This window comes from Ipomoea nil, unplaced genomic scaffold (assembly GCF_001879475.1).
Source record: "Ipomoea nil cultivar Tokyo-kokei standard unplaced genomic scaffold, Asagao_1.1 scaffold3065, whole genome shotgun sequence".
NCBI classification, from domain to species: domain Eukaryota; kingdom Viridiplantae; phylum Streptophyta; class Magnoliopsida; order Solanales; family Convolvulaceae; genus Ipomoea; species Ipomoea nil.
In genome coordinates, this window is record NW_017619493.1 from 1,027,562 (window position 1) to 1,099,650 (window position 72,089).

The following is a 72,089-nucleotide window of genomic DNA, read 5'->3' on the forward strand; positions in this document are numbered from 1 at the left end:
CGGGAGGGATCCGAACCAATCATGCGCCTGCCCGTCCAGGGTGGCGAAGAACCCCCTACACAGGATGGCGTCTGTTGCCTCGGTGATCATCATGGCGGCCCTGTACCTGGTCAGGTGTACCCGCGGGTCCGTGGTCCCCGAGTACGCTTTAATGGTGGGAAAGCGAAAATCTCGAGGTAAGGGCTCCTCCATGATGGCGTTTGCGAACGGGGAGGACAACACATCCTGGGGCTCTGGAGATCCGTCCCTCTCCTCGATCTTCTTCTGGAGCTCGTCCATCCTCCTCCGCAGCTGCTCGACCTCTACCCGATGGGAGCTCGGAGCTCTACCATTCGTTTCACCCGATCGTTCGACCCGGGAGGCCTGCTCACGTCTCGGGTGGGGTCGGGGGACCCGCCCTGCGGACCCACGCGAGGCTGACTCGTGTCGCGACTGGGCACGTGGCCCGTGGCTCGGCGACCTCCGAGTGACCGATTCTTGTCGCAGTGGCCGGCGGGAGCATGATTCCTCCGCCGGTGGCCAGTTGGCTGGCCTCGGACCCAGCCTGTCCCGGGCCGACACGTGATCGCCCAACCTCTCCAGGGCGGGCCTGGTTTGGGTTGGTGCCCTTCCATCGCCATCGCGCTGGCGGCCTCGGCGGGAGTCCCCTCCTCCCCGCCTCTCTGATGGTCGAGGCGAGTTGACCTCCCCCTGAGTGATAGGTGCCTGGGGTGGCCGGGTACTTGGACCGTTGCGCCCCCGGGTGGGAGGAGGTGGAGGTGACGCCGGCGCCCTCGGGTGGCGCCTAGGTCGGCTTGTTCCTCTGCCCGAAGGCCCGCCGCGACGCGCGCCAGCGCCGTGGAGGCTTGTTCAAAGACCGCCACCCCCTCCTGGATGAGTGCGCGAGCCGGAGCGGGGGCGACAGGGGGTGGTGGCGGTGCACCACTGCTACGGTGGTTGGTGAGTTGGGCCCTCAGATCTTCCCCCGACCTGGTGGAGGCGGCCGGTTGGATGCTGGGGGCGGGGGCCCCATTGGGATCGTTCCCGTTCGCGACGAGCTGGGTGCCGCGGGAACCGTTGGCTGGCCTCGGACCCAGCCTGTCCCGGGCCGACACGTGATCGCCCAACCTCTCCAGGGCGGGCCTGGTTTGGGTTGGTGCCCTTCCATCGCCGTCGCGATGGCGGCCTCGGCGGGAGTCCCCTCCTCCCCGCCTCTCCAATGGTCGAGGCGAGTTGACCTCCCCTGGGTGATAGGTGCCTGGGGTGGCCGGGTGCTTGTACCGCTGCGCTCCCGGGTGGGGGGAGGTGGAGGTGACGCCGGCGCCCCTCGGGTGGCGCTTAGGTCGGCTTGTTCCTCTGCCCGAAGGCCCGCCGCGACTCGCGCCAGCGCCGTGGAGGCTTGTTCAAAGACTGCCACCCCCTCCTGGATGAGTGCGCGAGCCGGAGCGGGGGCGACAGGGGGTGGTGACAGTGCACCACTGCCACGGTGGTTGGTGAGCTGGGCCCTCAGATCCTCCCCCGACCTGGGGGAGGCGGCCGGTTGGATGCTGGGGGCAGGGGCCCCGTTGGGACCGTTCCCGTTCGCGACGAGCTGGGTGCCGCGGGAACCATTGGTATGACGAGAGCTGGATCTCGATCTTGCCATCGCTGTGGATGAACGATAGTGGGGAGAGCGCTTAAGCTTGTACAGCAGCTCTCAATAAGAGCACCAATGATGGATTTAATTAACCCGGGGGGACCCGAATCACTAAATCCGGATAAGAATATGAATAACAAATAAATAATACGAATGATATAGCGAAGGCCATGAGACCATAGATTGTATTAAATGCCGTAGAATTGGCTATTACCGTAGTATTCTAGGACAAAGTATGTAGGAAATGTAGATCGTAGATAGCATATCCCTTGTTAGGACAATGAGGGGGACTTTTATACAAGCTAAGCCCCCAACCGCCTCCCCCTAAAACGGGGGGTAGTTGGATCTGGAGTTGACCGCGCCCGGTCTCGCGACCGAGCTGCGCTGCGGGGGCCAGGCCGAGCTCATCATGGACCCAGGCCGGGCCCATGTGGAGGTCGGCCCGGCCTCCTGGAGAGGCAGGCCCGGCCTCCAACGTGGCCCGTGCGGGGGCCACGTGGCGAGGCCTCGGCCGGGGCGGGTACGTGGCGCCGCCCCGATACCCGTTCTTGCTTCGCGCCCTCGGGTCGGTTCGGGTCGATTCCCAATATATCCGTCAGTGTGTGTGTGTGTGTGTGTATATATATATATATATATATATATATATATATATATATATATATATATATATATATATATATATATATATATATATATATATATATATATATATATATATATATATATATATATATATATATATATATATATATATATATATATATATATATATGGAGGAGTGGTTTGGTGGAAGGATTGCAAGTGTTTTGTAGTATAGTAGAGACTAGAGAAGTGAGGAATGACGGGGTGGGGTTGGGTGGGGGTGTGTAAGTATTTTCCCTAATATAATATATTATAATATATTGTATTAATTAAGTGGTTGTGGTGCAAGTGGAATATTAAGTCAGTTAGTGACTTAGTCTGGTAGGCAACTCAGGATATTCAGTTAAGCTTTAACTGAATATCTGCCTACGTTGATGGCATGTAGGCTTCTAAGCATAATGAGTCCTCCCACAGCATCCTTAATCAGTTAAAATTATATATTGAGTTGTTGGGTCACATAAAATTTGATAAATGTCATGTGATCTTATAATTTTAATTAGTTGGGGAGTAGCCACAGCATCCTTAATCAGTTAAAGTTATATATTGAGTTGTTAGGGTCACATAAAGTTTTAGACATATCAATTGTGATTAATTGTATATAGTATGATGGAATTTAGCCCACAGGCAATTTCGTTATATTTGTATGATTAGTTAGGATGAAATACTGAACTATGATCATAATTTAGCCCAGTTTAGTAGTTTTATCAGTGATGATAGGAATAAAGATTCACCTCTATCATGAAGCTTAATTTTATGATGTAAACTTTAGGTCATATATCTTAATTTGCCCACAGGGATTAAGATAAGGAACATGATCTCTTAAGTTTTTTTTTTTTTTTGTCATAATGGTTGTAATGAATCTAATTTAATTAAAACTTCAGCCCACAGGCAAGTTTTATGTCACTTGGTTTCAGTTGGATCTTATTGAGTAAAACTTTAGTCCACAGGCAAGTTTTATGTCACTAGATTCTTCTGACTATTTAGTAATTGGGATAAAATACTATCATAAGTGTTTAATTGAATTTAATAGATTTAAAACTTTAGCCCACAGGCAAGTTTTATGTCAATAAATTCATCAACTCATTAGATAATAACTTTATCTCAATTTCTTAGAATTTATAAATTTAGTTCAATTATAATTCTAAGTTTCGTGGTTTGCATTGGCAAAATATGTATTTAGTCACTTTCCAAAATTTAGATACACCTTTTATTAATTATCTTTCACGAAGCTTACTTGGTTATTTGGACTAACTATAGTAAGTTGCGTGGTATGATATACCTCTTTTGGATTCCAATAGTAAAATATATCTTCTGAGCCAAATTCCAACTTGGTTTTGGAAGGCGTTATTTTATTATTTTAGTATGTCCAACTATGGTGGAGAATCATGTCCTCATTAATTATTCATTTAGTTGGACTATAATTGGAACCAAATATTGATTATTTAGTATGCTCAACTAATGGTGGGGAATTATATCTTCATTATTTAGTTGGTCAAATCAATTATGAGTGTTATATCATTAATTTGGCTAAAGAATATCTAAATCAGTGGGAGTGATCATTTAGAAAAAGATCATTAAAATACTCCATTAAAGCTGATGGATTTAATTGTTTTCATACATTCCAAATCGGATTGTGCGTTTAACAATAAGTCCAAAAGTTTCCACAAGTATTAATTTAGTTTTTTGTTCTTATAATTCATAAGTTCATTTCATTGAACGTTTGGTTGTACAACATATTTATGAAAATGTTGTAACAATATTAATGAATTTATTAGAACGAAAGCATTTAACTTGTGGTGCACTGTCAATTAATAAATTCTTTAGCAGTTAATAGAGTCTTTAGTTTCTTCAAAATTGATCCTGGACCATTTTGGTTTGTAAGGCTCAAAACAATTTTGCAAGACATATAAAGACTCGTAATATTCAATTAATTTCGAGGTGGACCTTGAGATTATTTGGGAAGTCATGGTGTATGTTTACGATTCCAAATTATGGACATAGACCTTTTGGTTTGTTGTCTAAGTTATTGGAATGTTTCTATGACTTGACTATCTTTTGGCTATCTAAATGAGTGGGAGTGACAGACGTGTCAACTCCAAGCTCTTAGCCGTTAGAGGTAGTGTTTATGTTAACTTATAAAGAAGTCATAGAATATAGTTAGCATTATGCTAACATTAAGAGATCTCTACTTAAGGCATGCTTCAAAGACTCTGGAGATTATGCAGTGAATTTGGATGGTTTCTTCCTTCAGTTGTGCACATAATATATTTTGAGAAACATCCCTTAAGGGACTAAGAATAAACATAGGGTTTGTTCATAAAGAACCTAAGTTATGGAATTTAAATACATGTGATCATATAAGGTACTACTCACTTGATCAGTAGAGGACGTATTACTATGGTTCATGTGCTTTGTTCTTTAATGAAGGTTGTGCCAGTGCTTGCACCAAGTGGGAGAATGTAAGTATTTTCCCTAATATAATATATTATAATATATTGTATTAATTAAGTGGTTGTGGTGCAAGTGGAATATTAAGTCAGTTAGTGACTTAGTCTGTTAGGCAACTCAAGATATTCAGTTAAGCTTTAATTGAATATCTGCCTACGTTGATGGCATGTAGGCTTCTAAGCATAATGAGTCCTCCCACAGCTCCCGTGTTCAGAATACACACACCATCAGGTATTCGGGAGAGAAGTGGTAGACAAAACACTAACCTTTATTCTGCAGGTTTACCATCTCGTGGCAATACCAACGACTATGGCTAGGGATATTCGGGCGGTCCTAGAGCTTCCGCTGTAACGAGACAAGTTACTCGTTTACTACAGTTATGTTAGTCAGTTTATTATCTAACAGGGTGGAGTTAGGGGTTGTTGTTTCCATTGGGTTCTCATTTGATTTATATCCCTAAAAACAAACAGAGGGAAGATTTTTTTTGTCAATTACTCTTTTCAAAACCCTTGGGTTTTGGCTTCGTATAAGGTATGTCCAACCCCTAAACGACAAGAATCGAATCTCATCTTACGACTGGAAAAAAATAATAAGTGAGACTTCTCATTGACTAGACTAATATCCTTGCAGAAGAGGGAATGAGAAGAAGTTTATTGCAAAGCATACATTTTTTCTAATATTCTGCGCAAAAGTTAAAGAAAAATTGGTTCTCTGAATTTTACAGAAAAAGAAAAAAATGTCAATGGTACGTGTAAGCTAAGTGTGCACACTAACACTGCATAGCATGCATGTGCACTTGCATGCACCTACTGAGACCATTAAGTGGTTGCCATGTTTTCTTTTTAATGCGTTTTTATCAATATTCAATTGGACCTACCAAAAAAGTGTTATAAAAAACCAACCCGAAAAGGGTGACCAAGTGAATAGAGCATAATTCTCATACATGAAAGTCAAAAGTACAATCCGTGCTAACAACCACTTGTTGGAGTCTTAGTGCAGTGTTGTGCGCTCTAATAACATTAAATTCTTAACTTTTTTTTTTTTGAAAACATAAATTCATAACTTTTTTGGCACACATGATAATGAAAATTGAGCCAAGGGGGAAGGGTGGTTAAGATTTGAGAAGAGTTAGAGTGTGAAAGGATGTTATTCCCAATAAATATTCTCATCATTGAGTTTAATTTGCTTCATTAATTCATTATTCACGTAATTCTCTTCCAATTAAATAAAAATATATAAAAATTTAAAAGGCATTGGTGTGCATTAGTGGACACTAACACTGGATGCGCATGCTAAGGGCATCCGGTTTTGTCATATACTTTTTTAATACTTTTTCTCTCTCGTCGACTTGATATTAGAAAAACACAAAATAATAAAAAAATACAAAATAAATGAAACAAAACTACCCAAGAGGGGAGGGGAGAGGAGGGGAGGAGATTTATTACAAAATATAAATTTTTCTAAATTTTGAGGGCCACTGTGTAAGAAAAAAGCATTTTCTGGATTTTTACTGAAAAAAATAAAATAAAAAAGGAAAGAAACTATATGTGCACCAGAACTGCACTGCACAAGTTTGCTAAGAACATTAATTGGATTGCATGTTTTTTAAAATACCTTTATCTCACTCCTCAACAGGAACTACCAAAAAAAGTAATTTAAAAAAAAAAAAAAAAAAAAAAAAAAAAAAAAAAAAAAAAAACCTAACCTAAAAGTGGTGGCAAAGTGAGGGCATAATTCTTGTACCTAAAAGTCAAAGGTACAATATAATTCTGATAAAAAACGTATTGGTTGAGTGTTAGTGCGGGCACAGTGCACTCTAAAAACATTAAATTCATCACTTAAGAGCATTGGGTGGTGACCATGCTAAGTGGTTGAGTGTTAGTGCCGGCACAGGAAAGCACGCATTTTGGTAGATTCTTGTCATTGGCGCGCGTTTATGCACCACCACTACATAGCAGGCGCATTTAGTGTACGCGCTTACTGAGAACATTAAGTGAGTTCCATGTATTTTAATAACTTTTTCTCACTCTTCCACTGGATTTACCAAAAAAAAAAAAAAAAACCTACTCCAAAAGAGATGGCCAAGTGAGTAGAGCATAATTCTCTTACCTAAAAGTCACAGATACAATTCTTGCCAACAAACAGTTGCTCAAGTCTTAGTGCCGGTATAGTGCGATCCAAAAGCATTCCATTCCCTTAGGACACACATGGATATTCTCATGACTCATGAGTTCCTAAGAGGCATTTCATAAAATATATTGTACGTGTTCTTGACATCTCATACTTCCATTTTCTCAAAGGTGGAGTATAGTTAATTAACCCCTCTGGTCTAGATAAGATAATCATGGTCCACACCACACGGTATAACATAACAAAGTCTAAGAAGAAGAATATAATGGAATCTCTGTATAAGCAAGAATATAAGTGCAACTGAGATACGACAATGATAGCAGGAAAAACATCACTGAAAATTCAAACAAGCTAGAGAAGAGACTCGAAAGCTTTAATGGTGAAAATCTGGCAAACAAACTAGAGAAGAGATTCACTTATATTTATCCGGAGTGATCTCTGTAGGCACAGAAAATTTGAACACAACAAATGGACTGATAAATGGTTATTGGACCGACATCGGGATTGATTATTGGGCCAATTTAATTAATTGGATCATAGAAATTAAATTGATTTAATTAGTCCAATTAAATAAGATTTGGGCTATTGAATTAATTAATTAATTGGCCCAAGCCCATTTCATATTTGAATTTGAATTATAAATTATGATTATAATTTAAATATAATATTTTATTATATTTGAATTAGATAATTATAATTTAATTTGAATTTGAATTAGATTATACAATAATGAACCTGGACTTGATTCAGGGCAAGGTTCATTTTCTAGTATAATTAATTAATTAATTAAAGGGGGAGTTTGTTGAGAAATGTTGGTTAGGCTCTTACTATAAATAGAGCCTTCATTTTCATTCCAAAACGCACTTGAAGATTTGAGGAGTTGAGAGCATTTGCAGAGCTTGAAGGCATTGAAGAACGCTTGAAGGCATCTTTTGAATATTTTGCAGGCAACTTGAATCCATTGCAGGTACTTTGGAGCTTTGCAGAATTGATTGTCTCGAAGATCTTGAAGTCTTTTGAAGGCATTTGAGGATCTTAAGGCAACTTGAATCCATTGCATGTGTTTTGAAACGTTGCAGGGTTGATTATTTCTAAATTCTTGACATTCGTTGTTGAAAGTCACGCCACTTGAATCCCGGAAGCTACGCCACTTGAATCCAGGAAGCACGCGCCAATTGAATCCCAAAGGCTATGCTATTTGAATCCCGGAGGCACTTCAATAGATAACGTCAGTGAAGAATCAGAGGACTAGACAGAGATTTTTGTCCCTGCATATTGAATTATACATACACTGTACAAGGAATTTTGTGAATATATACAAAGTTTACTTTTTGTGTTTACAATCTCCATCAAACACTAGCCTCGGAAAAGATCTGGCAAGAATCCAGAGAGAACCGGATTAGTTATTATTAGAATTGAGGTGAGAAATGGTGAAAATTAGAATCTTTTAATTAAGGCTTTTAAATACATCAATCTCCTTCTGAATAGGCAAATTATATCATGCACCGCGGTGCATAATTGATTATGCACCGAGCTTCAAAATGACGTCGTTTTTTTTAATGAAAAGAAACGGCACCCGTTTTGCGTCGTTCCGCGTCGTTCCGCAAAAAGTAACTATGTTATTCAGTTTCATTTTGTATACACTGCAGTTTCAATTCAACAAGACTATAGTTTCATTTCGATATAACTACAGTTCTATTCGATATTTATACACACAAATATGTGAAAATGTTATTTAATTTTATTTTATATACAGTATAGTTTCATTAAAACACAACTACATGATCATTTTAATATAACTACAGCTTCATTGCACAATATACACTCAAATATGTGAAATGTTATTCAGATTCATTTTATATACACTGCAATTTCTTTCACCACAACTACAGTATCATTTTGATATAATTGCAGTTTCATTTGATAATATATAAAATAATACATGAGGCAGTGTCGGTTTAGATACATTGTAGTGTCAGTTTAGATATACTGTAATTTCAGTTGGTAATTGACACACCAAAAAATGCGCGCTCTGTTAACAGTAACGGCGCACCGTCTCTTTACTTAAAGAAACGGCGTTGTTTTGACCGTGGTGCACGTGCACCACGGTCCACAATATAATGACCCTTCTGAATAACTATGGGCCTTTTCTTGGGTTTTCTGGGTGGTTTGACACTAGTAATGGCAGTGAAATAAGCTTCAATCTCTTCTCTGGAGAGAGCGATTGAAAACTTACTCTTCTATCGCAGTGCTAAGTTCACTTACTCTTCTGTGGCAGTGATAAGTTCACTCCGCGATTATGCAAAATCCACGGGCAGGCGGTAGCGGGGGTGGAGTCCTCCTCCTAAGAGGTTTTCTTATCACCATTGTGCGGCCTTTCCCTTTCTCCGGTGTGCACGACAGCTGCACGGAGATCAATCATTAGCTTCTCTATATCGTCGTCGTACAACGGGACATTAATCGGAGAAATTTGCTGCACCTGATTGCTACCGTCGTCCTCCTCGGGGTGATCACTGGAAGAATTGCCGAGCTTCATACAATGGAGGTGTTTCTGGTGACCCCATTTGAGGCACGAGGGCAATGTGAAGTTGTGAAGCGGCCGTGTTGTCGGATTAGGCTCCTCTCTTTCTCTCTCAATTCTCACAATTTCTAGATAGTATAAACGCAGGGATCGAAGTTCTTGTTTCTTTGGGACGAGTAATGGCTGTTTCGGAAAACCAGAGGCTATGCATGGTGCGCATTAGTGGGCACTAACACTCTCTAGCATGTGGCGCATGCTAAGGGAATTGGGTGCTGCGGCAATTTATATCGGGCGCCCGGCCTGGTGCAAAACAACGTCGTTTTGTACCCTTTTTTGTGTGGAAATTTCGCTTTCTGTGTCCGATGTTAACTTCTTAAAAAAAATTATCATGTTTCAAAAATGTACATAATTGTATAATAAAATGTACATAATTAAATAACAGAATGTACACAATTGTATAACAGAATACACATACTCTTTTTTGAAAAGATAATACACATAATCTAACATAATACATAATACACATAAACTCTTAACATAATAGTGATAATACACATAAACTTTTAACTCTTATAAAAAATTCTCTGTTTCGGATGTACATAATTGTATAACATAATGTACATAATTGTATAACACAATGTACACAGAATACACATACAATTTGTCGCATCAACTCCCCACACAACTTAACAAAACGACGTCGTCTTGAGAGGCGCGGGGCGCACATTGGTAATTTGGTATGTGAGTCGTGGTGCACGGTATAAGGATTGGGGTGCTGCCATGTATATTTTTAATACTTATTCTCTCTCGTCGACTCAACATTAAAAAAATAATAATAACAATAAAAAAAATTATATAAGAAAACTACCCAAAACAGGGGGAAAATTGAAGCATGTACTCCATCCCAATTAAAAGACTAAGCTGATAGTTGGATTGCACATTAATTGTAATATGCTACACGCCCCCTCACGTGTAATTGAAGCATGTGCTCCATCTCAACTAAAAGCGTAAGCTAATAGTTGAATTGCATATTAATGGAAATATGCTCAACAGAGAGAAGGGAGGAGATTTATTACAAAACATAATTTATTTATTTTTAAATTTTCTGTTCAAAAATAAAAGAAAAACCGTTTCTTGAATTTTACGGAAAAAAAAAAATCTTTTTATAAAAATTCACCGGTGTACGTGTGCACACCAACACTGCATAGCATTGGTGTGCAATTGCATATGACTGCTGAGATCATTAAGTGGTTGGCATATTTTTTTAAAAATACCTTTTTTTCACTATTCCATCGGACCTACCAAACAAAAAGTGTTTTAAAGAAAAAAAAAAAAGACAAAAAGAGGTGGCCAAATGAGTAGAGCATAATTCTCATAAATGAAAGTTACAAGCTAGTACAATTCTTGCCAATTACTTCTTGCACGAGTTTTCACTACTACAAAAATAACATATAATGTATCATTTATAATGTCAGCTTTTTGGAAAACTGACGTCAAAACAATAAATAAAATTATACTCAGTAATTTAAAAAAAAAATTTACAATACGCCGTCGGTTTTATAAGAAAATCAATGTTGTATGGTAAAATTATATATATATATATATATATATATATATATATATATATATATATATATATATATATACGACGTTGGTTTAACCAACGTCATAAATAATAAATATTTTTTTAATTTTATTATAAGACGTCGTATATAATTTAAAAAAAAAATCTTTTTTTAAATTTGATTATACGACGTCGTTTAGTTGATTAACAGACGTCGTATTTATAAAATAAAAAATATATTATTAAATACGACGTCGGTTATTCATATAACTGACGTCGTATCACAAAAAATTAAAAAAAATAATAATAATGATACGACGTCTATTATATGAATAACCGACGTCATAGGGTCTAATTTTTAAAAGAGAACCCTGCAGGATTTAGCCCATCTTCTCTCCATTTCTCTCCATCTCTTCAGCCACCACACCACACCATTTCTTCTTCAGCCGCCACCACTACGCTGCACCACGCCATTTCTCTTAATTTCTTCGTACAACACCCACCGCCGCCGCACCAACACCATTTTGTTCTTCTTCTCCACACAACACCTACAACTACCGCACCACCGCGTCTTCCACTCCACCGTCCGCTACTTCTACGTACTCCACCGTCCGCCACCACAACTGTCGTCCCACCACCACTGTCGTGCCACCGCCTCTGCCGCGTCACCGCCACTCCCACTCCACCGTGGGTAAGTAAAAATAATTATTTCAATATATTTGGAATAAGTTTTTAATATATTTTTGAATTTTAGAAATTATTATGTATATATAATTTGATTTTTATGAGTTATTTTGTATTGTATGAATTATTATATATATATATATATATATATATATATATATATATATGTTTCGAATTTTACGAATTACTTTATATATATTTCATATTTTTTGAATTATTGTGTATAAATTTTGAAGTTTAGGTGTTTTTATATATATATATATATATATATATTTTGAATTTTAGGAAATATTGTATATATATTTCGAGTTTTATGAATTATTGTGCATATACGTTGAATTTTATAAATTATTGTCTATATATTTTGAATTTTAGGAAATATTGTCTATATATTTTAAATTTTATGAATTATTATGTAGATATTTTGATTTTATAAATTATTGTCTATATATTTCGCATTTTATGAATTGTTGTGCATATATGTTGAATATTTGGAATTATTTTGAATATATATTGAATTTTATGAATTATTGTGTATATATGGTTAATTTTATAAATTATTGTGTATATATTTCAAATTTTATGAATTATTATGTGTGTATTTTGATTTATAAATTATTGTTTATATATTTCGCATGTTAGTATATATTTCAAATTTTAGAAATTTTATTATTCACTCAAATTACCTACTTTGTTAGACAATATCCATTTTGTATATTAATTTACAAATTTAACTTGTAGGTAGATGTTTAGATTGAACTAAGGATTGTATATCAACGTGGACAAATTTATCTTGAGGTAAAAATCTTTATCTTTTTTTTTTTACAAACTTTCATCTTTCCCTAGTGCATCCGGTGATTAGCCACATTGTGGTCTATGTTTATTTATGTTTTCGGCTTTTTCTTGTGCATTCGGTGATTAGCCACACTGTGGTCTATGTTTAAATTATTTTTGTTTATTATTATTATAGAAATTTTTTGAATTAGTGTTAACAAAATTTAATTAAGGTTAATATTATTTTAGACTGGCTTAGATAAAAGTTGGATGAATGCTTCTCGAATTAGTAAGGAATACGAAGACGAAGTTAGAAAATGTTTAGATTTTGCAAAGAATAACCTTCCGAATAGTAATGAGAGGTTCTTTTGTCCTTATAAGAAGTGTTGTAATTAGAAAAGATTATGTGAAGACGACATATTTGATGATCTAATCTGTAATGGGATTAATCCATATTATACAAAATGGATATGGCACGGTGAAAGCGATGTGGCTATAACATGTAACATGTATGTTGACAACGAAGCAAATGAAAATGATGAGTCCGAAGAGCGGTTGGATGAAATGTTGGAGAAGATTTTACCGATCGGTCAAATGAGTTGGATGAATTATTGAATAATTCAAAACAACCTTTGTGGCCGGGGTGTAGTAAATATACCTGATTATCTGTTGTATTAAAATTATTCAACTTGAAAGTTGGGAATGGGTGGAGCGACAAGAGCCTCATTGCGTTACTTGAAATATTAAAAGATATGCTTCCAGATGGTAATGAACTTCCGAAGATTTTGTGTCCCATGGGTATGGGATATAGAAAGATACATGCTTGCCCTAACGGTTGCATATTGTTTAGGAATGATTACAAAGACTTACATGCTTGATGTTTGAAAATATTAAGGATTTAATAAGGAGTATTTGGGTGAGCTAATTAGCTAAGATTTGGATGTTCTAGGTAAGTGGTTAACTCTTTCTCTCCTTATTTTGCAAAACTCATAACCTATTTTGGAATCTCTACTACTTTGAATACTTAGGGTTAGTATGAATTAAAATATTTTGGGCTTTTGATATAATATGACTCAAGCTAGTTATGATTGTTAAAGTGTGATTTCACTATTATTCGATTTATGGGTATGATTTGTACTAAGGTGTTTCGCTCTAAAAGAGGATCAAGTAATTTAGGTGACAATTATTAGTTTATGATTTCATATCACTTTTGGATATGTACTTTGTTATGTGGTTTTTAAGGAAATGATTTTTGCTACAGTGGGCTATTTGACTATAGGAATTATTTTGAATGTTTGGTAAAACTCATGAGGCAATTTACATTTTGTTGTTTGTTCTGTTCGGCTTGGAACGTTCCTAATTGCTCATTTCGAATCGCCGAGCTTGACTCATCCGAATCATCAAATCCTTTGAATTATTTGTTGGAACGTTCCATCCGGCTCATTCTTAAAAGTCGAGTCTGACTCATTCCAAATCGTCGAGTCTTTTTGGACCATTATACTGATAATGGCATGTGTCACACGATATAATGGGGGTTGTAGGTTGCCAATGAGTCATATGTTAAGGAATGATTTGAGCTTTTGAAAGTATTGTATTATGAAATAATGTTGATGCCCATGTAGCTAAAGTTTTCTGTTTTGAGAATTTGTGTATAGTATGATGGAAGTATATTATGACTTTGATAAAGTTTAAAGTAAAAATATTAAAATAAAATATACACATGGCAACTCAAACAAGTTTTTAACCTGTTAAAAATACTAATTGTACTTTTTTTTTCATATTCATGGATGAATTTGGAGCTTATTCGAGTTCAGTGCTTAATTGATATCCCCTCAATAGTTCAATGGCATATTTATATCTTTCCCCTTAAATTTATTCCCAATAACGTTATTTCATTCCTAACCAATTTCATAGACTAAATATGTTGTAAATAATAAATGTATATTTCTAGATTAGTGGTTTTGACTTGTTTAATAATGAATTTTAATTTGTTGGACAAGTGTTCTATGGAATGATTTTAATTGTAACAGGGAGGTTCAAAGTCGTTATAAATTGTATAGTTATTGATAAACATACTGGGAGGTTCATAGTAGTAGTAGCAGTAGTAGTAGTAGCAGCAGCAGCAGCAGCAGCAGCAGCAGTAGTAGTAATAATAATAATAATAATAATAATAAAAAATAAATAAATAAAAAATACACATGGTGTCCTAATCATCACAAACTTGTTGATAACCTACTAAAAATGCTAATTGCACTTTTTTTGCAGGTTCATAAATCAATTTGGAGCTTATTTGAGTTCGATGGCTTAATTGTTATCCTCAAATAGTTTTTTTTTTTTTTTGTGAAAAAGGAATTAATTCATCAAATCAGCTTCAAGAATGTTTACAAGAAAAGAAGGTGGTGTATCTAACCACTCCCCGCAATCTGACAAAGAAAAGGCCGCCCTAGCAAGAGTATGGGCTGCACTATTCACAGATCGCCTAATACAATTAAATTCAACATCACCTATGCAGGATGCTAAATTTTTAATATCTTCTACCAGTAAACCAAAAGCAGAATTAAAAGGAGCAGAACAAATGGCATGAAAAAGTACTTGTGAATCCACTTCAACCTCCACCCCTCCCATGCCGGTGCCTCTCAACCAACTCAAAGTTTCCCGCAGTCCCATGGCCTCGGCCTCCTTCACCCGGTAAAACCCATCAACAATCGTATTCTTGGCAGCCATAAACTTCCCCTGATCATCGCGCATCACCCAGCCCAGCCCCATACGGTTCTTACCATTATCCAAAGAAGCATCCGAGTTCAGTTTATACCACCCTTGCCGTGGCTTCAACCAGCGCACCACAGGATCAACAACACCATGCTGAATCCCCATCGCATTTGCACTCAACCACCCCTCCAAAAAACTAAAAGCCGTTTGGATGAGCACACTTGAGTTAAACACAACACCATTCCACACACTATCGTTTCTCCCTGTCCAAATAGCCCAGCAAGCCATTACAAAATAAGGCAACTTAGCATTATCCAAAGAACTCAAACACCAAAAAAAACCAGTCCGTTATATTATTACCAGAATATAAACATAAGTGCGGCAGCCCCATATTAGTCCAAATCCGTTTTGCTTCCACACAGTTAGCAAAAATATGTAGCGCAGACTCAACAGACGACCTGCACATGTAACAATCCAACCCACAGTGAACATTTTTAGAGCGCAAAGCGTCACGTGTAGGGAGATAAGCCGAAGCTAGCTGCCACCCAAAACACTTTACCTTGGGGGGAACATGTAAATTCCATAACCTTAACCATGGTTTTCCATCAGCCTGCGTGAATGTCAAATGCTTGTAACAGGACTTGACAGTATACATGCCCTTCTCGTCCCAGTGCCAAGCCCAACGATCCTGTGGCTTCCTCAAACTGATAGGAATATTCAAAATAAGATTAGCATCATGAGGATCAAAAATATCACGAACACAATGAACATCCCAAGTGGTACCTTGGGGGTCAAATAACGACGCAACAGGAGCATCAAAGACAGACTGGTGCAACTCCGTTGCGACATAGGGGTTTTGATCATCTGGCAACCACGGATCCCTGCCAATTATAATATCTGTTCCAGCACCCACTACCCTTCTACAGCCCTCCCTCATCATTCCTTGTACCGCAAGCATACCCCTCCATATATACGAGGGATTAGACCCCTCCTTCGCACTAAAATAATCACAGTCTGGGTAATAACGGGCCTTATAAACGCGGGCAACCAGCGATGTGGACATAGTTACCAAACGTCAGGCTTGCTTCCCAAGCAATGCTTTATTCATATCATGCAACCGGCGATACCCAAGCCCACCACACGACTTCGGCGAGCATAGGTCATCCCAAGCACGCCACCTTATACCACGGCCTCCTCCAACTCTGCCCGTCCACCAGTACTGATTCATCACAGTTTCAATCTCACGACAGAGCCCAAGGGGTAACAAAAAAATCATCATTGCGTACGTGGGAATTGCCTGAACTACATTCTTCAACAACACCTCCCTTCCCGCCCTAGACAGATTCCTCACATTCCACGATTTGATCCTCGACAAAATACGGTCCTTAACAAAGGATAGAATAGCCTTTTTCCGCCTGCCAACAAGGGACGGCAGCACCAAATACCTCCCACTCGTATCACCCTCCTCGACACCTAAGATGTCCACAACCTCATTTCGAACATTCTGCTGAACATTCGTACTAAAACATGCTGCAGACTTATCGTAATTAACATACTGCCCAGAAGCCTGTGAATAAATATCTAATACATACCTCATGTGCGCACTCTCGTCCACAGTTGCACGGTGGAACAAAAAACAATCGTCCGCAAATAGGAGGTGCGAAATAGAGGGTGCACCCCGTGCAACCGTGATACCATGCAACTGACCCTCGGCCATCCGTTTCTCTAGTAATGCACTCAAGCCTTTCGTGACAAACAGAAATAAATAAGGCGAGAGCGGATCACCTTGTCGAAGACCCCTTCCCGGGATAATAGGACCCAACTGCTTCTGATCATGTAACACATGATAACGGACTGAAGTCACAGTATGCATAATAATGTTAATCCACCGCCTGTCAAAACCCAGTTTAACCATTACTGCCTGTAAGAACCCCCATTCCACCCGATCGTACGCCTTCGACATGTCCAACTTCAGTGCCACAACCCCATCCCGACCCCTTGTCTTCCGTTTCAAAAAGTGGTGAGCTTCAAAAGCTAACATAATATTATCGGAAATGAGCCAGCCGGGTATGAAAGCACTTTGTGCAGGCGAGATCAGCTTCTGTAGCATATTCTTCATCCTATTAGCACATACTTTTGCAGCTATCTTATAAACAACATTACATAAAGCGATTGGACGGAGATCCCTCATAGATTCCGGGTGCAGCTTCTTAGGAATAAGAACAATAAAAGTTTCTGAAGCCCGATTAGGGAGATTAGCAGTATCAAGAAAAAGCTTACAGAAATACCATACCTCCCCTCCGACTATGTCCCAATAGTGCTAGAAAAACCCCGGACCGAAGCCATCCGGCCCAGGTGACTTGTCGGGATGCATCTGGAAAACTGCAGTTCGTACCTCCTCCATGTTAAGGGGTCGCAACAAAAGAGTGTTGTCACGGTCAGTTACCTTCTCCGCCACCGCATCAATAACCTCCTGCATTTCACCATTATCCGGGGCAAACAATCCTTCAAAATAAGACACCATTAGCTGACCCAGGCCCTGTTCATCATCCACCCAGTCACCACCATCATCCCGCAGCCTCCTGATCCTATTCCTCCTGCGACGGGCCTTAACAGAATTATGGAAAAATTTACTATTTGCATCCCCTCCCTTGTACCAGTGTTCTTTTGCCCGCTGCTTCCAATAAATGCTCTGTTGTTCTAGCAAATATAACAATTCCTTCTCAACTGCAACATACTCAATCATACTAGCAACATCTCGGCGCGGCCTCAGGACCTCAATACGACGTTTGCATTGCTCAATTCTCCGTTGAAAATTCTTATTATAATGTCTGCCCCACCTCCCAATATCCCGAGCACACTCGTGTACCCTCGTTACAGTATCCATCCCTGCCGTCCGAACCCAACTCTGCGTCACTATCTCCCTGCAAGCATCTTCCCGCAGCCAAGCATTGTCAAAACAGAACCTTGGCCGCCTATACACACGTGGCACTACTACTGGCGTTAACTGCAAAGGCAAATGGTCACTATACGGAACTGTTAAAGACTGTGCAGTAACACCCTCGAACATAATCAACCAATCCTCCGAAGCCATAATGCGGTCTATCTTCTCCTCCACCATCCGGTCAGTGCCCCGAAACCTGTTCCACGTATATTGGTACCCATCAAAAGGGACATCCACCAGGCCACAATCATCCACCACAGCTCTAAAACCTCTTAACATCCACTCCGGGTGTAGAAGCTGCCCACGTTTCTAAGTTTGATCAAGGATATCATTGAAGTCACCCATGATCAACCACGGAAGCGAACTCCGCGATGCTAAAGTCCGAAGGAGTTGCCAAGCCTCCCTACGCCGATGACTTCAAGAGGGTCCATAAAATCCCGTAAAACGCCAAGTTGGGTTCCCCACATCCAAGGTGATCTCAGCGTCTATATGGTTTGATAAAAACCCAGTAACACTCAGGTCGACCGAGTTCATCCACATTACTGCCAAACCACCACGATGCCCCACCGCCTCCACCGTGAAAACATTATCAAAACGCAATTCCACCCGCACCGTCTCCATCCTCTGCTTATCCACAAACGTCTCCATTAGAAAAACAATGCTAGGCCTCTTCGAGCGGATCAAATCCGCTAATACCCGAATTGCCGACTGGTTGCCAAGCCCCCGGCAATTCCAAAATATCAGGCTCATGATTCTTGGCGGGTCTGCGCCGCAAGACCCGCCCCCAAGTAGTTTTTTGAAGCTGAAGTATCGCAATCCATATTCGCTCCTGCACCACGCTCCTCACCCTCAACACGCCGGCGTTTTAACTCCCCACTAACCACTGTCTCCAAAACAATCTGTTCCCCCTGGTTACCAATACCCCCGCCGTGAGAGTCACCCATCACAGGAGACTTCCAATTTCTCCGCTCGGCAGTCGACTGCGATGGTATCCAGCATTGGTTCTGTGTTGGAGCACCCCTCCTTGCACTAGCCCTGAGCCAAGCTCCATACAGCTTCTCAGCAGATAGAACAGTCCGGTCTAGCGCTAGGCGACACCACTTGTCACCATGTCCGATCATTCCGCACAGAAAACAGAAGGTTGGCAAGCGCTCATATCGGAAATCAATGTGCGACCAACCACCATCATCCCGCTTCAGCTTCAACTGCCTTTTCAATAGCTTTGCAACATCAAGAGCGACTCGAACACGATAGAATGAGCGCATCGCCCCATCGAAATTCCGTTCATCGGTCTGCACAACCGTACCCAAGCACGCCCCAACTGCTCTCACCACAGCATCCGAACGATATCCTACTGGCAAGTTATGCATTTGAATCCAGAAGTCCGCATGCGTAAGTGGCACCATCTCGGGGTCCATACCGCGGGTCACCCTCTGCATAACCAACAGGCTTTGATCAAATGCCCATGGCCCTTCACTAATGATCCTATCCAGGTCCCCTTCATGATAGAAACGGAAAAGAAATTTCCGGGGTTGCAACTCCCTCATATTCACCCCCATAGCAGGCTGCCAAACACCAGCCATAGTGTCTTGAAAGAAAGCAAACCGCACTGGTCTATTCGTGAGAAGCCTCCCTACTGCATAATAGGTGTCGTCGTCTACACCTTGATCGCCAGAATGGTCCGGCACTCGCACAATGAACTCTTCATCATCCACATCCGCTAATACAAGATTAGCGCATTGATCCGCAACTTCATCCGCCGTTTCGGCAGCCATACCCGACGTTGACGTCGCCATAGTTTGTCGGCCGATCACCTGAGTCACGTAAACCCTAGAAAACCCTAGCCAAACTCGCGAACGTAGCGAGAGAAAACATCAATACTTAATGGCCTATTTATACCTTTCCCTAAAAAGTAATGTTATAAACCCTTCCTTTATTTTCTGAGTTAATTTTATTTTTTATCCTAAATTTATAAGTGACAGTCCACTTTTACTCCTTTTTTTTCAAAACAGCTCCTTTTGGTCCTAGTATTATTCTGGCATGATCAATTTTGGTCCTCTATAAAAAAAAAATAGTTAGAATTTTATTAAATACAAGAGCATTTTGATATTCAATTATGAATTTTTCAAAAAAGATAAACATACAAAATATAACAAATCAATGCACTTTGCATTAAAAAAGATCAAAATGTTCTTTTATTTAACGAAATTTCAACGATTTTGTTGATAAATGACCAAAATTAATCATGTCACAATAATACTAAGACCAAAAGAGGACGTTCTGATAAAAAAGAACTAATAATGAACTGTCACCTATAAATCTAAAACAAAAAATGAATTAACTCATTTAATAACTCCACTCAATGTGGCATTATATTATTAGTAGTTAGATTTATTTTTTATTTAGTAGTGAAGTTAGCCAATTCATTGACACTCAATCCCTAACGGCATTTGATTGGTTATTTCAAGCATGGACAATGTTGTAAGAAAGACTGGCTTTGTATCTAATTATTGATAATAGAAATTAAGGGTGTGTTTGATTTGCACATGAGAATCAAAATCAAAATAGGAATCAAATACTTTGTAATAGTATAAATTTTAGTAAACATATTTTACATGCTTGATAGTAAGATTAGACTGGAATGTGAACCCAAAAGAAAAATCTAAAAAAAAATCTAAAAACATTAATCCCAACTTAAAAATATAAGATGAAATGATATCTGAATGAAACTTTTAATTTAAGAGATGATCAAACCTCATAGTTGTGTTTTAAGAATTTGTCAACTAAATACTAACTATGATTTTAATTCTCATAACTAATGAACCAAACACACTCTAAAATCAAGCTGATTTGTAAATTTATGATAATCCATTTTATTTTCCGATGTGCAGAACATATAAATAACATGCTTAGAACCCCAGAATTGAAAGCAGGCCAGAACCAGGAACAGAAACCAACACTTGCCTACGGCTACGAGGTTGGGTTCCTTTTGTGCAACCAAAAACCAGCAGAAGGAACAAACCAAAAATATAACATCGTGGACCTGAAAGGAGGGGGGGGGGGGGGGGGGGGGCGTGGGGGGAGTGATACAGCATTTGTCTGAACAAATGAAATGGAACCTATATAAAATGATGCACCTATCTATTATCTCCAAAAATTGCAATGTTGCTGAAATTGCAGTCCGCAGACGTTGTAATAGCTACGCTCTTGGTTGCATATTGACATTATGGGGGAAGTCTAAACCAGATATCTGTACACTATTTACAGCAGGAAGGAATGGGATCTTGTAACGGGCAAAGGTTGGTGATTCTTACTAGCTCGAGGTAGAGCAATCACTATCGGTCTTAATGACTCTCGTGTTGTAAGAGCCACAGTATCCACATTTGTGATATAGCCAGTGGAAGCACGCCATTCCTTTCCGTTCACAATCATTGCAAAGGATATCCTACATTTGCAGTTAAGGTTTGATTAACACTAGATGACAGCATGGAATGATACTTTTGCATTTTACCATGAGCAAAGCAGATCACGGACACACACAACAGAGCAAGACAATTGTGGGAGAAAAGTGCTTTTGGCAGAGAATGGGTGGGGAGAATATTTCCTTACTATATGCCACAAACAACTAAATAAGAAAAGATAGGCATCAGGAACAGTAAGAAACCAAACCTGCTGACGGTTCCTGTATTCCTCTGGAAGAACCTCATTGGCCAGCAAAGCATCAATCATGCCAAAATATATCTGGCATAGAAGAAAAGCGTTAAGAGGATTAGTGAAAATAGAGAGATGATTAACTTGAATATATGTATAGAACTAGATTTTTTTCTTACCGCCATATTACCCATTGATTTGCTGCATATTGGACAAATGTAGTTACTGGAGGCATATGCCTAGATATCAAAAACACAAGGTTGGTCAAAGTTTAGGTTATAACAATTCTCCAAATTTCTTCTTTGTCAAAGAAAAAAATATGAGAACAATATTAGCAGAAAATGAACATATAAGGCAATAATTTTTTAAACCTGAAAGCAAGCTGAGTGCATGTAATGTCCGCAAGGTAGAGGTCTCACTGTCGCACTAGAAGTAAACAAGAATTCACAACAGATCGGACAATTTGTTTCCAGAGCCTTCTCCAAGCATTTGTGCTCGACCGAATTTATTCCCAAACAGCAGTTGCATTTCATGCAATGATAGAAATCAATTCCAAGTCCCTTCCCAAGACGGCATAAGTTGCATGATGGGCAGTGATATACTGACCTGTAGCAAACAAGAAAAAACTGTGGTTAGAAAAAATGTGCCCAGAAGTATAGTGTTACAAGCAAAATAAAAGTGAAGTAGTAATAAATTTTTATTACTAGCTAAGTATTTATTTACTCAAAGGTCAAAATGCAAAATGATTCCACAGTTTCTAATATAGTTATAAAGCAACTGAAATTCATTCTATGGTACAAGATATTTTGCAACACTTAATAGAGTCAACAGAAAACAGTATGATCAACTGGAATTCAAGCAACACCATATATAACAAAATTCACTCATCTACCTCTCATCATCAAAGAACTTGCAAATGCTACAATAGTATTTTGCCATAGAAAATCCATTGCATGATGGTGTCATGCAAATTGGTCCAATTGGTTGAATCTTCAAGCAACGCATGCACATCATCTCTGCCGTTGCTTTCCTGTAAAAGTTAATGAAAATCAAACTTGAAGCACTAAACCATTGGACATCTGTATTTGTATTTCTAGCTTACCTGTCCATTGAGTGGTCACTCACTTCATCATGGCAAAATCTGCATGCAACCAATTTGCCACAGCAAGCTGCACGAAGTTTACAGTTTCTCTTGTAATGTTCACATCCAAAAACTTGTTTCTCTGGATCTCGAAATGATGGAGAGCATCCAGCCAAGTCTTCAGAACGAGAAATGTCATCTATTGATGCTTGTGATTTTTGTTGAGAGGCTATCCAACGGCTGGCAAAATACAGAACTGGTTAGTACGTGGCTTACTGACCAAAATACAATACTGATTATACTGTTGTAGCTATCAAATAAAACAAAAATGAAAAATTTTGCTAAACTCAAAATGGCAATTCACCTGGTCATAAGATTTTGAATCAAATATGCCTTTCTTCTTGGATCAAGAGTTGAGTCCCTATGAACCTTCCTAATTTCTGACTCAATTTCAGTTTGGTTCATGCGGAAAATGTCTTTCCATCCAGGTTTGAACATCAAATCACTCTGGTCCAAGCTTTCATGAGCATCAATACCTAAGTTTTGAAAAAATAGAAATCATGTAATGTGTGACTTTTGAATATAATTGGTCCTTAGCACTTTAGCAGTAGATTGAACTGTAGCTAGTTTTTCTAAAGCAACAACTCAGTTATGAGAACAGACTACTAACCTTTGCTAATATTGCTATTTTGCGATGTTTCAGGCAGGACAGATATTTCAGGAGTTCTCCTCAAACATTCATTAAGCCACTCACTAAACATGGTGTTCTTTGTTGCCTTCTTTAAAGTGTCAATCATTTTATTCTGCTCATCCTGAGTTAGAGCAGAAGTTACCCAAGGAAGCATAGACTGAAGAACTTCAGCCCCAGTAGTCCCAATAATACGGCCAACAATCCTGTCCTGTTCCTCAACAGAGAAATGTTCGCCAAAAAGTGGCCACAGTTCAAGTTCTTCCCTGAATATGTGCTGATCCAGGCTCACTCTTAGTGATTTGCACATGCCTTGAACTTTCGTGGCAAGTTCATGATATTTTCCAATAGAAGACTCAATATTACTCCTTTCAGATTCTTCAGCTTCGTAACATTCCTTTAAGCCCTTGTGAAGTAATGAAAGATCAGAAAGGACACAAGATATATCTTTGAATAATTCTTCTTCCTGCTTATGGTCCAATGTATACGAATGACTAACATTGTGAAGGGCCTCTTTAGATTCAAGAGCTGGGAAAACTATTTCATCCTCAGCATTACTGTGTGCTCTATACAAGCCTGAAAGCAGACGGAACCTACCTATAAACTGTCGAAGAAATGTCTCATCACAATCATTGAGTTTACTTGACTCAACATCTAGATACTCCAAATCTTTGCGTATTGCTATGTGGAATTTAAATATGGTGTCGATTGGATGCACTTTACAGTCAATACCAGAAGATCTCTTATCTGTCTCCCAAATAAAGAGGCTAGAGTCCAGAGAAGGAGCAGGACTGAAGGACAATGATCGAAAAGATTTTGGTGTGGAAATAGTACCTAGTCCCAAATTGTTACCACTAACTCCCAGTCCCGGTACACAACAAGACTGATCATTGTAAGAGGAACTACAAGCATTTAAGCCTTTAGACAAGTCAGATGAATCACCATCTATGCAAACCACTGGAAGATTTCTTTTCAATGGCCTCCTAGAATCATCAGTCTGCATAGTGAGTGAGCATGGACATGATCCTTGCATAGAATTTGGTTCCTTAGCAACAAACTTTTTAACAGGGCAGCAACCAGCTGAACTAGAAGATAAACACACTCCATGGTTACGTCCTTTACATGCCCAACCAGAATAAAGTGTCACAAGAGCAGTATCAGATGCAGGAGCTGTATGACAAAATACATACAAATTAATACAAAAGTAGGCAGCTGGCACCCATCACTAACCTAAAGTGGAACACAGAAATAAGATACCTGCCAACTGCATATTTTTTAAGAAGTTTCGGGCTTCATCCTCAGTCAATGATCCAACTAGCCATGGCAAGACACGCTCAATCAACTTCAGTGGCATTAGACATAAGCTTTCGTACAAGATCTCCCTCTGTTTCTTCTTGGTAAAATGTTTCCGAGCAAGTGGCAGAACCTGGAGATTTAAAAAATAAAAATAAAAATAAAAATAAAAATAAAAACTTGCTAACACTTGCATAGCTACAAAACAGATGTTAATGCATAACCACTGATCATGCAACTGAAAATAAAGGGTATTTAAACTTTAATGCTTATACCTTATCTAGTTTAACACGTAACAAGCTGTACATAACATTTTGAAGAGAATAATGCTCTCTTTCTAAGCTCAATCAAAAATGTAATATAAAATGAATTAACCTAATAAAGACTAAGATTACTACTAAATAGACAAAAATCCAAGCTCACCTGAACTTCCTCATTGTGAAAGTGCTTTTTAATTGTTTCAATTATTAAATCAGCATGCAAACATAACTTTGAGAAAAACTCAGCAGCTGAAACTGAATTGACGCCTGTACTTTGAATGTTCACAATCATGCAACGAAGCTCATTAAATTGGTTTTTTTCTTCCACATGCTCCTGAAATAAGGAAAGTCCTCCATCTACGGCTGGGAATATGACCTTGTCTTCAGCAACACTGCAGCAAGATTACAAATACAAGGTCAATTTGCAAGCTAAGAAGAGGATATGCACTGGTTACACAATTCTGGAACAGAATTCTCACTTGTTCATGCTAGTGAATTCCCAATGTAACATGTTCAGTAGAAAACTTAGAACTATGTGCAAAACATGTTACATTTCACAATATGCAAAAGATTTCTATTCTTTTGTTTTTATTCAACAAAATATTAGCATTAATGGTGGCAAAATAGAAAATGGATAGCGAAGGAATTGCCACTCATAAGAAGAAAAGAGTGAAGCCAAATAGACAAAAATGAGAATGAGAATAGTTGAATAGCTATCTTTCCCATTTATGATGAGTTGAACATGGCAAGCAGCCAAGCAGCCAAGCAGCCCAATGTGGTATTCACCCAATAAGTTCCATGGAATAGGTCGGGAATGGAATACCACCCAGGGGGCCTAGTATTAGCTATTCCCAAGCACTCAAGAATAGTTTTTGTATTATAATACCCTTTACTACGCATGCTTATACATTATATATATATATATATATATATATATATATATATATATATATATATATATATATATATATATAATGTAATTAATTAAATATATACATTTAAATAATACATATATTTATTGAAATATATACATAAATTCATTAATAATTAATAATTAATATTAATAATAATAATAAAATACTATTATTATTATTATTATTATTATTATTATTATGCATACATACACACACATATCTTAGTTTATATCTGAACTGTCCTTAATTAATAACTCTTTTTAATATAAATATGTGTAATAATAATAATAATAATTGTTATTCCCTCCCTCTCTCTCTCTCATACATACATACATACATATATGTAACATTCCGTTTGAAGGATATTTATGTCAAATACTTATTCCGTTTTTATTTCTTAAACCAATCAAACACTGTAATACAATTCCTAAAGTCTATTCTTTCAGTGAACCAAACAATGGAATGTAATTTATATTATATTCATTATCTATTCCATTCCCTATAAAATAGCATTCCTATTCTTTCAAAATCCATTCCGTGAACCAAACATGCAGTAAAAGAGTTGTCAGATTGTTTTGGTGACCTTGTATTTTTCTTTCAACAATAACCCACCAAAGAAAATCTCACTTCACTAATGAAATAATACCTGTGAAATATGCAAACATCAGCTATGAACTGGAGTCTTTCATAGAAGGGAAAGAGATTAGAAAAATCTCCAGACAGCTGAATCTTTCTAGCCTCTGAAGCAATTGCGACTAATTCTCCTTTTATAGCATTGTGCCAATGCAAGATCTCATTTATTGGTTGACCAAAATCAGTATCACAAGCATCACAATTTGGGGAAAATAATTTCCTTTTCCCAGTCTTTGAAGATTCACAAGAACACTGCACTTGTCCTGCAATGTGAACATATGCACCTGGCTGAAACTCAATAGAACCTCGGATCTCAGGGTCAACATCATCACATTCAATCATGTTGATGCACTTCCTACCTTCCATCCAGGTGAAAATCACCTTCAATCAAAAAGGGCAGACAACAAGGTGCAATCAGAAAGAGCAAACAATCACTAGAAACAAGCGAAAATTAGAAGAACGTACACACACCAAAAAATGGAAAGCACACCTGTTGGAGAAGTTTTTCTTTTGGAACAATCTTAGATAAACATTTTTGCATATCCTGAGATTCATCAGAAGAAACAGATGATGAAAGCCAAGGAAGGAATTTTCTCATCATCTTCACGGGAATGCTGCATAAAAACTGCCAAACAAGTGATGCCTGCTCTTCAAATGAGAATTTCTCAATAAGCAAAGGAAAAACCTGCAACAGATGGAAAATTAATGTGTCATCAATTCTCATGAATCAATGCGCAAGGTTTCCTCAAAAGTTAATGTTGCTGTAGACATTTTTACTAGAACTCCAAAATTTGTGTCAATGTACTTTTTGGAAATTTATATTATTAAAAAAAAAAACATATATTATAGGCAAACAAAAAGAATATAAGTTGATTACTTGATTATATTCTCAAAGATCTCAAGTTAGATATTACGGAGTAGTATATTACTGAAAAATAATGTATATCCTTAATGATCAGAGCAAAACTAAACAAGGAAGAACAAATATATTTAAAAATAAAAAATATAAATCAGAAAAGACAAACAGCAAAGAGAATATACATCCAATGGGGTCAGTTGACCCCAGTGCAATTTTGAATAACTATGTTTGCAAGTGTTAGGGCTGTTAACGAACATAGGTTGCTTGTGTTCGTTTGTTAAGATTTTTAGAGTGTTTGTGTTTGTGTTCGTGTTCGTTTGTTAAGGTTTTTGAAAATCTTGTTCGTGTTCGTTTGTTAAGCCTTCATTGTCTTCATTAATGTTCGCGAACATGTTCGTTCACGTTCATGAATGCTTAATAACCAAACACATGTTCATGTTCATGATCACAATTCGTTCATGAACAAGAAATAATCTATGTTTACAAACAATAACCAAACAAACAACACAACAACTCTCTCTCTCTCTCTCTCTCTCTCTCTCTCTCTCTCTCTATATATATATATATATATATATATATATATATATATAATTACTTAACTATTCAAGAACATGTTCATAAACATTACTAAACGAACACAAACGAGCTTGTTCACGAGCTCTTAGCAAACGAGCCTACAACTGTTCAGACTCTATTCGTTTATGAACCAAGCTCTAAAATTTATTCATTTATGTTCATTTACCTTAATAAACGAACATAAACAAACGTGAGGAACCAAAATAGATACAAATATCAAAGGACCAAGATAGGTATCTTTTAAATTTGAGGATATAAATTGACAATAGTGAGGAACCAAATCAAGAATTGACTCTGGCTAGAAATACTTCAAATTTATACTTTGTGGTGTCAACATTTCATAGAAAAGAAAAAAGAACAGGCATGTATTAAAAAAGAAAAAATCTACAAGGATAATACCTGTTCTTCCTCTTTCGACATATGCTGACAAAGAGAAGTCTGCAATGCACCTGTACAAGATGCTAGTTCCCGAGGAAAACTTTCATGACTGTGGTTGTGAGAATTTAGGAGCTCAAATAAGAGATCAAAAAGATCACTTTCACTCTTGTGCTCTAATGAGTATGTGCGAGCTACATTCTTCACACGTTTATCAAGAGCAGGAAAAATTACCTGTCATTTTCACAGAAGCTATCATTCTAGAAAAAGGCACAAACATAAGATAATTAACATAAGAAAAATGCTAAGCACCCCTACAATTGCCACTCACAAAACAACCACTGCATGATGCGGCAAAATGCTAGACACTAGTTTTCATTTTTAATTTTAATATTCTTTTTTTAATCTTTAATCTTATGTGGTAAGGAGTGGATGTTCATAAGTAGTAAAAGTAGGGGTGTGTAGCATGGTCCTTACATAAATACTCTCACAACATAGAGTTTTTCAATAATTTTCAATGTGCAACATTATTAGAATGCAATTAATTGTAAAGTGACTGGCAAGATAAATTGTGAAGGCCAAAGTGCAGAAGTGGGAAACAGCTGGAGATACACTCCAGCATAATGAAGTAGATCAAGCAAGCAGCTTAAGAAAATCATTCTGATACCACAGCTCTTAAAAGATCACTGTTAGCCCAATGTCAATGATGTCATTGCACTGTTAAATAAAGATAAACTGGATAGTAATGTATTTTGGATTTGGTACTCCATACTTTTTTGAGTATTTTCTTTCTTTAATTTATTGTTTTATATGCATTCATTCAATAAATTCAAAGAAAGATTACATTGATAAATATAGACAGAATTATTGTTACCCCATAATTATAGCATCCCCTTTTGTTCCCACACGTCCCAACATGCATAGAAAGAGATAAATTGAGAAAATCCAATAACCAAAAAAACAAACAATGAATTTGAATATAAACAATTTCTATGGTTGTTACTCACAAAGAGCGCAATGTCATTCAACAACCAAACTTGTGCATATAGCAATTTGTAGTACCCTATTATATCCATCCACTGACCACTAAAAGATAACTCAGAAAACATAAGTGGTTTCATTTTACCAAATATAAGGACCTGATGGAGTACACAGTCATGCCAATGCCACATGCTCATACCATAGTAAGCAAAAAAGGAAGAATAAATACAAGTACATAACAGGATAATAGAAGTAGACCTCATCCTCAGCATCGGAATGATGCTTGTAAACTGATCTGAGGAACCGGTACCGCTCGAGCAACGGCTGTATGTCGGATAATTGTCCAGTGGCGTAGGCCAAGGCGGAGCGGTGAAGTGAGTCGAGCTCCTGCCGAATTGCCTTGTGAAAGAACAAAAAGAAGAGAATCGGGGAATCTTCATCCAAGTTCGCCACCGTTCCTTTCGAAGCCGCCGACGCCGACGAAGAAGTTGAAGACGATTCCACCGCATTCACCGTCGCTCCTCCGCACAAAACCGCTACTCCTCCTCCTCCCTCTCTTCCCTGAGCCGCCATTTCCACTATCTCCTAACCCTAGCCTCCTCGCCAATTCTCTCTCTTCCTCCGTCCTAATTTACTCCCCCCTCCTCCCCTAACGTGTATATACGTATCCGTATATATGCGCGTATGTATATATCCGTCTATATCCAGCAGAAATTTGTCTGTTTCCACTTTCTCCGCTCCTTTACCCTCCTTCTTCACGGCTTCAAAGAACCCATCCTTTTCTGTCAAGAATTCTACATCGCCGTGCGTACACAATTCCAGGTGAATTCTATATATTTCCGCAAAACCGTTCCTAATACGTTCAGAGATTCAAATCTTTACCTCGCAATATCTCACTCACAGTACATACACGCACAACAGATTAAAACTTGTTCCAAATCTCTCTCCCTCTCTCTCTCTCTAGAAATCTCTCTCGGCTTATATATGCATATACTCACCCGTGATTCCGTGAATTTGGCCGATAGGTTGAAGTATAGAAGATTTGGTTCGAATCAACGGGGAAGAGGAGGTGGAGAAGAGGTCGTGGGCAAGGCCAGGGGGTGAGTTGACTGGGCGATCCACGTGGCGGAGAATCAACCACGTAGGCGGCTTCGAGATAGAGATATCGTCACAATTTCATTTCATAATAATAACATATTTAAATTTAAATTAGAAGAAAATTTCTAAAAATAAAAAGTAAGAATATATTTATAAATTTTTAAAAGTTACCTACTAAATTTTTTTGCATGATTAGAAAAATTCATAATTATTATCAAAATTTATTTTCATATAATATGAGTCGATCTTTTCAATTTTTATTTTTTGTCCTACATTTATAGGTGATAATACATTTTTAGTCTTTTTTCTTTTACAAACTATCCCCTTTGATCATAGTATTATTGTGCCTTAACTAGTTTTGGTCATTACTGATTCGTCAACAAAGTCGTTTTAATTCTGAAAGAATATAAGTACACTTAGATCTTTAATTATGAATTTTTTTTAAAAAAATATAGTGTGTCAACCTACTTTGTATAAAAAGATCAAAATATTTGTATATGCAATGTCATTTCAACAATTTTGTTGACGAATTATTAAAATTGGTCATGTCATAATAATGAGTTAATACTCAAAATCGTCCTCGACTATAGTGGTTTTTCTCAATTTTGTCCTAAACGACTTTGGTGACCTAATATCGTCCCAGACTTTTGTGTTTCGCTCAATTTAGTCCTCCATTTGTTATTCCGTCAAATTGGTATTAAATAAATGGACAATTCGGTAATGTCAATATTGATCTCTCTTTACTTTCAACTTGTGAAGTGCGAAATTCCTCTTTCTTGTACGAATTACACCCAGAATTACTCCCGGACCTGCAAATCAAATTTTATATTCGCAGTTTTAGGAGTAATTCTGGGAGTAATTCGTAAAAAAAAAAAGGAATTTCGCAGTTCACATGTCTATGAGTAAAGAGATGTCAATATTAAAATTACTAAATTGTCTATTTATTTAACACCAAATGGACAGAATAACAAATGAGGGACTAAATTGAGCAAAACACAAAAGTCTGGGACGATATTAGGTCACCAAAGTCGTTTAGGACGAAATTGAGAAAAACTACTATAGTCGAGGACGATTTTGGGTATTAACTCTCATAATAATACTAGTATCAAATAAAAATATTCTGAAAAATAAGAATTGAAAATTAATTGTCACAATTTAGAGAAAAAAATCAGATTGACTCTTTTATAATTGTATTATTAGAAGTCCTTTTATCAACTGTACAAATTGTACGAAGTAATTTATTCTGAATATGGTAAAATTGTTGTTTAAAAAGTATAGAGTACGAATTTAGAATATAACAGCTTTTTTGTTTTTGTTTTCTCCCGTAGCTTCCATTTGGAATGATATGGGTAAGTGGGTAAGCATGCGTGAGGCTTGAGGGTCGTGGCACGTGAATCCTCGTTCTGGCACAAGTGAGAGAGGGCTACTAGATTTTACTACAATTTTTTAGATTTGGTAGACAGGTTGGGAGTCCAAAAGGACAGTGGGAAAAGGTGGTGTGAATTCGGAAGTATTCTTAATCCATGGGAATTGCCATGAGTACACGTAAGAAATTGTTTATTATAATAATTTTTTTCAGTTTTGATTAATTAGATTACTTTGTACTCTTTTTTTAGCATAATTAATGTATTTAATATTTTAATGTAGGACTATAAAAGCAATTAAGCAGGCACATTAGAATTCAACTTTTTGGTATCATTTTTCATTTTACATCCGATGAGGGAGACCCGGGAGAACTACACAATATCATTTTCTTTTTTTTTTTTTTACATATAAAACATACTGAGCATAAAAATAATGTCCTTTGCTTCAAAAATTTTGTTTAATTTAAATAAAAAATTCCAAATATTAAGTCACTAAATATTTAAGAGGATACAATAACTTTTTAAAAAAATGCTTAATCATAAGCTACTATTCTACTAATTAAAAATATAGATAGATTTTATTTAAGTACAGATAAAATTTTAGTTATTATTATTATTATTATTATTATTATTATTATACATGCTTTTAACGAATTCATTATTCCAAAAGGCTGAACCCCAACCCTAAGGGCATTTTAACGAATTCATAGTTTATGTTATATATAACATATTAGGTGCGAAGAAAGCATTAGGTGAAAGATCAGGTTTAATTTTATCCATTGAATTAGTTTTGATCAAGGTCCAAAGTGGAGATATTTAAAAAAAAAAAATGTGGTGACATTATAGTAATTTTTTGTAAATAAGTAATTTTTTTTGTCTTCCGGTTCATATTTTTTATTCTTGCAGAGCACAATGTTATGTTTTTCAAAGCACAATATTGTGCCTTTCAAAGCACATTGATATGCCTTCCAGTGCACATTGCTTTGCTTTACAGAGCAGATTGTTGAGTCTTCCATAGCACATTGTTGTGCCTTCCTGAGCACATTGTTGTGTCTTCCAAAACACATTGTTGTACCTTCGAAGTATATATTATTTTGCCTTAGTGTGCATTGTTGTGTCTTCCTAAGCACATTGTTGTGTCTTCCAAAACTTTAGGTCGACGCACCTTAAGTACACAAACCACGCACCATAAGAAGGAAAATCACGCGGCTTAAGAAAGAAAATCACGCACCTAAAGCTTTAGACTAATGCACTTTCAACAACTGACGCACCTTAAGCACAAAAATCACACACCTTAAATTTTACCTAGATGCAAAATTATCAAATTGCCACCACGTTTTTTTTTTTTTTTTTAAATCTTGTTAATCCTGTACATTGATCTTGACAAGATCAATAGCTCTCATCTCACTCCACAACCACACCTGACACACAACCGCACGGGAACCCATATATATATATATATATATATATATATATATATATATATATATATATATATATATATATATATGTGTGTGTGTGTGTGTGTGTGTGTGTGTGTGTGTGTGTGTGTGTATGTGTGTGTGTGTGTGTGTGTGTGTGTGTGTGTGTGTGTGTGGTTGAGATCACATGAGGACAGTAATATATAGAGGACTATGCGGATAAATAATGGCCACACAGCAAATTAGTATCATGCACACAATTTAATAAACAATGCACACTACGCATATATTTAAACATCATATTCGAATCTAGGCTCTATTAATTAATAAACCTATGCACACGACATACAGATTAATGGCACACGACTACATCTGTCCGCACAGTCATCTATAATATAGTTGTCCTCATTTGAACTCAACTATATATATATATATATATATATATATATATATATATATATATATATATATATATATATATATATATATATATTATAAGGGTTCATGTGCGGGTTAGGCTTTCTATGCGGTTGTACGAAGGACACACCTTAAGCATTAAAATGGCGCACCGTACACAAATCACCACTCACCTTAAGCACACAATCAAAACACCCTAAGAACACAAATCACTCACCTTAAGTACACAAACCACGCACCTTAAGCACACAACAAAGCACCTTAAGAACACAAACCGTGCACCTAAAGTTTTAAATGACTCACCTTAAGTTTCACACAATTGACGCACCTTAAGCATTCAAACCACGCACCTTAAGAAGGAAAACAACTCACCTTAAGCACATAACTCATGCACCTTAAGCACATAACTCACGCACCTAATGCACAGAACTAACGCACCTTAAGTTTCAACAACTACCTACATTAAGCACAAAACACACGCACCTTAAGCACAAAACACATGCACCTTAAGCACAAACCCCACGCACCTTAAGCACAAAATTCCCGCACCTTAAATTTGACCTAGATGCAAAAATTACCAAATTACCACCACGTTTTTTTTTTTTTAAATTTTGGTAATCTTGGACATTGATTTAAGCAAGATCATTGTCTCAGATTTAACCGCACCTGGGTGCACCAACCGCACAAGAACCTAATTTTATATATATATATATATATATATATATATATATATATATATATATATATATATATATATATATATATATATATATATATATATATATATATAGAGAGAGAGAGAGAGAGAGAGAGGTAGGATCAAATGAGAATATGGTCCTCTTGTAAAAAGTGATGACTAATTTCAACCCTGTCCATTAGAGTTTATTAACGATTGGGGATTTTAGTAAAAAAAAAAAAATACAGAATCAATTTTATAGGTGCATAATCAGGTGCGAACCTGCGAACTTCTGAAGCATTGCACCGCACTTACTATATAATTGCACAGCACCCAGATAGTCTAGAGGACCTTGCGGTGCAATCATATAGTAGTTGCGCAATCCTTTAGAAGCTCGTCGATTCACAAGTTAAGGTTGGTTTGAAGTTGATTATGATTCCAATTTTATAATTATTGAAAATTTTTAAGATTGGGGTTCATTTTATAATTATTGTAAATTTGAAAATTTAGTAAGGGGGCGTTTGGTTCACGGAATCTTGGATTACCCCAGGTAATAGGATTACCTCCAGGAAGGTAATGTGAGATGTTGGGAATGTAAGATTACCTTGTGTGTTTGGTTTGGATAGTGTAATATAATATTATATTGTTTGGTTCAAGGTTATATTTTAGGTTATATGGATCAATTTACAATAATGTCCTCAATAATATATATGTATATATATATATATATATATATATATATATATATATGTATGTATGTATGTATAATGTGTGTATTTATTTATATGTATGAATGTAATCGATGCTTAAATATTAAAAAAATTAAATATATAAATATACACATATATATTTGATTATATAAACATATATTAATTTCATTATTATTATTATTATTATTATTATTATTATTATTATTATTATTATTATTATTATTATATAAGGATTAGTTAACAAAGGCAAAGTTGGAATAATGCAAGGTAATCTAAGATTACCTAAAAAATTGGGGGTAATCACATTACCTTGAAACATTACCGCCACATCAGCTTTCAGGTAATATAACATTACCAGGTAATCTTATAACTTGAACCAAACAAGGTAATATAACATTACCAGACTCAGATTACCTAGGTAATCTAAGATGACCTGAACCAAACGCCCCCTAAGAGTAAGATCCTAACCTTTGATTTCTCAAAATATAAGGTGTAGATATGTCCACACTCTTTTTAATGGGTCATAATCGTATTACATTATTCGTTTTAGTTTTAATTATTACATCAACTCTTTATTAATTAAGGATTAAAGGTCAAATAAACTATGAACTTTTATCAAAATAGCAATTAAGACATTGAACTCGAAAAAGTTTCAAATTAATACATGAACTTGATGCAACTAAGCCACTTTTACTTGCTATGTAGGTTAACATCCGGTTAAAATTTATTAAGATGAAATGTTAACAAGCTATAGCAAGTAAAAGTGACTTAATTGTATTTTTTTTCTAAGTTCATGTATTAATTTGAAATTTTTTAAGTTCAATGACTGAATTGCTGCTTTGATTAAAATTCAATAGCTTATTTGAATTTTATTCCATTAATTAATAATGCAGTTGACCAGTTCACAACAAATAACTAAAGTAAAGGTTTTCTTTTGAGTTAATACTCAAAATTGTCCTCGACTATAGTGGTTTTTCTCAATTTCGTCCTAAACGACTTTGGTGACCTAATATCGTCCCAGACTTTTGTGTTATTACTCAAAATTGTCCTCCGTTATCTAATCCGTCAAATGGGTGTTAAGTACAAGGTTAAATATGTAATTTTAATTTTGGTCTTCTAGGCCTTCTTATTTCACCGCGCCAACAACAGGGTAAAAAATATTTTGATTAAGAATTTCCAACCTTGCGACTATGTCTGCTCAAGCAATAATTCCCCAGAAATTCGCCAAGTAAATTCGTCAATCTTTGTTTATCAAATTCTTCAATCTCTGTTTATCAATTTCACCTTTCTGTGTTCATGGGTTTATCAATTTCGCCAGGTAAATTCGCCCAAAGAAAACCCTAAGGAAACAAAGCAAATTTTTTCCCTACATTGCAATGGATTCAAGACGACGGAAAAGGGGCGAATGCACTCCGAAATATGGTAAGAATTTTGGCTTGTGTGAGCTTATATATGAATATGTATGTACTGTTAAAGCATAAATCAGTGTTCAATGAATTCATTGTGAACGTGCTAGTGCCGGGGTTTAAATATGAGCTTGTGCTAATGAGAGTTGGATGTGGAAAATGGAAATTGAATCTCACAGCAGATTACATCTAACTTGGGATTAAAGCTTTTAGTTGAGGTGAGTTAGAATCTATGAGGGTATAACTTTGCAAATTGCTTTCTGGTTGATATGGTGGATTCTTCTTAAAATGTTTTCTTTAGCTTGAAGAATGACTAGGTTTTATGCATTGTTTTTATTCCTGTTCCTTGGAATAAGAAATATATTTTTGATTATCGATTTAAGTTGTGAGAAATGTATTTCAATATCATATTTTGTACTTGCTGGTTAAAAACTAATAAGATTTTGCAATATATTTCAGCATTTTCTTTTGTGTTATTCTCATTGCTTGTTAACAAATTTTTGCATAAATGATGGATGTGGTACATGATGGAATTTATCCCTACCTCTGTTGTTCATGATTACTTCTCTTGACTTGGAAATTTAGTCTATTCTAAATCAACAGGGCATGTGTTTCAGCCTACCTACACTTGAGGACCCCTTTAATGACAGAAGTGGTAAGCTAGATCCTGTGAAGAACAAAAAGTGAGCAGATTCCAAGAAAGAAAAGAGGGCTGACAAGAAAAAGCTAGCTCCAAATAAAAGGCCAACTGATGTATTTCATGGACTGGTATGATCCTCCTATATGCTCGAGGTCGAAGAAAATAATACCGGGTCTATTAAAGAATATCAATAGAAAGGAGGAAGAAATTAAGAGGCTAAATGCAAGGATTCAAGAAGCTGTCAATGACTCCTAGTGTAATGTGAAATTTGTGTTGGTAGTGGTATTAGTGTTGTGTGCTATGATATATATTCAACTTGTAATAGGGGTGGGGAGTTTTGGAGAAAAAGAGACTAGTTTTACTCAACTTAGATTGAATTAATGTAAGTTAATTTGCAGCAGGCATATTAATATATATGTGAACTTTAAGTCATTTGCAGACTGTTTACAATTTATATAATGTGATTTGCATTTGTAGTTCTAATGTGAAACAAAAAAACACACACAGATCATTACTGCAAACCACTATGGTACAATTACAGAATAAAATAACCCTGTAAATTCAGTAGTAAATTACACAGTAAATTTACTGCAAAACAGCCTGTGTAATCCATAGAACAGAACAACCTTATATGGAACAAGCTAAAGTAGAGAGATTGCAGCAGTACATTCAAAGATTGGAACAAACAACAGTAAATTCAAACACAATAAAGTGTAGTAAATTCAGTCTGTGGAGAAATTCATTACTAGAACCTGATATGCAAAACACAAATATTCATTACTGTTATAGCATTGAGATGACTAATCTCATTGTTTATCAAAACAATATAAGGGTCTCTTATACAAAATACAACTACTTAACTACGTAATCAATTTCTAATGGTTCATCCTGATTTCCATAACTGCAATCACTTCTGCTTCTATCACTGGTTCATTGGCTGGCTTCTATCACTGGCTCATTGGCAGCTTCTACCACTGGTTCAAACACAACTGCTCTCACTGGTTCATTCACTTCTTCTCTAACTGCTTCTACCACTAGTTCATTGGTTGCTTCTCTCACTGGTTGAGGAATTTTCTTTGTTCTAATCCTCTTCTTTGGATTGAGCTACAAACAGTAATAAACAATAAAGAATGCAGTTTGATTTTACCAACAGTAATAAACAATAAAGAATTAAATACAGTTAGGAATTTATTGAGAACTTACCAATCTTTCTTTGATGGCAGGATCTGTTGGACACCTCCTTGCATTATGGCCTGGCTGCTTACATTTGGTACAATGCAGTTTTATTTTACTCCTTTGCACTGTTGTCAAATTTCTTGGTGTTTTGCTTACTTCTCCTGCACTTTTTTTCCTTAACTTTCTTGGTCTACCTGCCTTACATGATGTGTACAATGGGGGTAGTAGTGGTTCTCTATCTGTAATTGGCCACTCATCTGGCCCAGCCATAGGGTTAATAGAACCTGCATAAGCTTTCAAATAACATTCTGTAGAATACATTGGGCTAACAAAGTTGATGACTTGTAATTTCTTCAACCAAATTGCCCTAATTGCATGCTTGCAAGGAATTCCTGTTAGTTCCCATCTTCTGCAACTACATGACCTTTTTCTCAAATCAACTTGTTGACCATCCTCCCACATCCCTCTAACTTCAAACAAATCCTCATCACATTGAGTACATAAATAACTTGCAGCTGCCTCTTCATTAACTGCAATTTTCTCCATAATTCTAGGACATATTGTAGACTTCCATTCATTAGCAGCTTTCTTTCTATTGTTGAAGAACCTAGGCATTAAGTGATTTCTCAAAGCCTCAAGGCATGGTATAAGTGGCAGCTTCCTTGCATTCAAAATCATTGCATTAAAGCACTCACATATATTGTTAACCAAAACATCACATTGTGCAGAAGTAGTAAAATGAGACCTTGACCATTCACTTGGATGCTTGTCAGATAACCATTGAAATGCATCTACATCTAATTGATGAATATTCCTCATTGCTCTAGTGAAGCTGTTCACAGTTGTTGCTCTAGCTGCTGTCCAGAGAGCATCTTTAATTGCTTTGCCATGGAACCCTGCTACCCTGAGATTACCATATAAGTGCCTCACACAAAATCTGTGAATAGCTTCTGGAAACACTTCTTCAAATGCAGGGATTAACCCTTTTTGTTTGTCTGAAATTAAAGTCAAGTTACTGTGATTCACCAAGTCCAAGTCTTTCTTAAGTAGTTTCAAAAACCAAGTCCAAGATTCTTTGTTTTCCCCTTCAACAATTGCATAAGCCAAAGGAAAAATGCTGTCATTTGGATCTATCCCAACAGCTGTCAGTATTTGGCCCCCAGTTTTTGCCTTTAAGTGACACCCATCAAATCCTATAATAGGCCTACAATATTTATGACCTTCCATACATGCCTCCCAACACATGTAAAACCTCAAAAATCTTTTTTTGCCTCCAGGTTCCTCGTATTCACTTGGTTTTACAATGCAATTTGACATAGGGTTAGTTTTTTGAATTTCATGATAGTAGCTCCACAACTTTTTAAATTGTTCCTCTTGTTCACCCTTTATGTCACCCCTTGCTAGTGTCATTGCTTTATAACATTGTCTAATTGTTAGACTGAATTTGTCATCAGCTTTAACCTTATTTTGAAACTCCACAATGTTCCAATCACTATTGTGCCTAATTTCATTTTTCCATCTTTTAGCAGCCTTGGTTGCAGTGATCATATTGTTCTCGTATACCCACCCACAACCTTCATGCTTCTCATTATAACTTAAAACTCTCCATGTGAATGTGTTCTTTAACTTTCTGCAGTTGATTCTCCAAGGGCAGCCTTCTTGTTTGCAGCTCACTGTCACTCTCAATTTGTCAATCTTTTCAAATTTCAGATGTTTCCCATTCTTAATCCCATAATTCTGTATAGCTTCTTTAAATTCTTCTCTACTAGCAAAGGTTAATCCTATGCAAAAGATGGGGTTTTCCATGTCAGTTTTTGCTCTAAAAATAGGCCACTTGTGTTCATCATTATCACCATCACTGACTACATTTTCATCAGATAAATCTAATCCATCAGCAACTACTATAGCACCCTCTACTCCATCATTAACTTCATTAGCACCCTCTACTCCATGTTCAGCCACTGGACTTGTTTGTACACCACCATATTCCACTGTTACATCAACATATTTATCAAACTCTCTATCATCTTTCTTCCCTTCAACGAAATCATAATCAGAGTCATAAAATTCTTCTAGCACTTCATCCTCATAATCCTCATCACTTCCATCAGTGTTAGACTCCACATCATGTTCTTCAATATCACTTCCTATGTTAGATGCTTCTGTGAACTCTGACTTTACTACACATATCTCCAACTCTCTAGGCTTACCAACACAAAGAGAGTTAACTAAAGGCCATATTTCACTATCTGAATGTAACTCAAACAAACCACCAATACCATTGCTAAGCAATTTTGTTTGTAGAGGATCATACCCTAACTCCTCTACTTTTTCTCTTAGAGTAATCATCCCCCACTCATCAACCGACATATAGTCCCAATAGTCTGTCCACCCACCTATATATTGTGATTTTGGTCCATGATTAATCCTTCCACCATGTCTCAACATAAGTGTAAAATATTCATTTTTTTCACCTGTTTCAAGACACAGTACATTTAATACAATACAAATATAGATACAATACATAAATATGGAGACATGTGGTCCCCAACATTACAACATATATATGCTTTACACTGCTCATTCACACAAATTTGACAGTATATCCCAATAGATGTGGTCCCTACACTGCAATTGAATGAATATAAACACGCATGTATTATTGTCATTTGTAATCCTGTAAATTTGGCATCATTCTCACTGTCAATGCATAACTATGAAAATTTTAAAGTGCACGACTGTTACTCTAAACATAATTACATACATGTGCTTTAATTTATGCTTCACTTTCCACAATAAATTCATTGAATAATAATTTCTGCTTTGGCAGTACATACATATTCATATATAAGCTCACAGAAACCAAAATTCTTACCATATTTCGGAGTGCATTCCCCCATTTTCCGTCGTCTTGAATCCATTGCAATGTAGGGAAGAAATTTGCTTTGCTTCTTTAGGGTTTTCTTTGGGCGAATTTACCTGGCGAAATTGATAAACCCATGAACACAGAAAGGCGAAATTGATAAACAGAGATTAACGAATTTGATAAACACAGATTGACGAATTTACTTGGCGAATTTCATGAGGGAATTATTACTTGAGCAGACCGTAGTCGCAAGGTTGGAAATTCTCGGTCAATTTTTTGTTAACATGTTGTCGCGGTGAAATAAGAAGACCTAGAAGACCAAAATTAAAATTACATATTTAACCCTTTACTTAACACCCATTTGACGGATTAGATAACGAAGGACAATTTTGAGTAATAACACAAAAGTCTGGGACGATATTAGGTCACCAAAGTCGTTTAGGACGAAATTGAGAAAAACCACTATAGTCGAGGACGATTTTGGGTATTAACTCGTTTTCTTTTATAAGTTTACAAGTAAAGCTTCGTCATCAGGAAGAGAGAGTATCCAAGTATCCAATATTCCAACATTACTAAATATGTGCATGAACTGTGAACACATACACATAGCATGCGTCAAACATGGGTAATAGCGAAGCACACTTACCTCACGCAGACACGCACGCATTAAACAAGTCTTAAATCTTAATGCCTTTCGGCATCCAGAATAAACATTCTCCAGTCTCATCTCAAGACAATAAAATTATGATTTCAGAAGGACCAAAAAAAAAAATACAATAAAATTAGAAAAAAAAAATACAATTTTTGTCTCTCAATTGAAGAATTAATGGTGTATATTACAACGGTAAAAAGTCAAAGACTAAAACCCCTAGCAAGAAACAATTGAGAAACAAAATTGCATTTTTCCCATAAAATTATCAGAGTCGTTGGGTAAAGTAGAAAGATAAAAGAGTTATTCACAGAACCTCTATTTTCACAAGAAAGATAAAAGAGTTACTCACAGAACCTCTATTTTCACAAGCAAAGCACGCTGCCATGGAGAAACGAAGTAAATATATAAATAACAGAGTAGAAGTTAGGCTGTTCTACAAATCCTATGAAAAATGTTATAAATATTTTGCTTTTCGGGGAGCTGGCTCGCGCCCTCATTTTTACATTTGTTCCAGTACTTTAGTCACGAGACCAAGGGCAATAGTTCTTCCTAATGCTCTGAATGAGACCCTTCCTAGACTTCTACAGTTGGCATACTCGTCCACACAAACCGGCAGTTGTAAACACACCTACAAACACGAGAAAATAACATGAGCTTTCTTATGATGTGGTTTGGGCACTCATTTAGAGGGAAATTTTTCGAGGAGATCAAACCTCAATAACGGCGTTTTGCTTTGATAATAGACAGCGAGGTGACTTCTTTGTCTCCTTCCCTGTCTTTGGATCAAGCAATGACAATAGCTTCACAACTTTTGCAGCCACCTTTGCATGATGGACATGAAATTCCAACTTCACGTTTTTTAAACATAAAGACGAATCACGAAAAAGCATAGTTAAACACAAATAGAATCATACAAGGAAATGGAACTAAAAGAGCATTTAACTACTACAATGTGATCAGTAAAATATCTTACCTGAGAACCAACCAAAACTGGAGTTGAGATATCTAGAGTAAGAACCTTCAATTCCAAATGGTTTGTAACTGGAACATGATAGTCGATGTCACATAACACGCCCCCAGCCATCACCCGGTGTCCATCAATACCCTGTAGATTAACAGTCACATTGTCTCCAGCCTTTGCACTGCGACATACTTCCAAGTTCCGCTCCAAACTACGCACAGTAGCAATTTCTCTTGTTGGCATAACCAGAACCTGAGTCAAACCAACTCCACAGTTACCATGATGTACACATGACCACATAGGTACTGCAATCACGGGCAATAACTAATAGACAAGGAACCGATAAAATACTTTTTCTTCCTTGTAGACATAACCAACAATTCAACCAATTTGAAAGCAGTCATCATAGAAATAACAGTGAATAAAAGTTAAGATTCAAACTCCTAAGTTCATTTGAAAACGACCAGCCCTTAACCCCAGGAATTGAAAATGCCCATGGTTTCTTCTTTGGACAGACCTTTTCACTTTTATAAGCACTATACTGTGGAAATACAATCCTCCAAAGTAATAGCATCTCTATGCTCAAGGATAGGTTGATACCCTACTCATATAAATTCATACGAATAACAGCATATCATAATAAGTTTTGGAGATAGGCAAGCACAAAACTCCATCCGTTTGGCAAAGTCCATGACTATTGGTTATAATTATATTTTGATTGTGAATTTGTGATTATAATCCCAGTTAATGACTATGGGTTATGAAAATTCCATTATCTACCTGGAACTTACCTATAGAACGTGGTTAGCCTAAATGAGCAAAAATGTATGTCCAACCAATAAAATAATCTTTAGCAAACATTAAAAAAAAAAAAAAAAAAATTTGCATCCAATATTCTCAATAATCTATTTAAATAAGGTTTACCAGATGCAGACATTATGTTCCTCATTTAACCTAGACTTAACCGCTACTAGTCCTGTCTGATAAACATTTATTCCTTTGCCAAATGGATGCATGATGAAAGGTTAAGGTACAAACTTAAATCCATTGGAATTAACTATATCTAACGCCTCAAGGTTAAGAAAAACTCTCCTCCACATCTCAACACCTAACCCAATTATTAAAAGATACAAAACAAGTCTAATGCCCTACTCGTAGACGAGAATGTAAAAACTCATTATGAGCTGCTCCACACGGCATGTTGTCCTGGATCAATCCAAGAACAAAAGTTGCAGCAATAATAATAGCATGGAACTATCAAAACTAACAAATTTGGAGTTAATTCTCTCTTTGGCAGCCCACTCTACAGCCAAATTTGGACTAATGTATAATTCGGCATGTTAGGGGAAGGGGTAAAGGAGATTTCAAGCACAAGAAGCTTTAATACCTTAAATCCAGTTTCAAGAGATCCAGTCTCCAGTTTCCCACATACTGATACATGTCCTTGTGACTGTGATTTAACAATATCACATATTGGCATAAGCAGAGGCTTTGAGTAATCTCTCACAAGAGGCTGGAGAGAATCAATTGCATCCACTAGAGATGAGCCCTGAAACCTGTAAATTCAATCTTCAGCACAACAATAGCAACATATATGCTTATCTGCAATAACTTGCATTTATATATTACTGCAGATCCACCGGCAGTCAAATTAGACATGTATGATGATCAAATTATCAAGGACGTGATTTTTCAAATATGCTAAGGTTGAATTTATGTTACTGATTCAGTGAAGACATTCATTCCATCAGTTCAATGTCTTTGAGAATTTATACCCCTTCCATTAAATTCTTACTATCCAATTTCCTTTCCCAAATGTCAAAATAAAAATGAGTTAATATTTTGTGTATTTTTAGTTTTCTTATAATTCCTTGAACAGAGGCAATAAAATATGGTTAAATTGCACATGTAGGATTGGTCTAGCATCAATAATCCCCAAAATTTTGACTCTCAATGTGGTTGTGGACTTGTGGTTGGCAATGCAAATACAAGTTATAGCACATTTGAGGCATTTGAACACCAAAGAAGCTGATTATCTCATTATCAAAAATATTGATGAAAGAGAGACTAACCATGATAAAAACTGTGCGTCAGAAGGACCTGTAAACAAATTTTGGTTCTCCATGGCACTGATTGGAATCCATACTATAGAAGAATCTTTGAATTTACAGGTACGGAGAAAGGTCCCAAGTTGCTTTTTAATTGCATCAAACCGCTCTTTGGAGTATTGAACAGAATCCATTTTGTTAACTGCGACTATAATTTGATCCACACCAAAGCTCTTAATAAGCAGTGCATGCTCCCTTGTCTGTCCTCCAGAAGCATCAATGCCTGCTTCAAATGCACCCATTGAAGCATCTACTACAAGAATTGCAGCATCTGCTTGTGTTGCACCAGATATCATGTTTGGAACAAAGTCTCTATGACCCGGGGAGTCAAGAAGAACAACACGATAATTTTTAGTGTTGAAAAATGCAACCGCGACATTCATAGTGATCCCTCTTTCTCTTTCCTCAGCACTCTCATCCAATGCCCAAGCGTAAGCAAAGGACCCTTTCCCCTGTTTGAATGAAGAAAAGATCAGCTAACAATTTTCATAACCATAAAAAAACACAGGAGATAGAGAAATGCAGGAAGGTTACCAGTTGTTTAGCCTCTTTTTCATTTTTGTGCATATCTTTCTTGGATATATGTCCTAACATGTGTAGCAACCTTCCGGATAGCGTTGACTTCCCAGAATCAACATGACCAACCTACAAATTCAAATAGAAGATACAGTGTTTGAGTAGATATAAATAATGGTCAGTAAATTCAGTTACAAACATAGGTAAGTATCCTACAACTGCAAGATTTAGCTGGCTCAGTTTATCTTCCACATCGTCATGTATGCTGCCTTTCTCTGTACTCTGAGACTTGGAAGAAACTGACAAGTTTTTCATACTTTTTCTGAGACCTTGTTTGCTACTATTCTGTGAAGAAGCACTCTGTTTAATCTCATTTGGTCCAAATTTTGCAATTGGTATTGAAGACCCTCCTGCAATCAGTTCTGTTTTAGCACCAGTCATCATTTCATCTTTACCTGATGAGGCATTTGACTGTAGAATCTTGTTACTGGTGGCTGAAATAATAGAGTAACAATAAACCAGAAATTCGTCAATCTCTAATTAACTTTAAAAGGCAACAACTTAGTATTAACAATGAACTTATATGCAATTGCTCTACAGATGCTCTTTGATAATATAGTAGGTTAGTTACTATGTCTTTTAGGGGGTTATTCCACATTAGCAATGACAAGGCTTATCAAGTTCTGAAATAAAAGTACTTTCTCAAGACTAAAAACAATGATGCTCTAAAAGATTTAAAAACAGACTTTATTTTTTATAAGTCAAAAGAACTCTTTACGAAATGGGGTAAGTGGCAGATAGGAGGAGAGTACAAAAGAGATCAACGTGTGGAGTATCACCTTTGGAACCCACTCTAGACGAATGCACTCCACTTGACACCATATCATCCAGAGATGGAGTGTCAAACTTGAATGGCTCTGCATCAACATGTGTAAAGTTAGAAAATGAGGGCAAAACTTGTACCTTTAGCATGAAAGCAAAAAATAACTGTGTCAAAACAAAGGAAGAAACAGAATAATCCTATACACAAAAAGTTCTCAAGCAAATAAAGAACACATTTTTCTTTTTAATGTTACATCTTTGAGTTTGTGCAGACCTATATTAAACTTATAATGGTTTTGACAGCTAAAAGCTTTAAGTAAATCTTGAAAGTGTCCATGTATTCTTCCATGCTCGTGGAAGTTAAAATGGCCTTCTGACTTAAAAACATCACTCTTTCCTTCGAAGGTTACAGCCTTTTTTGGGTTCTGTTGCAGCAGTGATGCAAATAGAGACTTGGCCAGTTTGGATGCTTCAGAATCTCTGGATGTGCCAACTGCATGAAAATGATCTACTCTATAAAGAAGCTAGAAGTAGAGATGATTGCTATATAATTGATAGAAATAATGATATTTGTCTATAAAGATGCACTATCTGTCTATCTGTCCAAAGGGCACATAATAAAGTTTTGAAAAAATATATGTAGAAAGGAAATGAGGTGAAAACCACCAAAGCTGGATCTGAAATGCAAATGCATCAAAATGGGAACGAGGCACTGCATCGAAAATACTCTCCTCTAAACTGTGCAATCAAAATCTTAAAACATTGTAGTACCAAATCCACTTCTAATGACATTGAAGCTTAACAAAGCTCACAAATCACCCATTTACTGACCAGCATCAGAAGTACATCACAAGGTAGTTTGTAGGATATTGGAACCTTAATCTAATAAGCATGACCCATAATTGGATACGATACATACTTTAGAAACCATGGGAAATATCAAATATACACATCTTATCAGGAAATAGTATGAACAAAGGACAGCTCGAAAAATAATAAAAAATAAATAAATAAACTCTATTCATAAAAACTAGTACAGAAACAAAGTGGTCAAAAACTATGCACAAACTACTTGCAGGCTCAACATATGAGAACAGAACTTTGGTAGTTGCTAACCTTTAGTACTGCTGTCACGAGAACCTTTAACCAAGGGATTTCTTAGGACCCCACATATATCACATGCACTCATACTGTCTTCATTATCAAATGTGCAGATGGGGCAACGCCAGACCCCAAGCTTAGGGGTGTCTTGTTTCACCTTTGCTTTTGATACTACTACTGTAGAGAAACATTAACAAGTCTGTTACATTGAATAAAGTACATTGATAGGGAGTGAGCTGTAAGCAATTAATGCAACAACTATGTATTATGTATGTAAGCAGTTAATGCAACAAGTATGCATCATAACAGAACTAAAGTATCACTAAACACCAATTTTCCCACATAGATATGCACACAAAACTTCCAGATCTGCCTAGATATTCAGTAAGAACATGTTCAAGTAGTGAGGAACTCACCAGTTTCTTCTGCATAATCATGCCCATCGTCCTCATAATTGTAATAATCATCATCATCATAATTGTAATAATCATCGTCATCATAACCATAACCAGTGCCATAATTGACCTTACGAGGCATGTTGAAACCTTCTGCACAACAAAAACATTTAGGGTCATATATTATCTAAATAGCATGAAGTAGTCTCATAATTAAGCTCCGTGCAGTGACAGATACTAACTGGAACAAAGGCAATGCCATGGGCATATTTTGCATAGAGTTAAGAAGGAACTCATCTATGCAAACTACAAGTTGCTTTAGAATTGATTGTGGATTACTGACCATCTCGAATCGTAAACCATAATCATAATCCACAACTATGAGACTTACGCAACGTAGTTATATATATTCGTTCCAAAACTAACCAACGGGCATAAGCATAGGTGGATGATTATATGTAAGGGCAAATGTTTTTCAGGAATACACAAATATCCATACCATCCAAAAGAGGTTTACCAACCTGTGAAGTTAAGGGCAGCATTGCCCTCAAACTAAAGCAAACAAAGCATTCTTTAGAGAAAAAACAATACTTCATACATTCGAAATTAAATTTAGAAGATAAACGAAAAAAAAAAAACCTTTAAAAAATCGCAGAGAATGAAAGGAGACTATCGAGCGAGACGAAATCGAATGGAGAGATAAAAGCATAAAAAAAAAAAAAAAAAAAAAAACTAACCGATATCGGAGCAGCGACGGCTGTGATGAGGGGAGTGAGAGGTCCGGGCGGCAAGCGGTGAAAGATAGTGTGTAATTGGGGACTAGGGATTTAACGACAGCAGAAAACAAGGCTAGACAGGAGTTAGCTTTGGTCGGAGAAGTGAATTGTTCGGAGAGTGACGTGCTCACTAATAAGAGTTCTATAATGATACGAAAATAGTACATGTACTATTTTACCATCTTCCCCTTTTGATTTATTCCGATAACATTTCTTAAATTACCATCTTCCATTTGTGTATAAACTTTAATAACGAAATATTTGATTAACTATTTATTATTTTTAACTTGCTCTTTGTAAAATATTTTCTAATTTTTAATAATAATAACAGCAACAAGGATGATGTGCATTTTGCTTTTATATATTATCATTATAGCAATTAAATTAGTGTACAAATTTGTGTCAATTCTTTCTTTTTTTAAAAGTTACATTTTTTTAAAACTCTTTTCTTCTTTGTGGTAAGAATTAAAATATAATAATATTTACTTAATTTGATATGAGTTTTCAATTATATATATTTTTTTAAAAAATAAGTGAATGATATTATTTTTTGAATCTTTATCCTAAAAGAAGATGAATGTCATACTATAATGACCCATTTGATTTACGGAATCAATTTAGAGGGAATAGGAATATTATTCCATAGGGAATGGAATATGTAAGAAATAGAATATGAATTGTATTCTGTTGTTTGGTTCGCTGAAGGAATAGGCTTTAGAAATTGTATTCCAACGTTTGGTTAGTTAAAAAATATAAATGAAATATATGTGTAAAAGACATAAATGTCCATGTATAAAATATATTATTATTATTATTTTTTATTATTATTATTATACACTACAACTTGTATTGCACTCACACTTCGGTAAAGGCCTCAAAAATAACAATTCATTCCACAACATTTGTAGTCAAGTATAATACTTAGTCACGGTCGGTAGAGGATCCTTGTTTTAAGGAATAGATTTCAAGTAAATCAGAAGATACGGAAAGCATCGCTCTCGGAAAATCTCTTTTTAAGAGCATCCACACCAAAAGTTAATAAAGGGTTAATGTCAGATGAATAAACTTGGATGGAGATTGTAACACCCCCGATTTCCATACGAATTTAAACCTTAAACATGCAGATAAACTAACCATAAAACATACACAGCAGAAGACTAGATATGAAATATATGAAAAACGTAGAGTGTTATGCCACGCTCACTCAACAGTGAACGCACAGGCGTAAACATCTACAACATAATCCAACTATCCAAAAACAATGTCAACGACAAGAAGTCTAAAGTCTAACAAAGGCACGCAGGCCAAAACCATCATAAGGTTCAAGGGATCTATACTAACTGTCTTTAGACCGCGCCCTCGTCTACTCAGCACCTGAAAGAACACAAATATATATATATATGGGACGACGCCCAGTCAGCGAATGATGCTGGTAACCCACCAATACATGTGAAATATCATATGTAGATAGTTTATATATATATACAAAATCACTTGCGAAACGGGATATAGTATATATCAATTTCAAAGCCAAGATAGAAGTCAAATACGAGACTCTTTGCACTCACAATAAAGATAAGGGAACACATCCCAATACAACAAGAAGTAATAACGACTCACAAGAACGGCTCAAGGCATAATCTACCATCACACAGTAGATTAACACCCGACATGCATAACACAAGAGAATAAGGACACAACCATTGGTAACACATGCATTTGTGACAACACATGTCACAAATAGAGAAACACACAACAACGGCTACACAAGCCTTCGTGACATCACCCATCACGAATTGAGATGCCTTCCTTATGCCCGATTCCAACCTTATGGCTACCCCCAACCTTATGTCTAGTTCCAACCATTACCTCCAGGACCCCTGTACATCCAAGTCCAACCTTTTCCCTCATGGGACCGTCGTCCCCCACCAACAACCACCAACAAGACCACCGATTCATAGTACACGAGGGTACCGATCACACACACGGCAACACATGCCTCCCAAGAAATACGTGAACCCATCACTCAGGTCACAAACTCCATAATCGCGTCATGGCCACCACGAGGACCACTGCCGTACCTTGGTGACTAATGTTCCATACCATTAATCGTGCAATCCAGGTACAGCCACACACACCACGCTACAACAGGAATCAATCAACGGATCACAACGAAGATATGAAACCATACTCAATCAAGGAATGGATCACAGTCTAACAACAACGATGATTAACACAAGTCATCATCAACAATAGGAAAAGACAAACAACACACACGCTAGCATTTAAACACCGAACTAGCATGCTTATCAAACGGGTAAACCAAACATAGTTCCGAAGAACACACACGACTCACCATGGTTCAACGAATCACAATGTTGAACACTTAGCACGATTCAAGACATCAAAACCTACATGGAATCCTACCATATAGTTCTATACATATGAAACATCAAGAAGACGCTCAAATAGTTCCACAAAAGAACATCGGGAAGTCAAAAGACCAAATACCGAGTCAAAAGAATCACGGGGAACAAATCCCGAACAAGCCAACATTGTTCCCCGCGGGTGGAGCCACGGGTGGACCTCCACCCGTGGTTCCGCCCGCGGGAACCACTTCCCACCGGCTACGTACCCCGCGGGTGGTGCCCCGCCCGCCGTTCCGCCCGCGGGTACACACCCTGTACCACAAATAATCCCTTCAGGAATTTTCAACTCCAAGCTCAAATTCAAGTCCAAAACATGCCAAATCTCACCAAATACAACAAAATGACTTGAATCAAAGGAATAGCCAAACAATGACATACATAAACCCTAATATCAAGCTCTAGATATGCTTTTTCACAAGACAATGCATCAACACTCACATTTCATAGCAAAATCACATGTAGAATCCAATAAATCATCATATAGGTAAGCAAAATAGATTTTGTAGAGCATGAGTTACCTCTTGTAGACAAAAACCTTCACTTATTAACACTTCTCAAAGCTCCTAACAAGGTTCACCTTCCACACCCACTTCAAGAATACACCAAAAGATCATAAAGATTCTACCTTTAAGAAAAGACACCATAGAAAACACTAAAAACACAAAAGAAGCATAGATCTTACCATCCTAGATGCTCAAAGGTAGGAAATGTGGAATCTTGGAGACAAACTTTGAAGATTTTGTAGAGCTTCAACTTGGCTTGAAAGAAAAGCTATCTAACTTTTAGAGAGAAGGAGGAGCTCAATGTTTAGAAAGTGTAAGGGAAAGAATGAAGGGTGTCTCCTAGGTTAGCTTGCATTACTAACATAAGGTGAAATGTTTGTATTACCCTTACTAAAATGAAGAGGTGTAAGGGAACAAGAGAACTACTCACAAAACTTTAGGTACAACACTTGACTTTGGGTTGACTAGTCAATTACCAGTCCCTGACTATTGAATTTTCAGGAATTTAAGGAATTAAATTATCAATTGGATTAGGATTAATTACTCAATTAATCCCTTAATTGAATTTGGATTACGGGGTGTCACAGGGATATTAAAAGATGTGGGGTGGGGTTATTTGAGGGAAGAATCCTCCTGCAAATGCAAAAATAATGTCAGAAGAAAAAAAAAAAAAAAGCAACACAGGCTATGTGTGTGTAGTGCACGCGCCCGTGTGTGCGTCAGCGCACCTGACGCTTCAGTTTTTTTTTTTTTTTCAATTTCAGTTTTCTCTTTTTTTTTTTTCCTTTTTTTTTTTCCTCTCCCCTCCAACTTTCTCTTTCCTAATCATTCTTACATTATCCCCCAATTCTCCCCAACTGATACGGATGCTCTAAGATCCTTCCAAATTTCGTAGGCAACATCCAACGACAAAACGCTATTAGCAATAGTAGTAGTAACTGACCGTAGGATCCACAAAGTGACCATCGCGTTACATCTCTTCCATAGTGGATACTGGATAGAGTTCATTGTCTTTCTCCGGTGCCTTGATTGATCCATTAACAAAGTCCCATTTGTTTTTCACCACTAGGGCCATCTGCATAGCCCTAGCCCAACTGCGGTAATTGAGGCCAGAGAAGGGAAGAGAGAAGAGAATCAAGTTCGGTGTTTCACTCGAATGAAGATAATAAGGGCTATCCGGGTTTAAGTCACAGAAGATAAATCTATCGGTGTTTGAGGCAGAGGATTTGTTGAGGAAGAAGCCGGTTTTTTAAGTGCCGACGGCAGCAGAGTTTGAACAGATGCAAATTTTAGATTTAATTGAGAGGTAAAATAGGAAATATCAACTTTAGGTTATTCATGAGAACTCAGGAATAACCTAATACCTAGGGGGAGCCAGGAATCTCTATTCCCCTTGTAAGGGGAATAGGTCATTCCCAGGAACAATGTTCCTGGGAATATAAGTTTTTACCAAACAAAAGAATAAGCCTATTACTGGGAATGTTATTCTATTCCTGGCCTATTCCGTGAACCAAACGTGACATAATTATTTTAAGAACACATTGTCTTCTCTTTATTTAAATCAAACATTATTTGTATAGTACAAATTTTAATTGTCTATTTCAAATTTATATTTAATTAATTAAAATATACATTTCCTTTCAAAAAAAGAATTAAAATGTATATTTTATTACAAGTTGATCTATTATGTATGAGACACAATTTTTCTCTATTTTAAGAATTTAAATGCAAAAATTTCATTATCTAATCAATCTTATTGGAAACAAATAATTTTCTAAAATATCAATAAGAATTTGTAAGATGAATAGTTCACATATAACAACAATTGAAGTCTCAATCATATACACACAGAAAACTTATGAATTCATATGTTATAGCTTAATTGTATAACTCTTTAATTATTAGTCAACAACATCAGTAAGCATATTATAATCATGTCACTTTTAACAAAATAAAAAATAAAAAAATCACTTACTCATCAATACCGTATTAAGAAAACTTAATTAATTTAATAAAAAAAAATTGTTAGGACACTATTTTTATTATCGATTATAAATATCTACAACAATAATTATCTTTACTACTACTTTAATTACAAGTTGAAAAGACTCATTTTGATTATATTAAAAATAATCATTTTTATTTTATATTAATTAATCGCGCAATGCACGCATTATAACTAGTTTTAGGAATAGGTGTAAAAGAAGTCAATTGATTTTTTTTTTTTTCACTTTTGCTCCCACAAATATTTGGTCATTTTCACATTTTGTCCACGAATATTAATTTTTCTACATTTAGTCCCACGACTTTTAAAAATTTATCACATTTAGTCCTCTGACCTAATTTATGGTCAACGGTAACCAAATTTTTAAGTTGTAAAATGTCTTAAAATGACAACTTTGTCATTCAAGATAAGTCACTTGACTGTTATGCACTCATGTTCAATAACATATAGATACAAATTTGGTTACCAGTGATAGAAAATTAAGGTGGATGATCAAATGTGTCAATATTTTAAAAGTCGTAGGACCAAATGTGGTAAGCTTTTAAAAATTGTAGAATCAAATGTAGAAATGGTCCAATAGTCGTGAGACCGAAAGTGAAAAAAACTCTATGTCAACTATACATAAATATGTAATTAAGTCATTAAACTTTAAAAAGTATTAATTAAATCATGAACTAGAAAAAAAATCAAGCAATTACTCACACTTTGTTATAAATATTATATTTATTATAAACATTATAATTCAGTCTTGTAACGTTTGTAACAACTATGTAATTATTTACCATTATTGCATTCCTTAAATACATTGTATATATATATGGTATTGTTTTGAAATGAAGATAATAGAGATTAACGTCCCTAGATTATTTCTATTCTTTATATTTCTTTCATCTTTTCTCTACAATTCCGCTTTTCTTGACCCATCGTGTTAGAGCTAATGGGAAATCTAAATTTAACACATTATCAACACGAGCCACATCAGTGAATACACAAATGGCATTGTGTCAATCGTTTAATGTATTACTGATGCTAGTCTTTTGTTGCATGAAAAAACCATAGAAATATTGTCATGTCTCTACCAAGCGTAGCCAAATATTCTTGGAGAAACAATTGCTTATGCTTCTAGAGTTAGTTCATGTCTTCAACTGTAAGAAGATTATGAGAAGGGTAATCAATTCCTCAAATGCACGAGACATAATTAGAGGAATTGCATTGCAAAAGGTGAACCACCAAAGAGTGGTTGAGGGTTTAAAATAAATTCCATTTTTTTTTAATGTTACTGGCCCCTATTACGTTGCACAAAGAACCAATAACGCCTCCACTGAGGCTCGAACTCAAAACCTTCCAAATAAAAATTCAACCTGAGTACCATTAAACCACATAGTCTTGGTAAATAAATTCCATTTACAAATAAGGTAAAGAAGATAAAGTAAATAAATACAATATTGCTAAAACTCTAAGAATTTCGAGGGTCGTATTGAAAGCTTGTACTCAATCCCTAAGAGAAGTCCCAAGCAAAAGTAGTATGCCGTAGTCGCTGCTGTCATCTATTTGCTATGACATGCACAGGTTGGATCGAAAAAGGCATATATTTTTGTGCGGGCAATCCAATTAGTCGCGATGATTCGCGTTGCTGACCACGACATCACTGCCATAGACGGAAAGATGCGTCCCATTGCTGGAGATTGTCGTTTGGCTGCTCTCTTAGCCGACAGGAGACGTAGTAGTTGGCAGGGTTGTCTAAGCCCTACAAATTTTAATTCTGGCTCACTCCACTAATTTGTAGTAGTGGCAAGACCATATCGAATCGCAAGAGAACTAATGAATTTCGTTTCTTAAATTAAAAGGACTCAAAGTAGGAAAATTTAGGGTGTTTGAGAAGAATAAATAAAATAAACAATAATTAATAACGAGTTTAAGGATGCTAAATTCCGATTCAAGAAAAAATGAATGTTAAAGATGTGTCTTAGATCATTGGTTCTTACAAATAAAGCTTAAACTCAAGTACTTAGCCAAAAACTAATTAGGATAGCCATAACTAGCATTTGATCCCCTAAATTAATTGATTCAAATTAAGCATTCAAACCAACAATTGTTATTGAATAAACTGAGGACGATAGCATTCCATATTCACCCAACAACATCATTACACTTAATGGAAAACAACTAAGCAAAAATTACAAATCGAGATAGCTACAACTTGCAACTTAGTCTTCCTAACCTTTATGTATTAATTACAACAATATAATTAATACAAGTCACTGGGTCTACTCATTTATGACAATTACGGATCATAAACTCATAAGATAGCAATAGGAAAACAATAACAAAGTAAGTTGTCAATTTAATTTATTATTAATATTCTTGAAAAATTAACTCTAAAAGCATAAGAAGTACATGAATCAAACAAGTTAATTGAAATAGACCCTCCTTAAATTCATAACTCAAACTTCAATTCCTTGAATCAGATTAAGAAAATTTAGCTAGACATAGAGCAAACTATTCTAAAATATTAAGAATTTGAAAGGAACAATATGCCAAAATACATCAGAATAGCTCTCCTTTTATAGGGTTCCAAATCAATAATCTTTCCTAAAATTACTGCTCTTACCACATCTTTCTCCATCAACTTCATCTTCAAAAAGCTTGTTTAATTTCCTCCAAAAATCTTCCGCGAATGAATCGCTCGAAGTCGCCGTTCAAAACCTTCTCCATCTCACGTCTGTTCTGTTGTTCATGGGTAGCCCAAAGAAAAGGAAACATAATATTGAAATACTCAAGAATGTAATTTAGGCTTTGTTAACTAAATATCAAGTGGGACCAACCAAACTTATTTTTATAAGTTATAATACTCTGTAACTAATAAAGCTTAATTAGACTTAAATTTATTAACTAAGTTCTCAAATCCTAATATAACAAAATACACTAAATTGATAAAATATAAAATATAAATAGTAAAATTAACCTATAAAAACTTATTTAAATCAAGGTATAAAATATGCTCATCATAATTTCCCCACACTAAACTATGCTTGCCCTCAAGCATATTCTCATCATTCTAACATAAATTTCTCCAACTCCTTTCAAAGCTATCTAGAAATATCTCAAAAATTATTATATATTTAAGGGCTAGAAGTGAAACACACTCAAGAGAACAAGCATGGTTTAGTGATAACACTTGGAAATAAATAAAATAAGATAACTCACTAGTTTTATTAAAAGTCAATGAACAAGACTTAACACCCTCACAAGGATTCAAATTTCACTCATTGCACTCATAGTGTTTAAGGTGTAGTATGTGAAACTCTCCAATCAACACATAGCAAGTAATCCCATAAGCTCCACCACTAACAAACATGAGTGATAAGTGTCAAAGACACACACTTTTTAGGTCCATTTAGGGTGTGTTTTAAGCTAAAAACAATCCTTTGTGTAACCATTTTATGCCAATTAGCTATGTTTTGCACTTTTATTGTAAATTACCACCACACTTTGTATTTTATATGTTTTTAGGTAAGTTTCGGGCTAAGACGAGGCAAAGTGGCACAACCCGAAAGAAAGCGGGACAAGAAGACAAGCCGAGACCTAGCAACGAAGGCCACAACGCGCGTTGCAGCACGCGTTGTGGATAGGCAAGCTGACAGGGCAAATTTCCAGAAAGTTCAACGCACGCCACAACGTGCGTTGTGACGTGCGTTGGGCAATTAAATTCCCGAACAATGTGCGTTGTTCGGGGCGTTGCGAGTCGCGTGGAAGAAGCTGTGGAAGGGATTGAAAGGGGAGGCTATTTAATAGGTTTTAGATTAGATTTGTCAAATCAGAGATGTAAATATAAATCAAATATCCAAATACATAATGCACCGGGGCATACCCCTGAATACACAAAACAACCAAATAAAACAAGTCCAATCATCAGCTAATACCAATCAAACTAAAGCAAAATTAATAAAAATAAAGCTTAAGCCTAACTAGTGGCCAACTCATGAGCTTCATACACGCCACACACTGGTATCTACATCAAAACATGAAATCAAATGTCAATGCTACAAGAGAAACTCGAACCCTGGCTGGAGATGTAAATATAAATCAAATATCCAAATACATAATGCACCGGGGCATACCCCTGAATACACAAAACAACCAAATAAAACAAGTCCAATCATCAGCTAATACCAATCAAACTAAAGCAAAATTAATAAAAATAAAGCTTAAGCCTAACTAGTGGCCAACTCATGAGTTTCATACACGCCACGCACTGGTATCTACATCAAAACATGAAATCAAATGTCAATGCTACAAGAGAAACTCAAACCCTGGCTGGAGGTCCCACGCCCGCTTCATGAGCTTCATACACGCCCGCTTTACCACTGCACAAGATTTACCTTTGTTGTTTATGGCTCTCAAAGTAAATAAAAAATGCATGTGCTGCTTCAAAAGCGTCTACTTAAGGGAATGTGAACCAATAATAGTTCATGCCATTTGTGAGAGTCGAACCTACACCATCAAGCACCCAATCGACCCCACAAACCATCCAACCACGGAGTCCTCTTGTTAAAAGGAGGATTGGATGATTTTGGAGACGTTTGAACATTCTTAGATTTTACTCTTGAAACTTTTACATTTTAGAGAGAGAGATGAACAATTTGTAGAGAGATTCAAGCTTAGATTTCTTGGGAGATTCATTGAGGGGGAGATTGACAAACTCCATTTCAAGAGATCTTGCAAGAATTCTTTTTCATTTCTTAATCTACTTGTTGGTATTATCTCTACTCTTGTTTTCATTTCTATTTGCTTGTTAGGGTTTAGATTGATGCATGCTTTTATGATTCCTATGGCTATTGTAGGCTAGCTAATCAGGACGTTTTTTGCTTACGGTTCTCATTTATGAAGCGTCGTCAAAAGATTTGAATGCATGGGTCGTGTATGGGAGTGAGAACCACCCCGAGTGTCGTACTCTAAGGAGTGATAAATTGGAAGCGTTGAGTGAGTGATATGGTGAGAATTTTTGAGCTTATAGATGCTTTAATCAAGAAGTGGCATTAAACAAGTTGAAACGGGTGAAGATACCGGATAAAAGAAATTAACACAAATGAAAAAAAAAAAGACAGGCTCGGATTGTGTGTCGATAGTATTGTGTAGCTAGTTACGCCAAGGGTTAAGTGTTGGATCGATGCTGTGACATTGGTCAAGAGAGATGGGTACTAGTGCGTTGCCATTTCAGTCTATACGCCTCACATAGGTAGATATGACACCCAGGTGCTCATTTCTTCTACGAGGCAAATTGGCAAACACCTCGCCTACACATCTTTTCGGGCCCAATCCTCTCGGATCTAGAACGGAAAATGCAATGGGAAGGAGGCTAGGATTATGTCTCAATCTCTTGACAACATAAACCTTACTAAACCTACAAGTGTGTGGTGCACTCACACACAAGAGTCATTATAAGCATTCCTCTTACAACAAGACATGGAAGCCAACAACAATATCACAAATCAAATCAAGCTAAGTAATCACAAATACAATCTACACAACAATCCTCGCCCCTAGATTCCAGCCAAACATTGTGAAGAGCAAGATCAAGCAATTTAGAAGTAGATGAAACACAAGATAAGCAATGAAGAGTAAAGATTAGATTTCACCCAAATCCAAGCAAGATCTCTTCATTGGTGAGTATGAAATGAAGATCCAAGATGCAAGTCCCTTGAATACTTCCAATCTCCTTACAAATCTAATGGATTTTTGGCTAAAACCTAGAAAGAGAAAATAAAAATAAACTACCCTAGATTTAGAACTTCCTTCTAAAAACTTCTCTCTAAAAATTGTTGTTCCCCCTCTCTAAATCAGATTTTTGACTTTAAATAACAAACATTTTTCGGCTTCCCATTTACGCACGCCGTCACGCCGGCGTAAATGGGGAATAATTCTTCTCTGCTTCAGCTTCCGTCCGGCTCTTTAATTTCGGATTTACACTATCCTTCACGCCATAATGCCTTGTGTAAATAGAGAATAATTCCAGCTTTCCTCCTTAGCTCTTTTCTGCTAGTCTCACGCCGTGAGGCAGGGCGTAAATGGAAAATAATTCACTTTTTCTCCTTCTCTCGGGCGTGACTTGTGATCCTCGTGCGTGCTCTTTTCCCGACTTTGCTCCTTTCGACCCCTTTTACCACTTTTTTAATCTAAAAATACCTAAAAACACGTAAAATACAAGTAGGAAGGTATTTTCGTACTAGACCGTGCTTTTGAGACATTTCACTATAAAAAGCAAGACTTTCCGACTAAAATGAGCACAAAACTCCTATAAAAGGCTCCTAAAAACTAGCATATTTTGAGACTTATCACTAGCTTAGCTAGGGTTTGGATTGTGAAGTGTGTGATGATTATGCTTTTGTGACTTAGTTTTTAAATTAGGGATTGATTGATTGCAATGCTTTTATGTCTTGTTGTTGGGGACTGATTTGTTTGTACCTAAGGAACTTGATCACCTCCTATGGTGTTTGAGGGATTGACCTATGCTAGGTCAATCCAAGCTCCCATCCTTGGCATTTCCTAGCTCAAGGAACCCTACGGGGCTTGGTTAGGAAGGAGTTGTAGGCAAGATGTTTGTGGAAAGGTCTAGGTGAGATCTAAACAAGTCCTAGTAGTCTAAGTTACGAAAGGAGACAAGCTACTCCCTAGACTTAGCATTTGCATCCTCTTTCCCTATGTCTAATGATTCTATAAGCATCCTAATCCACACTAAGAAATTCAACCCTATCTACCTTTCTTTTGATTATTACTTGTTTGTTTTCGTTTTTACTTATTCTCTACGACATTTATGATTTGTGTGCGCGTGACATGCAACCAAACGATACCGTCGTCTTTACTTTCCAAAATTAGCAACTTAGGGGTAACTCCGAGTGGCCATCCCTTGAGAACGACATAACTCGGGATTCATCCCAACACAATCAATTCATACGCTCTTGAGAAAGAAGTGGTTATCAAAATGGTGCCGTTGCCGGGGATGACATTAGGTTTTAGCCATTTGTTGCTAATTAGGAATTTGACTTTGTTTATTGTTTAAATGTTTGTTGTTTTTTGTTTTAATTGTTGATGCGTAGTATATTTGCAAACAAATAATTCTCGGAGTACGAGTTATCGATCCACAGGGAAGTTGTTGTATCAAGCACTAGTTACTAACTTATTCATTAGAGCTAATCCTAACAATTACTTAGATGATTGATTGACATAAAATAAATAAAATAAAACAGATGTTCAGGATTTTGAAAACAATAAGAGAGAAGATGAGATTCAAGTATTTAATCACCTAGTGCCAATTAACGTTTGTAATATTTAGTTTGGAATTAAGACTTGTATGGGAATGCAAGGTGGAATCGAATTACTCCCGTAATCTCTATTTCTAGTGAATTTCCACTCCCGTGGCTTAAACACCCAATAAGATCGAAGATCAGCATTCAATTATTCCTAATTACTACCATCTCCCGATGCGCAACAATCTAGAATAAACTTCCCCTAATAAGTTCCCATTTCCCAAGGTCCAACCATTAGGTGCAATCGTGTGTACCCTAATTTATGCCCCAACTCCCATTGGTGACACAAACATGGGTATGAAGCTAGTAACTATGGCCATTAATTACAAGCATCAAACAATATTATCACGATTGCAACACAAGTATTAAATCCAAATAATAATATATTAAAGAAACTGAGAGCTCAGGCACATAGGTTCATAAACACTTTTACCCAAGAATCTCTAAAGAATTTAGCCAAGCATGACTAAATTATACATAGCAAATATAAATAAAGAATTACAAATCATCAAAAGAGTACAAGAATTAACCAGACGATTTTTTCAAATCTCCCTAGTCTTCTTCTTGCTTTCCAAGACAACTTGTGGCTCTTGATTTCTCTCCTTCTTGTCTCCAAGAATCTCTGGATTCTAAACTATGAATTGTAAATTATCTATTCTAATTATTTACTCTAAACTAAACTACTTTTTAGGGCTGAGGAATGTGGGATTTTATAGTTGATACAAAGCAGGGCGGAATTGGAATTTTCCTAATTAAATTAGGAAATTGCCGCTAATGATATTTAGAAAATTGGAAAGTGGGAATTGAAGTTTTGAATTTGGAAGCTTTGAAGTTGTTGAAACCAGCTCCCTTTAATTGATTTGGTAATTCAGCGCAGCATGCAATATTGGAATTCAGCGCCTTTTAAATTTTGTCATCAGCGTCGCCGGCTCGACGCGTCGAGACTTCCTGGTCTCGATCGGAATGTGTTCTGGAAATTTTGGACGCGTCGAGACTTTGGTTCGACGCGTCGAATGTACTGTGTAGGCGTCATTCGGTCCACTTTTGACTCCAATTTTGTCTTAAAACTTCCCTTACTCATAACTTTGACTTACAATGGTTCAAAAAACACTAACAAACACTGTAAAACATTCAAAATAAGTGTGAACCATAATTAAATGATAATAGCAAAGAAAACATGTATTAAATAAGCAAAATTAAAGAACTTAATTACCGAGATGATTCAAAATAACTATAAAAACAAGTACAGATGCGATAACATCAATTGCTTTCATTTTATTGTGTTTGTTCTAACCCTCATCAACTACTTTTAGTTGTGAGGAGGAATCTTGTTGACTTGTTTTTCTAGGATTGAATACAAACGAGATCAAAAGGGAACATATGACTTTTCGCCTTTGAACCCGAAATCAATAAGGCAATCCGAAGGAGGACAACACGAGAACCAATTCTATTGAACGATATGGCTTCTTCAAGTGGCCGTAATCAAACTCAAGGAACGACGCAAGGAAGAGAATCTACTATGCATACACCACCATTAAACCATCAAGAGGGAAATGCACAAGGAGGAACGCCTATTCATGCAAATCAACCACATCTAGGGCAAGAAGCAAATGCGGGGCAAGACCCATTGGAACATGTTGGGAATGATGATTATTATGAAGTACCTCAAGAGGGAAGAGAAAGATAAATTGCGGACTATATGACGCCCAAATTCTCAATGCATAACTTGATTTGTGTCCCACCTCTTGAGAATATCAACTTTCAAATCCATCCCGCGGTCCTAAGTCTAGTCCAAAATAGCCCTTTTGGAGGGACAATTTCGGAAGATCCCCACACCCATATCACACGTTTTATTTGAGCCTGTGGCATGTTTCAACAAGGAGGAGTACCCGATGAAATAGTAAGACTAAAACTGTTTCCATTTTCTGTTTTGGGTGAAACATTAAGATGGTTGGACTCATAAGATAATGATCATTTTAGATCATGGGCTCAATTGCATAAAGAGTTCATGAACGAATTCTTCCCATTGACGAAAACCATGAAGATTGCAAGCAAGTGCAAGAATTCAAACAAAGCTCGTTGGAGAGTCTAGGGGAGGCTTGGCGAAGGTTTAAATCATTGAGAAGACAATGTCCACCGGATTTGCTACACCCATGGGATGTAATTAGCTCATTCTATGGAGGCCTAACAAACGAAGGAAAAATGTTATTGGATTCATCTTCAAGCGGAGTTTTCGCATCATCCTCACCGGCGGATGTCAAGGCTTTGATAGAAACGATTTCATCAAATACATCCTTTTGGTACAACAAGAGGGATGCAAGGCCGGTGATGTATGAAGTGAAGGAAAGTGTGGCCCATGAGGCAAAAGTCGAAGCAATGACTCAAGAAATCAAGAAGTTGCAAGCGGTTGTTGAGAAATTGGAGGCAAAATCCCAACCTTGCATGGCCTTAGCGTTGTATTGCAACGTATGCAGAGGGCCTCATGACACCAACACTTGCAAATCTACAATTCAAATTGAGGAGGTAGAGGTGGCAAACTATCAACCACCGCAAAAACCGAATGGGTGGGGAAATGAGAACGCAAATTGGAAACTAGGAAGTGGTTGGCAAAATCAAGGATATCAAGGGCGACGTCAAGGAAAGAATGTCTATGGCACAGGAGCGGAGAGAAGAGTTACATTTGGCTCTAACTACAATCAAGGGCAATCTAACACTCTCTACCGACCCCCGGGAAACTCTCAATGTGAAATGGTGATGCAAAAGTGTGAGGTAAAGGATGTAGAAGAAAGGTTAACCAAAGTCATCAATGATCTGAAAAGAGACCAAGGATTTTTTAGGCAAGAAATTAGGCAAGAGATAGCCTCGATGAAACAAGAGTACACACTCTTTCAATAAAGAACATTGAAACTCAAATGTCTCAAATGTTCCGATTAATGTCCGAAAAACCATGGGGGACACTACCAAGTAATACCGAGAACAACCCCAAGGAGAGAGTGAAGCCATGCGTGAATAGGAGGCCGAACCAGTGAAGGATATTTAAGGCCAAAAATTAGATTTTAGAGAGAGTTCCAATAAGATTTTAGAGAGAGTTTCTAGGGTTAGAGTAGGTTTCTAGAGAGAGGAATTAGATCTACAATAGAGAACATCTTATTTTACTAGATTTTGCAAGAAGAATTGAGGATTCAAAGCGATTGGCGAACGGATCTTCATCCTCTAGTTGTACTTGGCGGATCTAAACAACAATTTGGGTAAAATCTATCTTTGTTCTTCATTGATCATATCTCTTTTTACCCCTTTGTTTGATTTAGATCTTCATTATGCTTGGCTAAAAATCTAGTGGCTAAGATTGTTGTGTAGATTCTTATTGTGATGATGAATTGATTTGAGCATATTGTGGTATTTGATTGATTGTTGATTATGAATGTCTTGTTGTAGAGGATGATCTTTATAGCATCCTTGGAGTGGGGCCCTACTCCATGGATGATGATGGAATCCTAGATCTAGGCAAGAGATTGCTAGATCTAGGTAGCCTCTTATCCTTTTCATTTCCCATCTTCGATCCGAGAGGGCAAGATCCGGAAAGAAGTGAAGGAAAAGTTGTTCTTCTTTCAGCTTTGGGTTCTTTTAAGTTAAGGCACCGGGTAAGGGTGCGGGCTTCTAAGTTTCCTCCCGTTATCGTGTTGTTTCTGTAGAAGTCAAGGATGGCACCATCGAGACGTCGTGCAAGGTCTTCAGAAGCGGCCACCAACGAACAGCTAACTCAAAGCCTTTATCAACTGACGTAGATCACCCAAACGCTGAGCAACGCCCTCCTCAACAACAACAGCCACCCTCCTTAGAATGAGAATCAGGACGTAGTACGCCATGTTTCGAGTCTCCGTCCCACAGTCTTCGCCGGGGAAGAAGATCTCGCGGTGCTGGAAGAGTGGATCTGAATGTTCGACAAGATCTTCGAAGCAGTGGTTTGCCCGGAGAATCACCAAATGGAGTTGGCTACGTTCTACCTTAGGCAAGAAGCGGACTTGTGGTGGATGCTTGAAAGACCAGCTTGTAGACAAGATCCGGAGTTCAGTTGGGAAAGCTTGAAGGATAAGTTACGCGAGCGGTTCTATCCTACTCATGTCAAGGCGGCAAAGTACGAAGAGTTTCTCCACCTTAAGCAAGAACCCTTGTCGGTGATGGAGTACCACAAGAAGTTTTTTGGAGTTAGCCCGTTTTGCCTCAATTTTGGTACCTACCGAGGAGAGTAAAGTTGAGACGTTTGTGGTCGGACTCAACTTCGAGGCTAGAAAAGCCTTGACTGTACCAGTCCTTTAGGTGTTTTGCTCAGTGTTCATTTAGTTCAACCATTATTGTTGAATAAATTATTATGGATAAAGAAATTCCTAATTTAAGGAATTTAGATGTAGTAAAAATTTAAAAATTTTAATTATAATATAAGCCAAAGATATTGGACGATTGGTAAATATGATGTAACCCAAAGATCAAAATGCTAAAGAAAGTATTTGGTTATTCAACAGTTTCAAGCAACAATTTGACCCAAACCACTGAAAATACAAACATTGCAATTTACAATATTTTCACTTAGCATTTTTGAGAATGATTTTCCCAAAACACCTCTATATTTAAAATAAATAAAAAAATTACTATAGAGTCATTTTGACTCCTTGAATAACAAGAGCCAGTTTCGCTAGCTCACTACTTGCCCATCAACGGATGAGCAAGTTTAATTTTTAAATTGGAGCCTTAAGGCTCCCATGCCACTTTTCCCACCGATGTGGAAAAAGTGACAAAACTAAGGGGAGCCAAACTTTCGGCTCCTCATATGTTTTATTTTAAAATTTTTTTAAATTTTATTTCTTTTATTAAATTATTATTTTTATTTCTTTAAAATAATAATAATAATAATAATAATAATAATAATAATAATAATAATATATTATTATTATTATTATTATTATTATTATTATTATTATTATTATTATTATTATTATTATTATTATTATTATTATTATTATTATTATTATTATTATTATTATTATTATTATTATTATTATTATTATTATTATTATTATTATGTATACTGTTGGTCCCGAAAGGGTGGCGAGAAGTCTAGAGGGGGGGTGAATAGACTTCTCTAACTTTTCAAACTTTCTTCGAAAACACACAAGGCAAATAACACTTTGGTAATTTCAACTCTAAGTAACAAGTATCAACAAGATAAACAACTTAGAGTGTGCAGCGGAATAAGTAGCGGTAAAGTGTTATGCTTAATAGTGCGGTGCTCAAGGAGAGATTCTAAACATGCAACACGTTAGAAACACTTGATATGGTTCAAAGATGATGTACGTAAAGTTTGGCTTGCATGCATACGTGGGAACTATCAAACCCAGACAGATAAAGATATGCGATAAATCGTAATCGGGTTAGTTTGCAGTTAGAATAAGCATGCATGAAATGTATGAGCAGTAAGTAAATAGAGAGAGAGATTTATAGTGGTTCAGAGGTGGTGTAATCCTCCTAGTCCACTCTTCTCCTTTCACTTCAAGGAAGAAATTCACTATTCTTCGATCACCCAGATACAATAGTGAATAAGTGTCCACCGACACTTCTGCGAGTGCTTCGCACAAAGCTACACTCCTCCAAGGTTTTTCGCAAGCTCCTCTTGTTACTCCGCCTTCCCGAGTACTTCGCACCAAGCTGTACTCCTATACCACGAGAACTACGCACAAAGCTACGTCCTCACAGGGTTTTCACAAGCTCCTCTTGTTACTCCGCCCTTTACACCGAGTGCTACGCACAAAGCTACACTCAACCAGGGTTTTTCACTCTTTCTAGTTACTCCGCCCTCTTTCTACACTCAGTAGAGAAATCTACAAAGAGATAAAATTTTTCTCTCACTCAGACTTGAATTTAATCGTGTATAGCTCAATATATCACTTGATGATTGATTGGATTTTCTTCGTATTCAACTGTTGTTCAAGTGCTTATTCGAGTGTTTGTCTTCAAGTCTGCTTGGGCAATTTATAGCCAATGAAAGCTATTTGCCCGTTGATCAACTTTCGATCTCGATCGTCCATTTTGAATTGTAGTTGATCAAAAGATATTGTCAACTTGATCTGAAATATTAGGTAGATGTCATTTCTCCTTTTGTCAGATGATTTGAATAATTTGCCCGTTGCCGTGTCTTGAATTTTGTAGCCTCCAAAATTTGAATAAGTTCGGCGCGGCAAGCTTGATATTTCTTTGTCCTTCATAAATGCTCTGACATGTCAAGTTGATCATGTGACACCCCAAAAATCCACACTCCAATCCATGAATTAATTGAGTGATTAATTCTATTTCTTTGAGGAATTGATTCCTAAAATCCTGATTTTTGATACTCAAGGACTAGTATTTGACTAGTCAATCTTTAAGTGGTGTTGTACCTTGTGCTTTGAGAGGAGTTCCCTTGTTCCTTACACTTTCTAAGAGTTAGTAAGGATATCCTTGTCTTTTCACCAAGAGTTAGTTTTGTAACCTAAACCTAGAAGACTTCTTCATTTTTCATCCCTTACAATTCCTAGAAAATATCTCTACCTTCTCTCTAGAAAAGAAGAGTAGCTTGTTCTTCAAGCCAAGTGAGACCTTTGTCAAGATTCCAAGTTTTGCTTCCAAGATTCAATCTTTCCTCTATTTGGGCATCTAGAAGGGTAAGATCTAAGCTTGTCTAGTCTTTTTGGTTCCATCTTAGTTGTCTTTTTCTTAAAGGTAGGATCTTTATGATCTTTTGGTTTGATCTTGAAGTGGGTTTGGCTAGTGAGCTTAGTGGAGAGCTTGTTGTGGTGTAAGAAGAGTCTTTTGGTCTTCAAGAGGTAACCCATGCTCTACAAAACCTATTTTGCTTACCTATATATGATTTCTTGGCTTCTATTTGTGTTTTGCTATGAAATGTGAGAGTTTATGCATTTATCTTGTGATATTGCATATCTAGAGCTTGTGTTTAGGGTTCCTTTGTGCCATTGCTTGGCATTTTCCTTGGTTCAAGTCATTTTGTTGTGTTTGGTGAGATTTGGTGTGTTTTGGACTTGAATTTGTGTTTGGAGGAGAAAATCCCCGAAGGGATTTGTTGTGGTACAGGGACGTACCCGCGGGCGGAACGGCGGGCGGGGCACCACCCGCGGGGGAACGTGTCGCCCTGTGGGTAGTGTACCCGCGGGCGGGACCACGGGTGGGGCACTACCCGTGGGTCCACCCGCGGGGAACACGGTGGAGTTGGTTCGGGATTTGTTCCCCGTGATTCGTTTGTCTCGGTGTTTGATCTTTTGACTTCCCGTTGTTCTTTGTGGAACTATTTGAGCGTCTTCTTGATGTTTCGTAGGTCTAGAGCTTTATGGTAGGTATCCATGTAGGATCTTTGGTGTCTTGATTCGTGCTAAGTGTTCAACTTTGTGTTTCGTTGAACCAAGAAGTGTCTTGTGTGTTCCTCGGAACTATCTTGAGTTTCCCCGTTGTTAAGCATGCTAGTTCGTTGTCTTAATACTAGCGTGTGTGTTGTTCGTACCTTCCGTTTGGTTGATGATAACTTGTGTTATTCATCGTTGTTGTTGTTGGGTTGTGACCCGTCCCTTGATCGAGTGTGTTTCATACCTTCTTTGCAATCCGTTGATTGTTTCGTGTGAGTGGTGGTGCGTGTGTGGCTCTACTTGGATTGCACGATTAGTGGTATGGGACGCTAGTCATCAAGGTATTGCAGCGGTCCTCGTGGTGGCCGCGACGTGATTATGGAGTTGTGGCTGAGTCCACGTGATTGGGGGATAACATTGTGTTATCCGGGCATGTGTTGCCGTGATTGGTGGGTTTCCGTTGGTGGTTATAGGTGGGGGACGACGGTCCCGGCGGAATAAGGTTGGACTTGGCTGTACAGGGGATTTCTGGAGGTAATGGTTGGCTTTGAAGGTACAAGGTTGGGGGTAGCCATAAGGTTGGGACATGGCATAAGGAAGGCATATCAACTCGTGATGGGTGATGTCACGAGGGCTTGTGTAGCCGTTGTGGTGAGTTCTCTTCTCTCGTGACGTGTGTAGTCACGGAGGCTTGTGGTGTTTTGGCATGTGTTGCCGTTGGGTGAGTATTTATCCTTGTGTGTGGTTAACCTTTGTGGTTGGGATGTGTTCCCGGTGTTATCCTTGTGAGTGGTGAGTCTTGTGTCGTCTTCTGATCTTGGCTTTTGACTTATATATATGTATTCCGTTTCGAAAATGGTTTTTATATCTTATATCTACCTATTTATGATACTTAACGGTATTGGTGGGTTACCAGCATCTTTCGCTGACCAGGCGTCGCCCCGATGTTTATCTTTGTATCTTTCAGGTGTTGAGTAGTCGAGCGCGATGTCTAGAGCCGGTAGCTTAGTGCCTGTACCTTTAGATTGTGTTTTTATGGCCTGCGAGCCAATGGTTTTAGACTGTTTGTAGTTTGATGATTTGGGATAGTGATACACTTGCAGATTGTTCGCCTTAACGTTTACCGGGTGTGGTAGACGTGGCATAACACCCCTGTTTTGGATTTCTTTTATCTAGTTTCCGTTTTCTTCCGCTGTGCTAGTGTTTGTGTTAATCTGCATGTGTTAAGACTTGTTTTTAGGTCTTGTTGTTTTGGGGGTGTTACAGATCAAATAATTTATCTGCTGATTCTTGCTTGAGTATAAAACAATTTTTCCGCGAATCAGCCTTCTTCGAGCGTCTCCGGTTCCACCGTAAAAACTTGATGTTCAGATGAAAATATATCAGATATTTTCTCCTTCATGATCCTTGTAAAATGATATACTGGAACCTCTCTGTAAAAACTTCATGGTTGTTCATGGTGAGATGCTCTGTTTCGATTTTAAGCTTGGTCCACCATACTTGGTGTGTTTCTCCATCTGGTGCATGGTTCTTGTGAGACTTGTACATTCACTTTGGTTTGTCTCCAATTTACCATTTTACCATTTAGCTAGCTAGTCTCCAATATATATATATATAGAGTAAATACCACCTATGGTCCCTCGAGTTTGGTGGCATCGCCATCAATGGTCCCTAACTTCCGTAATTGTCATCCGTCATCCTCCGAGTTGTCAAAAGTTACCTTCTAGCGTCCTTCCGTTACTTCCTCCCGTCTCAGCCATCAAAATGGAGGGTAATATTGTCATTTGACTTATACAAAAAGAGTTAATACCAGCCAAGGTCCCCCGAGTTTGGTGGTTTGGCCATCTTTAGTCCCAAGTTTCCATATTCCATTATTTTCCTTCTTTCATATTCTCTTCTTCAAATGTATTATTATTACTATTATTTAAAGTTATTATTAAATTCTTATTATTATTACTATTATTTAAAGTTATTATTAAATTATTATTATTATTGTTATATTATTAGCATTAAATTATTATTATTATTATAATATTCATATTTATATTATTATTATTATTATTATTGTTATTGTTATTGTTATTATTAAATTATTATTATTATTATTATTATTATTATTATTATTATTATTATTATTATTATTATTATTATTGGTGGTTTGGCCATCTTTAGTCCCAAACTTGGCCAAACAATATTAAAGAAAGTTGGTGGTTTCTCAAATTCCAACTCGAACTCCCTCTTCTCCTATACAATATTAAAGAAAATTTACAAATGTATAGGGGTCGTTTACTTCATTTATCTGTTTTTCCATTTTCAGTTTTTCATTTCTCCATTTCTCCAGTTTTCTTTCTCCATTTTTCCAGTTTTTCTTCTCCATTTTTTCAGTTTTCCATTTTTCCATTCCTCCATATTTTTATTTCTCTAATTTTCTGATTTTATTAAATACACTCATCCTTTATAGCATTTGCACATTTTTAAAACAACAACAACAACAACAATAATAATAATTTAATAATAATAATAATAATAACAATAAATAATAGTAATAATAATAAGAATTTAATAACAATAACAATAACAATAAAAATAATAATATGAATATAATAATAATAATAATAATAATAATAATAATAATAATAATAATAATAATAATAATAATAGCATTTGTACATTTCTATAACAACAAAAACAACAACAACAACAACAATAACAATAATAATAATAATAGTAATAATAATTTTAAAAAATAATAATAACAATAAATAATAATAATAATAATAATAATAATAATTTAATAATAACAATAACAATAACAATAACAATAATAATATGAATATGAATATTATAATAATAATAATAATAATAATAATTTAATGCTAATAATATAACAATAACAATAATAATAATAATAATAATAATAATTTAATAATAATAATAATAACTTTAAATAATAGTAATAATAATAAGAATTTAATAATAATTATAAATAATAGTAATAATAATACATTTGAAGAAGAGAATATGAAAGAAGGAAAATAATGGAATATGGAAACTTGGGACTAAAGATGGCCAAACCACCAAACTCGAGGGACCTTGGCTGGTATTAACTCTTTTCGTATAAGTCAAATGACAATATTACCCTCCATTTTGACGGCTGAGACGGGAGGAAGTAACGGAAGGACGCTAGAAGGTAACTTTTGACAACTCGGAGGATGACGGATGGTAATTACGGAAGTTAGGGACCATTGATGGCGATGCCACCAAACTCGAGGGACCATAGGTGGTATTTACTATATATATATATATATATATATATATATATATATATATATATATATATATATATATATATATATATATATATATATATATATATATATATAAGGGAAGGGATCAGGTGCATTTGTGGCTTCCCATACGGTTGTGCGGTTGATTAATGTGCGTGAGTTTTATACTTAATGTGCGTGAGTCTTGTGCTTAATGTGCCTGAGATTTGTACTTAATATGCGTGAGTGTGTAATGTTAATGTGCGTGGGTTTTGTACTTAATGTGCCTGAGTATTGTGCTTAATGTGCGAGAGGTTTGTGCTTAATGGCGTGACTTTTAACACAATCGCACAGGAAGCTATAAACAAAATAAATTCATACCACAAATTCACACACATTAAACACAAAAGTCAGACGAAGACGAAGACGTATATGATGAAGAACAGAGAGAGGGGAAGAGAGGATTAAGGGAATAGGAAGAGAAGACGAAGACGAAGACGTAGACGAAGACGTATATGAAGAAGAACAGAGAGAGAGGAAGAGAGAATTAAGGGAAAAGAGAGGATTAAGGGAAAAGAGAGGAAGAGAAGACGAATACGAAGACGAAGACGTATATATGTACATGAGCAACAGGAGCACATTAACATTACGCACTCACGCACATTAAGTACAAATCGCAGACATATTAAACACAAGACTCAGGCACATTAAGTACAAAACTCACGCAAATTAACATTACACACTCAC

At 36.6% G+C, this 72,089-nt stretch overlaps 4 protein-coding genes and 1 long non-coding RNA gene across 8 annotated transcripts; 1 reads left to right on the forward strand and 4 right to left on the reverse strand.

Annotated features, from left to right (window-relative positions):
* The first annotated feature begins 4,673 nt into the window (after positions 1-4,673).
* Positions 4,674-13,388, forward strand: LOC109164491. The gene is made up of 3 exons (XR_002051412.1): positions 4,674-4,687; positions 5,118-5,129; positions 13,313-13,388. It is a non-coding gene; the product is annotated as an uncharacterized LOC109164491 (long non-coding RNA).
* A 5,389-nt stretch (positions 13,389-18,777) lies between these two features.
* On the reverse strand, positions 18,778-19,827 carry LOC109164448. The gene has a single exon (XM_019312983.1). It carries the CDS (start codon positions 19,825-19,827, stop codon positions 18,778-18,780), a length of 1,050 nt encoding a protein of 349 aa, XP_019168528.1.
* A 1,298-nt stretch (positions 19,828-21,125) lies between these two features.
* LOC109164489 (zinc finger protein BRUTUS-like) lies at positions 21,126-30,461 on the reverse strand. Its single transcript, XM_019313009.1, has 14 exons — positions 29,601-30,461; positions 28,386-28,595; positions 27,042-27,236; positions 26,565-26,932; positions 25,168-25,396; positions 24,709-24,877; positions 23,434-24,621; positions 23,128-23,299; positions 22,785-23,003; positions 22,575-22,712; positions 22,054-22,288; positions 21,862-21,921; positions 21,701-21,772; positions 21,126-21,476 (listed from the first exon to the last, which is right to left on the reverse strand). Exons 1-14 carry the CDS (start codon positions 29,913-29,915, stop codon positions 21,345-21,347), a joined length of 3,702 nt encoding a protein of 1,233 aa, XP_019168554.1. The 5' UTR covers positions 29,916-30,461; the 3' UTR covers positions 21,126-21,344.
* A 7,543-nt stretch (positions 30,462-38,004) lies between these two features.
* On the reverse strand, positions 38,005-40,620 carry LOC109164449. Its single transcript, XM_019312984.1, has 2 exons — positions 38,278-40,620; positions 38,005-38,178 (listed from the first exon to the last, which is right to left on the reverse strand). Exons 1-2 carry the CDS (start codon positions 40,618-40,620, stop codon positions 38,005-38,007), a joined length of 2,517 nt encoding a protein of 838 aa, XP_019168529.1.
* Positions 40,621-41,998: 1,378 nt separating this feature from the next.
* On the reverse strand, positions 41,999-48,577 carry LOC109164495 (elongation factor 1-alpha). 4 transcript variants are annotated; one of them, XM_019313018.1, is made up of 12 exons: positions 48,409-48,577; positions 47,693-47,824; positions 47,292-47,450; positions 46,450-46,668; positions 46,193-46,270; positions 45,570-45,847; positions 45,372-45,482; positions 44,802-45,289; positions 44,117-44,285; positions 42,742-42,981; positions 42,482-42,616; positions 41,999-42,396 (listed from the first exon to the last, which is right to left on the reverse strand). In XM_019313018.1, the coding sequence occupies exons 2-12, from the start codon at positions 47,811-47,813 to the stop codon at positions 42,268-42,270; spliced, it is 2,127 nt and encodes a 708-aa protein (XP_019168563.1). In that variant the 5' UTR covers positions 47,814-47,824; positions 48,409-48,577; the 3' UTR covers positions 41,999-42,267. The 4 variants fall into 4 exon arrangements, with proteins under 4 accessions (XP_019168563.1, XP_019168564.1, XP_019168562.1 ...); XM_019313019.1 differs by having other exon boundaries at positions 46,546-46,668; positions 47,292-47,453; XM_019313017.1 differs by having other exon boundaries at positions 47,292-47,453.
* Between the last annotated feature and the right edge of the window lie 23,512 nt (positions 48,578-72,089).

Bases quoted from the DNA above. Each gene is read 5' to 3' on its own strand.
- LOC109164495 (XM_019313017.1), bottom strand. From the start codon at position 47,813: ATGCCTCGTAAGGTCAATTATGGCACTGGTTATGGTTATGATGACGAT. The intron at 47,454-47,692 runs GTGAGTTCCTCA...GTTTCTCTACAG, and splicing joins TGATTATGCAGAAGAAACTG to TAGTAGTATCAAAAGCAAAG. The intron at 45,848-46,192 runs GTGATACTCCAC...CTATTATTTCAG, and splicing joins GTCTAGAGTGGGTTCCAAAG to CCACCAGTAACAAGATTCTA.
- LOC109164448 (XM_019312983.1), bottom strand. From the start codon at position 19,827: ATGGCGACGTCAACGTCGGGTATGGCTGCCGAAACGGCGGATGAAGTT.
- LOC109164489 (XM_019313009.1), bottom strand. From the start codon at position 29,915: ATGGCGGCTCAGGGAAGAGAGGGAGGAGGAGGAGTAGCGGTTTTGTGC. The intron at 23,300-23,433 runs GTTAGTAGTCTG...TTCAAAACTTAG, and splicing joins AAATAGCAATATTAGCAAAG to GTATTGATGCTCATGAAAGC. The intron at 23,004-23,127 runs GTGAATTGCCAT...GTATTTTGCCAG, and splicing joins ATTCAAAATCTTATGACCAG to CCGTTGGATAGCCTCTCAAC.
- LOC109164449 (XM_019312984.1), bottom strand. From the start codon at position 40,620: ATGTCGGTTGATGAGTGGGGGATGATTACTCTAAGAGAAAAAGTAGAG. The intron at 38,179-38,277 runs GTAAGTTCTCAA...TACTGTTTGTAG, and splicing joins CTGCCATCAAAGAAAGATTG to CTCAATCCAAAGAAGAGGAT.